The sequence below is a fragment of the Anarhichas minor genome, unplaced genomic scaffold (genome assembly GCF_050575085.1).
Source record: "Anarhichas minor isolate MPS153535 unplaced genomic scaffold, ASM5057508v1 ptg000042l, whole genome shotgun sequence".
Lineage (NCBI taxonomy): Eukaryota > Metazoa > Chordata > Actinopteri > Perciformes > Anarhichadidae > Anarhichas > Anarhichas minor.
The window spans coordinates 827128-899216 of NW_027466488.1; the positions used below are offsets into that span (position 1 = coordinate 827128).

A 72089-nucleotide genomic window follows, 5' to 3' on the forward strand; every position below is an offset into this window, starting at 1 on the left:
AGAGGAGATTACAACCGTTCTGCCAAAGTAAGAACATGCGAGTTCCTAATGGACAGAAACACTGAATACAAAAACACACACAAACTCGTGCGGGTGCACCTTCGCATATACTGTGGAAAGTGTAGTGTGTTCAAAGACTCTCATGAAGTCAGGACTTGTGTTTATAAGATCAGACTTTATGACTTTGATACAAAAAGGCTTTTTTTTTTTACTTCAGGGGGAGCGAGACAGCGAGATACTGAGAGTAAAGGAGAGAAATACTGTATTTCTGCATGTTTCTCAGAAAAGTACTGATTATCATGACAGGCCCATCCTGGACTTGGGCTCCTGCTGAGGTAACTAATGCACGGCATTGTCAGTTTGTGTGAGATTACGCATCATGGCCTCCATGAGTTGAACTGGAAGAGTGGAGGGGGTCGGACAGGAGTCGTTGAATGTGTGTGTTCCTCCGAAGAGCTGGGAGGGAGGACGTGTGGACAGGAAAATCGGAGGGCAGAAGGGCTGCTGCATGTGTGTGTGTGTGTTGGGGGAAGGAGGGACGCTGACTTTATGCATCATTAAGCAGGTGGACTGAGAACACCAGGCGGAGCTGCCACTGTGGACTGTCACCAGGAGCAGAGCAGACATCTGGCACACAATACAGGACGATACACCCACGTTAGGAAGAGCTGCGACCAGTTTAAACACACGTCATCAGGCTAATTATTATTTATGGGTCATCTCGAACTAATTAGTGTTGTGGTTATTACAGACCACTGTGTGTTTTGTATCATAACAATGTGCTTTATGCAGTGTGATGGAGTCATATACTTTAGAGCCTTCTGTTTGTATTTACTAAATGCTTCATTTTTATGTTTAAATTATATCCAGAATTAAACAATAATGGCATTATTACAGCTAAACACCTTAATCAATTAATCTGACATGGCGGACAAGTAATCTGTGGCGGATTTATGATAAATAAAAACCCCCACACTAGCCACTGATCGCTGCAGTCTGCACAGCCAGTCTTATTCACTGCTCCTCCAATACACTGGATAACAACAAATTTGGTCTCAGAGTGCATGTTTTTACCAGAGCCGGTCCGATTTATTTGACGCTGACCCTGATCAGGTTACCTGATGAAGGTTTTTTTGTTCTGTAGAATATGGTGCAGAAAAAGATGCTTGGGTAATTTAAGAAATTGTGTCGTCATATAGTGTGTCCAGCAGAGCGCACTTCTAGGGCCCTGTGAAACCTGTTTCATTTTATTCCGTTTAAATTTTTCTTAATTCTGTGTTTTAAGATTTCGGCACATTTTCGTCAGAAGAAAGTGTCTGATGATGTGGTGGATGAAGAAAAAAAAAAAAAGAAATCATAAAAAAATATTTTTAATTGATTATAATAAATATCACTGAATTTAATGTAACACAACATTGCACAATTTTTTTAATCCAAGAAAGTGATTCAATCCAACAAAACGTTACATCCTTGTGTGGAATAAAGTGCGTAATAAACCCCCCACAGGCACACTGTACGTTGGTTCAGGGGGCACATGTAGGGATTCAATTATTCATTATCTATATTTATTGTAACACAGAACTAATGATTAATCGTACTGATGAATAATATCAACTTTGTTGTTTCTTCTTATTGACCCAATAAGAAGAAACAACTTGTTGTGTTCTTTTTATTTACTTACATAATGTGAACTCTGTTACGTCATGCAAACAAACCACCGATCAGCAGTGCACTCAAGGTCAGATTGGAGACGTAAACAGATAAAAGATGGTTAGTACCTGCTTTCTTTCTATGTGCGTTGCTCACGGCCAATTAGGAAATTCCAATAGAAAACTGCAATCAAATAGATTTTGTCGCTGACACTCGTGTCTCATTCAGTTAGGACACGGTCTAATATCTACACACAGCATCCCAATACACTAGACATGACTGTGTTTAACATATATGCTAAGATTCAAATTAGACGCCACGGGGTAGCCTACTGTAGCTACTACAACGAGCCTGCAAGACTCATCTCTGTTTCACTGCCACTTTTGCTGTTTGTGCGAGTTCAGTTTCTATGGTAAGTTAAGGGGAGTATATTTGTATAGCACATTTCACTATCAGGCATGATGGGAAATAAGGGTTTTCCCTTTCGCTACACTACTCTGAGCGGTGGCAGAGTGCGTATCACGGCTGAGCAGACGGTGGTGCGGAGTCAGACGTTGTCTTCGCGGTTGCTAACTGGTTTGTGAAATACATTGCTGAATTGAAAGTTTATAAACAATGACCTCATCATTGATCATCTAATAAAATCCTGTCCCAAACACTCTGGGTCACTGCTACACTACACGTTCAAAAACGGTGTCAGAGCAGAATTAGAAAAAAAGCCACTCTCTGAATGAGCTCCCTAAATACACAAGATTACCAAGATTGTTGTTTTTCACATTATTTGAATTCAACTAGCATTGCCTCAGGAACATTATAGCAATGCAAATGGTAAACGTAGTTGGATGTAAATGCTAAAGTTACTGCAGATGATCTGCAAAAGTACCTGTGTGGTGACTAATTACACCTTGAAAGCAGCTGGTCAGGATAAGCACTTAACACATTCTAGCTTTATTGAGCTTAGAAATACAGCAGAGGTGGTTATCAAGTTTATGTATAGAAACCACTAATTGTCATTGGGCATGCATCAATACCCATAAATAAAAGGCTAAATACTCAAACATGTTACATTTCAAATGCATCCTCATGCACTTTAGTGTTTGTTGCATTGTGGATGCAATAAACTGTTCTTTAAACATGATGGATGGATGGGAGTAGATTTTTAATCATGGGGTTCGAGTCTTGGAAGATCATTATCTCATCTGGCACGCATTCTCCTCCTCTATATTAAGTGATGTCTCCATTATGTCTCCTTGTTTGGTTAAAGAAACAACTACTCCGTCTCCCTTTGTGTTTTTTGTATCGATAAAAACATTACCAGAGTGAGTCCTAAATCACTCTTTGCTTCACCTCAAGCATTTATTTATGCATCACCTCCTTCATCATGACTCTCAACTCAATGGCTGCAAGGACTGCAGAAAGCATACTGACATTTACACCTTTCAACAGCTTTTGAGAAGAAGCCACATGGACTTAGTGTACTCGAACACTTATTCAACAACCGCTATTATAACACTGCCATTTTATCTTAATACATATAAAGGTATAAACTGCTCAGTCTGGTTTGATTCTGCTGATATAAATAGAGCTAAAATCAACAAAGTCCTTCCAGCATTGATCTACTATATCCCTACTCCCATTAGCTCAAATAGCTTCCACACATCTGGATTTAAACTTGAAGATCAAACAGTTCATGTAAACTTGGTTCTTCCAATTTTAAATGGTGTTACATTGTTGGGTGTTGCCTCAATCTGGGTAGTCATAGTAATTGAGTTACTTGTGTGCATGCAAGCCTATGATTCTAGGCTCTGACTTCACCCTGAATAAAGACAGACATGACATGCAAGCGAATGCATGGGGTGACTCCATGAAACACACACTGCAGGCACACGCTGGCTCAGCTTCCCTTCGTTAAAGTGGCTGTCGGAGGCGATACAGTAATCCTGTTTTAATGGCCGTGCCCCTTCCCCCACCATGATGTGATGGCCCCAGACAAAACACCGCGCCTCTCTTAAGGGAGAAGTGTCAAAACCAAGTCACCACTGTGTCCTTTGCAACACATTTGACAGCAGTCACGAGCTAAGAGGAGAAAACCATTTCCACTGTGTGATGACTTCTGATTCCGTCAGGTGTGTTACTACAGGCTTGTTGCTATATAAAGGTTGAACTCTACAGTAACCAGATCGGACAGCCATTACAATAAACCAGTGTTTGTCTTCTCGCTGTAAAGTAATGCCAATCCGGACAGATTATACCCTTGTGCTTAATGTTATCTATGTGGATTACAGAAGAAGAAGAACGGAATGTGCCCACTGTGTGAATAATGAGAGCCTATAATTAGACTGAACACTACTCCGCTGTGTGATGTTTTTGCATTTTCATTTTTTTCAATTAATGAGGCTCCTAATATCAATGAGCAAAACGAAGATACCTGTAACCACACCATAACCTGTGATCATAACACAGGTGACTGGTGTAACAGACTGTCACGTTGTCAAACGTCAAATAAGGTTACTGACATTAATATCAACCTCCCTGATAACAACCAACTGATTTACAAAATGTACGAGACGATTGTCCAATTAATCGGTTAGTCAACTGCCTTCAAATGATTTAATTAGAATAATGACATTTTGAGATACAGCTAATCTGACAGCAAATCATCACACTGGAAAAGCAAGAACCAGAGAATGTTTCAAAAGTTTGCTGAACAATTGTATATCAAAGCAGTTGCCGATGATTATTATTTTTTGAGAAATTGAATAATCAGGTCTATATGGTTGCAAAGTGAATATCAAAACAAATCAAACCTTTTGAAGAAGTCACCTTGGATTCTGCAAATTCTATTATTGCTACCATTTTATAGACAAAAAGATTTACTGATTAGCTTAAAAATAATCAACAGTCTAATTGATAATGAAAATAATCCTTGTTTGCAGCCCTACAATGAACCACTGACAAAGGGAAATTGATGGTAACATGTGTTTACAAAAACAAAGTGAAATAAGGGCAGCAGTCCATAAAGTAGAGAAGTTTGGTGGATACAGCTGGGTGAAAATGTTATGGTTAGGTAAATGACAACAGACTTTGATATGAATTACACTAAGTGGAAATATTCATACATGGAAAACACAGATCCATGAGCGGCCAATGAGGGTAAACCACTTTAGCATCACTCCTCCACATGGTGATCTTAATGCAGGCGGCATGAAGCTACTGAATAACAGATGAGAGAGGAGCAACCAGCCGGCATTTTTTTTTTCTTTTTTTTTTTTTTTACAACATCAGCTCACAGAAATAGATCTGACAACAGATACTTGCTGGGGCAAAAACAAATCACCACATTTACACTCGGAAGCTCCAAACGAACAATCGCTAAAAGGCTCGAGGAAGAAAAAACACGGAGTGTGTGAGCGACTGAAATCATTTGAAAGCAGACGGTGTCGGACGCGCTCAGCGCATTGTTTCATGCTGCTGTTGTAAATACACCTGCTCTGTCCGCTTCTCCGACCGCTGCATGTGAAACTCACCCGGATCACAACAAACAAAGAGTCCACCAAGCAAAAACACAGAGCACGCGCACGAGCATCACGCAGGGTTGCACAGAAAGCGACTGTACGAAAACGCCTGCTGTGCGCGGATATCACCAGCGTCGATATGAAACTGTTGTTGACGGCAAAAGGGAGACATGGAGTCAGCCGACTCCCGCAAACATCAGCTCTAACTTACACGAGACACAGGGAAAGGCTGGAGTTTTATCATGACAACAGAGCTGCGAGGCGAATTCTAAAGCCATGTTCTTCACATGAAAAGACACCACTGCCACTCTTTTTACGCACGCAACACACGCTCCCATCCACACGCGCACCTCCTTCTCTCTACTCACCACAGCTGCCTCTTAGTGGGGAGGCAGTCTTTGTTGGATGCTGTCACTCCCATGGCCATCTGCATCACCGTGATATATTTCTGGTACTTCATTTTGTCCTCCTTTACTACTACTACTACGACTACAACTACTACTACCGCAACTGCTGCTACTTCCACCACTACTTCTACTTCTAGGAATCCGCGCGCCACAAAAGCGGCACAGGTGAGCGTGCATTCAAATGTCTGTTATTGTCCCCTGGCACCCGTGGCATCTTCAGTATCAAAAACGCCATTTCCGCGCCCGGAGGACTGTTGACGGGGAAAATGTTCCCCGAGGAGCTCAACGAAAGGTACCACGCCGCCGCGACCCATGTCTCTAATCTCATTAGAGCTCAGAATAGATTGGCTAATCCATTCGATTTTAGTCAGGACCGGGCCATTGTTGTAGCTCGCCCCGTAGCGGCCACTTTTATCCTTCTTTTTTCTTTTCTTTTCTTTTTGTAACCCTGTTTGTCTCTGTGGACTAACAGAATGAAGAGAAAGAGACAAACAGAGTCAGAGATATGATGCAGCGGCGGTGGCACCCAAACGTCTGAGGTAGGAACGAGAGAGCGCGCCTGTGTTCAACGAGAGGGGGGGGGGGGGGGGGGGGGCAGAGGAGGAGGAAGAGGAGAAGAGGATGACGAGAGAGGCAGCGATGCAATGGCTTAAGAGGGGGGAACCTACTACTGCTGAGTTCTCAGTATCTTAATCGGAGGCAAATGCATGATATTTTTTCTCAGGATTGGTTCATGAGGCATAATTAAAACATCAGGGTTTGGTTTGTCAGAAAACATTTATGTGATAAAAGAGTGGAGAAAAGCAGCAGAGAAACCTCAGCAGTAAAGGAAAACAACAACAATTCAATACCAAATCCGGGTTGAGACAACATTAAAGATTAGACTACATGAAACCTGCACGCTGAAGTCTGAAGAACAGCGAGAAAACAACCTAGTACACAGAATAAGCATGGCTTTATTTATTCTTATTCTTACATACTTCATTCAGGGATCGATCTTTATGAGTTTACCACTTTCCTTTTATATTTTCAATTCATACTGTATATTTCTTGTTTCGTGCATGTCATTCGTAACATAACACAGAGGCACCTTTTTCGTTTTTAATTATATGTTAACAGAATAACATAAATGCACCTTTCTGTACAGATCATTCACTGCGTGTGGACTATATTTCATTAATGTGTTTTTTCAGCTTCTACTATTTTACTTTATTCTAATATGTCAGTATATTTTCTTGATTTGTATCCGGCATGATCCCGACTTGCTCTGACGTCATGCACACGAGGGCAAAGACAACCTCACGAGATCGAGGCAGCCATAGTTTTTAGAGCCAGGCGCCACAGTTGCTCTCCACTGACTGCAAGACCCAGATGTTTCAGAATGGGAAATGCCGGGCTGTCGAAGAGCTGATTGGCTCCTAATTTTTACAACAAAACATTTTGTCCCAAATCCAACTTCAACACGAGATTGTAGGCTGTTAGTCGCATGTTCTGCAATGAAGGTTCTATCTGTCAGCAAACATAGCTAGTGTGGTTGATGATAATAAATGTTATTTATATAGCAGTTATCAACACAAGCAGCAATTACAAAGTGCTTTACAATGCAAACATAGAATACAATATCAAATCCACGCACATTTCCAAATGTGGTCTGCAAACTACAAGTAACCTACAGATGGATCTAACAGGATGCCAATGTTTCTGTGACTTCCTGTATATTCTTTGAAGGCTTCTGGACACTCTCCGACTTGACTGAAGCTTTTTGTCACCTTCCCCTGCTGCTGCCGCCTGATCTTGTCCGCTTTCCAGGCGAGTAAGCCTCATGTTTTTTTCTTTGTGAGTCAAGCATCTTGGCACAACAACTTCCATTGGGATAAGTAAAGATTTATCTTATCTTATCATCTACTACTCAACTACTGACCTTGTTGCTTAACTCTCAATCTCATTAAGTAGGCACACAGTCCTGCTCTGCAGGTTTGACTGAACGAGGAGGCGAGTCAACATGATCTCATTGGCGCTCAGTGAAACTGAGCCAAGCAAAGCCCATTAAGTAACTGCTCCGAAAACTAACCGTAAAACCAATCCAATTCATTCATCAGGTTTATTATGCTTAATAATTATGCACAGTACAAATAAAATATCCGCTAGCTTTCAATAAGAAGAATGAAAAACATTATGTATACTTAAGGGTTTCTAAGTTAGTTGAAAGATTAGTAAACTATTGTTATTGTTTTAAGATCTCTACGAAAATTTGTGTTGCACTCTTTTTCATCTCTTGCATCCAACCCAGAGCAATGCAAGGTTCAGATGACTTTACTCTCCTTTTAGGCGCTGTGTCTCTGAAGATGCTAATCAATTTAGTGATTGATTCAGTGTCAAATGTAAAGGCCCAGTAAACACTAGTCTTTTGTGAGTCCTCAAGGACGAATGGGGCATCAGCGGAGTCCATGTGCACAAGATCTGGGTTAAAGTGGCTCCCTGTGTGCGGGGTTGTTTATGTCTACATGTCCTCTGTCAAAGAGGAAAATAGTGTTTTCTTTCGGACTGTAGAGTGAATAGGAGATGATGTAACCATTAAGACTGTTCACAGACTCCTTACTATATAAACCCCTTGGGCACAAGCATTAACCTTTAAACAAGTTGGCAGTGACGCTGGAGAGTATCCCACGCTTTTGACAATGAAACTGCAACATGAGGTGAGACGGCACATCACTGTCCCTGTATTTACATATTTGTTTCGGACTAATAAACAGAATGACGGAAGGGAGACCTGCAGTGTATAAACCATAGTCCTCTTGAGATGGCCCATGCACCGGAAAAGTAAATCTAGATATAAACTCCATCAGGAATGAATAACACCACAGGAGAAAAGTCAGACAGCATCCAGCCAGGTAAATCCTGTTGGATGGGGCAAGCTGGCGAGCAGCTGGTGGGGAAGGTCAGTATGAAACTGCTGTTATCAGCACTGTTTGATATTGGCAGCTATGAAAACAACAGAAAATCCACCAAAAAATGTCAACACAGCCTATCCCACTTCCCCTCCGACTCCTCTGATGTTTATTTACAGTTCTTGGAGTTGGAAAGAGGATTAAGTAAACACACACACACACACACAAGCACACCAGTGGTCTGAAGGAGACTGAGGATGGTGAGGTCACCACAGCAGTGATATATTCTTCAGCCAGAAGGACAGTGGAGATTGAATGACGCACGATTCTCAGCAGACTGTCAATATTCTCTTTAATATGTGGTAATAAATAAAACGTACTTGGTGATACTGACTTGAACATACATTCTGTGTGTTTCTAAAATAACATACCATTTCTGTTAAAGTGCTCACTGTGTAGCATGTTCGCACTACTTTAGTGCTAATTTTGCCTAGCTTCAAACATAAGAATTTGCGAAATGGTTCAGTTCAATTTGGCATTCAGATATTCACCTTTAATGGCCACAGGTGAAAGTATCTTTAAACTTCACACACATTTGCTTAAATAAAACTACACCAGGAGTCTATAGTCCATCATCTTTATAGTCACAGAAATGGCTGACATGCCCAAAACCCTGCTGTCACAGTTGTGATATGGTGGGAAAGATGGTGAAGAATACTGGATTGGTTTAAGAGTGAGATTTCCCTCAGGAGCAGCAACCATCCAAATGTGTTGATCCCCCCTCACCATAAATTACACTATCCCCTGGCCACGATTAATCACATGACCACAGCAGCCAGATTAAATCTGTAGCCTTGGACTGTTCTCCTGTCTCGCTCTCTCTCTCTCTCTCTCTCTCTCTGTGTGACTCCCTGTCATGCATGAGGCATACAAATAATCAACAAGCACACACACAGCATGAGTAGACATCAGCTGAGCATATAGTAACACACACACACACAACGATTACAGCTATGTGCGTGTCATTGTAGAACTGAGTCACTGTGTGGACGGTGTGTGTCATCATCCACCTGTTATCTGTCACTACCCTGAACACTGTCTGTGGGCTACAGCTCTCCATCTCGGTGCAACGTGGACGCTGCGTGCGTCCTGTAACTCAACACTCCGCTGCAGAGCTTTCATTTCTCAATGCCAGACCTGCATCGCCATGGCAACACTGGCTCTGGGCTCGGCCGAGGTGGCCGCGACACGCGATACGCCGTCATATTCAACAAGCGAAATGATGCTAGAACAGGTACGAAACAACAATATATGTGGACATATATGTGGACTCCAAACAAATCCACGATGTGGATGGTGAATATTGTATGCTTTTCCTTGTCTTAAATTAAAGCAACTGAATATATCTGGGTTTTGAACTGTCAATTAAAAACATTTTTATGTTCTAATGTCTTGGAAATCAATAATGTTGAAAAAAATCAATATATGATATTTAATATGATTATTGATTTGAACTTTTTTCATTACAATGCAATGACATATATGTTGGGGTTATGAATGTAATCAGGTGTGCCTTTAATTTAGACTAATTTGGGAGGTGCAGCATTATTACAGTGTTGCTAAAATGGGACACTGAATTAAATAATATAAGCAGTGGCAGAATGTCACTATGGAGAACATCCTTTTTTAATTTGGATTGTAAATGGTGAGCTATAATTAGATCTTGATGGCACTGGGTCCATTTCCAAACTCATTTGGGATGCATGACTATCTAATAATAGAAAACTGCTGTAGCGGTCTAATGTTGTACTGTAAAAGAATAAGCTTGTCATAGCAGCTATGGTTATTTTTATTTATTTTACTTGTCTATTTAACAGAGACTTTTTAGATAAAACAGTTACAAGGTGAAAAGCAACAGATGTAATATATGTAATAAAATATAAGGGGTCTACCTAAAGCTTGATGCTAGAATGGCAAACAATTAAGTGCAGGTCTGCACTGTAATGCACAGTGCAGAGGAGAGAAGAGCAGTATCTGCATGATAAAAACCTGCCTGTGACGTGTGTGAGACTTGCCAGGGAGCAGTGATGTGATAAGAAGGCACACATGGACCGATAGACATGGAAGCTGCAGAAGATGCATAAAGCATATGAATCCAACCAAGGGTAATGCAATATGTAAATGAGAGAGCAGTTGTTGAAGTGAATGTGCCTGCTGTTGTTTCTGCAAAATTGCATGTGAAACGCACGAAACTCGACTCTATGAAAACACTTGCTCACGCTATACTGTGAATGCCTGTCTCAGGTCAAAGCAGCAGAGGAGGCGGGTAGGAACGTGGATAACAACTATTTTCAGTGGCAGCCATATGGGCTCCAAAGTCCCCCTGTCTGTTGCTAAGTAACAGGTAGAAACAGACTTTTTAAAATGTACTCAGTACCACCACACAGTTTTAGGGTAGAGCATGGAGGTGGTGAGGTGCTGGAGGTTGAGCAGAAGACAAACAGAGGGGGAGACTGGAAATTAATGCCAGTAGCCCCGGATACTAAAAATGACTGATGTTGCTGCTCGGACAGTGATTTATGGTGCAGCTTCACTGGCGTGGGGGGGGGACAGATATTCTGCTTGATAGTTGCAGAAAAAAACAGATATTTCATGGTAACTTTGTGTGTGCCAGTATGTGTTTGTACACAGTGGACAGCGTTACCTGATGGTAAGGTGAAGCTTTGTGCTTCAGTGCCTCCAGTCAGCAGGGTTTGACACCAGCAGCCTCCTCCACCCCCTGCCCTCCCACTGTCACCTTTATTAACAGTCTGCCAGGTGGAGACTTTCTCTCCTCAGTGTCCCACTGTAGTGTCGGATTTGCTGAGGTAGGTGATGAACAGAGGCACAAAGAGCCTGCGGGAGGGAGGGAGGGAGCAGCTCTCCCTCCCGTTAAAAAGATCTGTTTACGGGTAACACACAGCAGCAACATAGACTGTTTACCACACGACAATACTAAGTACCTAAGAGTCGGGGAGGGGGGGTCTGCTTAGTAGTCTGTTGCTGACACTCTAACTATAACGATAAAACATGGCTGCCTTTTAGTCTGCCATTCAAACATTGGACTTTTTATTCTTGAAATGTTAGGAAATAAATGCACACACGGTGGCTACACATAGGTATAAAAGTATAAGCTTCACGCTTCTTTATACTTTTGCATAAAGAAATACTTATATGTACTGTATTATGTAAACACACTTGATGTGACAACCATTTGTCGCATGGTGTCTTCAGATATCACTTTAAACAACTTAATTTCTGATTACGTCTCGCACGTTTACATGTTTAAACGAAAGGTGAGGACACAATGTGGGTAAATTCAAACCTTTAAAGGCACAATAAGTAGGATTTGTTAGTTGCCGTTTGTAAGTTGGCCCCTCCTTCCCGGCTCAACGAGGGTTACGATGCTCGCCAGCGGATGAAAGCCAACCCCAGATTCACTCTTGTTTTCATCAAGCTTTGTTTGCTTGGTTTTTTGCCTCGTTTTATTTGTGTTTTGACACAGTGTCCGCCATTTTTGAAGCTCCCTCTTGGATGCGTGCTTACGATCTAGCACCTGGTCGCTACATTGTTAAAGATTGACACCCTGAAACGTCCCCAACAGAGCAAAATAATAAAATACAGTCAGAGGGCAGGGTCTCTGCAGATACAGACACAGACACTCTTCTAACGGGTGATAAGTGGTGATGGAGAGGGATTATTTTTGAGTCTAAAATGTTTTGCACAGATTACAAAAACAAGATGTAACGCGTTCATTAGTGAGCTTTGAATGTGTTGGTAGGCAGTTCCTCCCTGTTTCCAGTCTAGAAGTAGTTTAAATTCTACATAATGATAGTGTCCCGCACATTAAACAGTGGCTTGTTAAACTAGCTGCACAGTAAGTTCAGCTTCTGCTATTCAACAACTTCTGTAAGGCTTTTAAACGTACAGTAAAAGTCACATTATGAGTCATGAAAGCTCCTTTTGTTAAATCAATATGCTGCTGAAAACCTAGGCGGCATGAAGAAAACAAGTGTGATATGGAATAAGTAATAGACGAGTTATGGGATAAGCTCCCCGGCTTTAGTCCAAACCCCCTTGGATTAACCTTCAAATAACACTCCTGGGGTATTAAACATCTTCTGTATGACTTGGCAAAAATCAATGGATAGCAATCCATGGGTTTATGTTACTTAGTGAAGGTTGACAGAGCATACTTGCTGTTTTTAAGTGTACAACCAGTCTTATGACAGAGTGTAATAATACAAAATAACTATTTAAATGATGAAGACAATATCAGAGAAACTGCATTCCATTATCATTGTTTCATTAACTTGGTCTTTTCTTTGGTGCAGTTATAAATGAATGGAACTCAAATCCTCAACATGATACATGACATTTTTTCTCTCTACTGATCCTTCATGCAGACTGTGTGTTTGTATACAGCACAGTGCTGTAGGTGATGCCATGCAGCCTTACATGTGTGGGCTATGTATGCTGTCGCTGTGCTTCTTATCGCAACAATCTCAGCAAAGAGTGACAATAGAATACTACACCATCGGTGTATGCCTGTTGCCTTTTGTAAGCGAGACGTATCTTATCGTGTGGATTATAAATAAAGTAGGATTTAACAAGATATCTGCTCACCAAATAGCGAATAAACTGAGATAAAAAGTTTACACATCATCTTCAATTTGGTCAGATTTGTGCAGTAATCATTTATTAAGACAAGAGACTTTATATGCTTGAAAAAGGTCTCTGACCGAAAGCTAACTTTGGATGTGAAAAACACACAATTAAGATAGGACAGAAGATAACATCCCTATACTTTTAGGTTGCTGTAGTCGAAGACATTCCTGTGAGTAAAAGTACAAATATAACCATGTACTATAGACAATGGTAAGTAACTAAAAGTAATGACGCTTATCTTACAACACCGATGTAATGGGAACCTGATGTAACCGTTTCATCGTAAAATCACTGTGCATCTAAAGGAAGCTTTCTACTGTCAAAACATTCAAATCTGAGTTTTTTTGCACACTAATTACTATCGATTAAAGATTGCTGGGTCATAGTCAAAGCCAACTGCATTATTCATATCACAAAGTATAAAATGGAGGTTTTAGACCCAGAGGGATGTTGGCTTTTAAATAGAGTTAAGGCATGAACAATAATATGACATTTCGAACTCTGTAGGCCTCAGTTAATACTGTTTCTCTCTTCTAGTCAATGATTAGCTGTATCATCTACGAAATAAGTTTTTTTTTTTTTCAATATACCCGGTACCCTCTGTTAACCACTGTTGTAACAGCAAAATAACTGGGAACGCAGATAAAAACAATGCTGTAAGCGTTTGTTTTTCTCTTTAGAGTGTAAAAACAAGGTCGGTACAACATATCCTCAAGTAATAATAGTCTGTGGTTTGGCAGCCAATTAACAGTGACCCACCAAACCACAGTGAGGCCAGTCAGTTTGCATGTCACCAATGAAACAAGAGAGGGGAGAGATCAGACAGGCCTGTGAAAGTCCACTAGACAGGAGTGTGCAAGCCTTAGCGCCTGTGTGTCTTCACTGTATGTGCGTGCATCCTTTGCTATGGCTGAACTGTGTGATGCATTTCTTATGTAACAACACATACACTTTAAAACCCCTCTCCTCAACACGCCAAGTGGAAGGAGCAGTCTTTTTGAGCCATGCAGTGCAACAAGGCAACACACACACAAACGTTCACGCGCAAGCGTGTTACAAGTTGGTCACAAGATGCATCAACATGTAAATCTCTCTGGCCTTTTATATATGTTACCCTAAGTTAATTTCTCTTTTATTTTATTTACTGTAAGTTGTGAGAATATGCATTAAATACATTTAGCTTTGGCTTGGAGACTCAATGAGCCACGCCCACCTAGAGCTGAGACACTCTGCACCGTTCAGACAGAATTATTTAAAATGCTTTTTTGTCAAAGTCACACCATATCAACATTTTGATAAATCAGGACACCCTCATTAGGCCAGTTTGTAATCAAAAAGGATCAGTGGATGTGTGCGCTTTGGTGTACACAACTGGACATTATACCAAGCCCAACCTGTCAAAACAAATTTTTAATTTTCCAAATTTCTGTTTGTCTGTGTGTTAACAATGATTCACTTTGGGTTCTGTTCTTAATTTATCAGCAGCATACAGCAAACATGCATACAGTACATGTGCAGGGGGTTGAACACACCATACTGTTTAACTGCGTCATGATGCGAAGAAAGTGCTATAATATGCAAACAAAATGTGTAGGTGAGTAGGTGGAGTACATATGTGTGTAAGAGAGAACGAGAGAATGATGGAGATTGTGCTGCACTGAGCACATTTTGCAGGGCCAAGGTCAAGGTCACAGCAGGCTTGCTTCCTGCCAGAGGCCGAGGTAACCTGAACCAACAACTGCAACACAAGAGAGGCCTCACAATCTCCAGCCTGGGTGTGACATAGAAAAGTGCTTGCCCTTCTGCTGGTGTGAAGGGAGATCTGTGAAAACATATGCACGTTTGATGCAGGCAAGATTGTCATGTTGTCTTCTACCTGCGCACAGATTGTATTTTATTGTAGGTAGAGATGATGCTTTTTCCAGTTTAAGATGACTCTCCTGTCGATTTTTAATCTTTCCACATAGCGATATTATCAGCATGGCAGAATAAGTGCAAGTAGACGGGCAGGTAGACGGGCAGGTAGACGGGCAGGCCCGAATGAAATGATTGGACAGGTTTGTTACAGTCCTGAGAAAGCCACACGTACCAGATTTCTTTCTTTTGTCAGAGCATTTGATTGATTGATTGCAGTAAGGATGTAATGATATTTCAACTAAAATTTCAAAAATGTTTCTGAAGGAGATTACCAACCTGGCATTAAACTTCATTCATATCACAATTTTCAATACAGACCACGTAATCCAGTTTTACAATTCTAAGTACCTTGTCTGAGTGTAAAGTAGTAGCACCATTCAGAGTGATGCATCACACACAGTAAAGTAATAACTCTACATGCACTCCTGCTGCTAAGATCCTTCATCGTCTTTCATCTCAAAGGTTAAACCTTGGCAGACGACAGTATCTTGATAGAATGGTTGTAATAAACGTTTCAGTGAAGTTAAATTACCTTATTAGGTAACATAAGGGAGGTCGGAGATAAAACATTTACAGCAGTGTTGGCATTAGCTCAGAAATAAGCTAGTTTCTCTTTAAAACTTCTACATGTAGAAAAGCGGATTTAGATTTCAGTAATCATGCTCGCACCATGCTTTGTTGATATGATGAGCTGGCTGGTAAATGTATTTTAGAGAGTCAGAGACAGAAAGCGGGATGACAATTTGCTTAAGGCAACTGCGGCACCAAATATATCAAAGTTTGGTTGTAAAAAAAACCCGGAGATGAACGAGTTGAGTCACATTTGATCTCCAGAGTTTCCCATCTGGGGGATTACTGTTAGCCTGCGAGAACGGGCCCTGGGAAAGCTGCACTCAACTCGTTTCATCACGTCCCCATCCTCTGGGGCTGTGGGTGTAGGAGCCTCGCTGTATTCAATCGTCGTAGCTGGTCACACCTCTTTTTATCCTCAGTTAAAACCAAAAGCAGTCACTGCAATAGCATGTCACGCTTACTAATCGGACTGCTGTCCTAAATCTTCATGGTTTGGTTTCTCAAACAACCAGACCCAATAGCAAATAATTTTGTTACATTATGATCTGCGTTGATTGATTTATTATTTATTTATTCAGCGGCAGTAGTTGTGCTCTGCCTGCTTTACCGGAGAGACCTGCTGTATTTTTTGGGGTTGAAAACAACTTTCAATGTTGTTTAGAAAAGCGTTATACGAACAGGAAATGCAACAGTGGGGCCCCCCGTAGCTCACCTGGTAGAGCAGGGCCCTCACTGCTGCCTGTCTGCCTTTTTCCTGTCTATCTTTGGCCTCACTAAAATAATGGCAACAAAGTCCAAAAAATAATCTTTGAAAAAATTGTGCAACATATTCATGAATTATAAATGTCAGTAAGCCTTCATTTGGTGAATTGGAGGTCAAAAGACATCAAAACGTGGCTAAGTTTTGTTGTAAAGTCAGAGTGTATTAGATGTCTAGATTACATATAGCCATTGTTTCAACAGTATTCTAATGAGGATATTTCCTTTTTGAAATATATTCCTTTCGCCAAATCCGACAATTGAAGACTGTGATATAATCACATATTTGGTTGTGTGAGGGTTAAAAAATACCTGCATTTACAATATAACACTACTGTAAATTAAATGAACCCTTCTGGTTGACATGAAGCAAAGAACGTTGGTTTGGTTTTCATGCTCTTTTGTGTTATTAAGTCAGACATGTAATTGCAACGAGGATACACTTTTTTGGAAGCCCTTGTGTCTTGGATATTGATGTGAACATTATTACGATAACTACAGTATTTAAATGGAGGAAGGGAGAGAGACGGTGAATAACTGAGACGTCTGCCAGTACAGGTGGCAGCTATCTCAGTGATGGACTTTTCTGAAAACCTCACATAGTACCGGCCTGTCCCAACTCTTTTTCTCACTCATGTATAAGCTCCTTAGAAACCTGAAAGTCTCTTCTCAGGCTAGCTGTTGGATTAGAAGACTCGTCAAATTTCCAACGCCTCAAACTTGGAGGTGCCATTTCTCCTCCTGACAGCGTCACACTGAGCTGCAAACACCCCACACTACATATTGGAGATTACATTAAAGCCAGAACATCATCATCCACAAATAGCAGAGATGCCACTGTAATGTCACTTAGTCTCCAGACATCAATTGAGCCCCCTTGTCAAGACTCCCCTGCCTATCTTGGATGTGTTTGACTTCATGCTAAGAAAGCAAACCTAGCTGTCATTCTGTGGGATATGGCATGACTTGACTATGTGGAAAAGAGCTTTGAAAAACAGCTGGAAAATTCACTGATCCATACCAACACTAGCGAAAAAGACAAATTATATTTAAATGCTCCCCGACCTTAATTCGTACCGAAATTGGAGACATCACCTTGGTCTCTTGGAAATTGTGATCAGCAGGTTTCACTGTATTCAAGACCAAACAATACATTGATTTTAAGGAATAGTGTGACCTTTTGGGATATTATGCTCATTAGCTTTCTTGCAGAGAGTTAGATGAGAAGATCAACACCACTCTCATGTCTGTCTGGTTAATACGAAGTTATAGCCAGCACCTATATAAACTACCATTGTGAGAGATCGGTAAGGGCCATCTTTGCAGTTCAAATTAAAAACAAACGGCTGTGGATAGGTAGGAACACTTATGTACCTGTTGTGACATTGCCCTCCAGTGAAGAGCTTTTGTGATGAGGTCATTTTAAGATGATCATCTATGGATGTGTAAATACCCCAATGTCCATAAGTCTGCCTCCTTGGCACAAGAGTACCCTATATACAGTCAATGCTCATCATTCTCACCGCATGATTGCATTAGCTTTTGTGTCAGTTAAACGTATTATTATGATACATTGGAAATGACATAAACCAAATTGCTTAAGTATTGACAATTGGTTGAAAGACTTCATGGATTTACAGTCAATGTAACCCGCCCTCTTTGAATATGACCATGGAGACAACAAGCCCGGGATATTTTGGGAAATAGGCTATAAAATCGAATTGCATTGTAATTAATCTGCACCCCCATCCATACGCTGTAGGTGGGTCATTTCTACAGCTGACATGGAGAAACATACAGTGCTGAGAACATAAAACTCTATAAAGGGTCTCAATGCGCATGTGTCACGTTAATGTGTCATATGACGAGGATATAAAGCTGGGGAACATTGGACCCTGGGAACACGCTCTGTTACTTTGCAGATTTAGGTTAGCATAAGCTGGTAAGCTTCATATTCATCATACAGTCATGAAAGTAGCATCGATCTTATCATCTAACTTTTGAAAAGAAAGTGAATAAGCTTATTTTTCAAAGTTTCCAGAGGGTATTCCATAATGTAAATAGTTGCAACCAGTCCCTCAGTTATTCTTAAAAGGGTAAAATGACAACAAAGAATGGCCCCTCCTTTAGGGAATCAGCTTCTTTACCATCATTGAGGTCATCAGCGTAGAGGTCTGGAGTGACAGGTTGCTGCTGAAATCATAAATGACCCCTGGTAAATTCGCGGGCCTTTTCAGTCTGGGATGCGGGCTGTGGAGTGACTCACGTTGTATGTTCCTGCCCTACGGAGGCACGCACAGCAACAGTCAGAAACGCTTTAACCAAATGGCGCACTTCTGTGTAAAACTCCAGTCAGCTTGTCCCCTACTCTCGTTGCCTCTAAGCCGAGATCTACAACAGTAACACAAGCTGGCAGATTAGTCTCAACAGTTTAGAATTTGCCACAATAATGATAGCCTCAGCCTTTCTGCTGTTTGGCCTTGGCAAGCAAGAGAAAATTCATAAAAGAAGCAACTATATACAGACCAGAGCATATTAAACTATTCATATTAACTTTATTTTATTGTCAGCTTTGAGCATTCCCCTTTTTATGCCACTATCATCAGCTGACGATTGCGACTGTGTCTTGTTTTCTCCTGATACATGTTTGTATTGTATTTCACACTAACAGTCCAAGGAGGACAACTTCAAAATGACATGGTAGAAGCCTATTACTGAAGACGTACAGTTTAGATCTGTCCCCTTTCTCCTCACAGCAGGTTACAGAAAACAGAGGTATAAGTTTGGGAGATACTGTCAAAACACAAGTTGTGTGTGTGAGTGTTATAAGAAGAGGACGGGGCCTGTGTTTAGAGAGGGGCATCCTGTGCCGAGGGAACAGGTCTGCAGGTCACAGCGTCTCAGAGAATAAGAAATAAGCCAGGCGCCCAATGATATTCTTTAAGTTGTTCACAACTTTTTACGTTTACATTGTTTCATGATAAATGGAAAAAACCTGACAGTCCAGTTAGTTTGTGTTTCAGTGATGTAATCTTTGTTAACATAAAACCACTTTTCAATCATTTAGGTGGATATTAATCATTAGTACTGTAATAGTTACAGGTCTCAGGCTAATATCACAACAAATACAATTATGGGTTATGTGAAAGTCCATCAGAGAAACCAATGTGACTGATTATCAAATTTGGATGTAAAATATTTCTGATTTGGACACGGCCACACTTCTCTGGTGCCCTGGGCAATAGTGGAAAGTAATTAAGTACATATATCTAATCAAATATTGTACCTTTTATTTTTGAATTCATTCCTCTTCACTTTGCAGATTAAGATTTTTAAAAATGGTTAAATAATTTACCACCACTTTGACAACAATTGACAACATTAAAGGTTTACAGATTATATTACATATTAAAGGTCTTTCAGGTTAATTTTCTGTCATAACAATAAAATGTTAGAATGTATTAGACAGCTTTGATCTCCGTACACAGCAAGAGGACCATATGCAATGTAAAACTGCCAAGGGCCATTCTGCTGCATGAGTACTTTTACTTTTTATACTTAAACCCACATTTTACAGATACTACTTATCGAAGCAGCAAAGGCAGAGGTATCCTGACTTTGGTCCCTAGTATGGGTCAAGCTCCAAACACTGTGTGATACTCCTCATGAGGTGAACAGAGAGTTGTATGTGTAAACCTGGGGGTTTAAGTGTTTGAATTAGGAAGTATTTTTCTATTGTGGTCTCGCTACTTTTACTTAAAGGCACCCTGTGGAGTTAGTGGCGCTGTGGAACAGACATATTTCATGAGTGGGTCACTGTTGTGTTTGTCGTGTACGCACGTATGCACACAGGTGGCACAGCCACACACCATTCCACTGACCTACAGGTGGTGGTAATCCCACAAGATATGCAATGTGTAGCAACAAATGCAGGGGTAAAGAATACTTGTAGCCGGTCAAACAGCTATGTGCAAGCAATGCAGGTTTAAAAAATGTTTTGTTCATGTTTTATGAGGAAGGTTGCATTTGCCATGTATTTTTTTTTTTTAGATCTCACGGATACACACTATGCTCTTTATTGAGATTGACTGTAAAAAATAGCTTTTGTTTGTTGACAAGAAAACTCCGCAGGGCACCTTTAAGTAAAGGATATAAAAGCCTCTTTCACTGCTGTCCACCGGGGAAAACCATAGAAAGCTGAATGAAATGTAGGTTCATAAACTTAACGGGCAAAGTTAGAGATGACAGTTAGAGAAGATGATGGGAGGAAAGGAGAAAACAGTCATTAATCTTGATGGCTGGTGCTCAGCAGGGTGGTAACCCCAGGGAGCGGCCATTTTTTAGCGATGCCGTCTTCCAAACTCCAAAAGATGACTCATTGTGGACCCGAGCAACTAAGAGGGCAAATAACATTCACACATGGTCTGGCATAGCAGCACGACAGTCCTTGGCGAGACACGAACTTAGCTACAGTCAGTCAAAACTTTGATTCTGTTGGCAGTTTCTGTCTCGCAGGTGTCCTCTGTTCAAATACATCCTTCACTCTGTGTGTTGCCCAACCGGTACCTCTGTGCAGCCGTGCGAATGTAGGGAACACGTGCATGCACGCGCGCGTGAATGTGATGCATGTATGAGTCTACAGTGTATGCTTGCCTCAGAGTGAGTCTGTTCCCCTAAAGGTAAGCCTGTGGAGCCCGCGACTTTTCCTCTCACCCTGCTGCCAGGCGCTGCTCAGCTGTTTTCCTACATGGCTTCTTAACGGTCTGGGGAGCAATGTACCCTCCTGTCCCTCCTCAGCACACCAACACACCCCGGTGACCCAACCAGGGTTAAAGGTCAGAGAAGAGCCTACAGCTAGCACCAAAGCGGTCACTCTGGAAAACTTTCCTCGTCTCCTCTGCTTCACTTTCACTGAGATGCAAGCTTGAATTTACAAAGCGGTGAGAAGATATTTGCTTGTGATGTTGTTTTTTTTCTCTATTTTTAGATATTTTCTTATTTTATGGGGTTTTATCTCTTTATGTGATTAATTAGGTTGGGCAGGATTACCAAAATGTCCTGTTCATCTTGGTCCATATTCTTTTATGGAGATCTCTCTAGTCAGATGAATAAGATGCATCAGTGCATGGTGGATGACATACACTGTGTTTGATACACTAGAGGTGATCCCAGCTGACATTGGGCGAAGGCAGGGTACACCTTGGACAGGTCGCCAGTGTCACAGTCACAGGGCTGACACATAGAGACTGACAACCATTCATGCTCACATTCACACCAAATTTGCGGTCCTCAATAAACCAAAGCTACATGACTTTGGGGTGTGGAGGAAGCCGGAGAACTCATAACCCACACTGACATGGGGGAGAACATGCAAACTCCACACAGAATGGCATGGAGTGACCGTCTGTACCAAATATATTTTCAATCTATACAATTTGACAATACAAGTTGATCACCATGTCCACGTCAGAGAGATTCATCATCTGAGCGCCATGAATGTTCGTATAAAATTTGATGGAAACAGTTATTGAGATATTTCTGTATGGACCAAATAGGTACACCGACCACCCTGACTGCCATCCATACAACCCAAAGCTAAAAATCAATATTACCCACAGTGACTAATTCACCCAGAGATGTTAAAGGAATAGTTACCACTATATAATATAAGTATAAACAGTATGGGACAAAATCTTTCCAGAGAGCCATTGATATTGCCCCTGGTACCAACCTCCTAAGATGCTCTCCTCATCTGTGCAACTTCTTACAATAATAATTTTCCACTTCCTGAGTGCAGCCTCTTACTTAATGATGCTGTGTGAGAATGAAGACACTCCATGTTTTCAGTTTAGCAATGAACACTCTCGGCTACCAATCCATGTTCGGGTTAGAGACACAAGTGAGTGAAAGAGACACTACATCAAAGATGAGGCTGAGAATAAAACCCCATCCTGCGGTGGCCTTAATCCTTCAACACCTGTGATTTGAAGCACACTCCTTTGATGTTGTTGGTTCAGCTGGAGAGAAAGAGACTTGATGGTGAGACAGAGAGAGAAAGAGAGCGGTAATAGATTGCTCATTTAACACTGAACTAAAGGTAATGCAAGTTAAGGCGATGAATTGGTGCGGATAGCAAATCAGCTCTTCTACAACACTTATAAATATAACTCCAGTGAGGTTTACTGCTCCCTCTCACTGACAAAGTACTGTATGAGAATGCTGACTGGCTATCTGATGTCTGGAAGCAGTAAATATAATATGAAATGCAAAGCCAACAGCAATTCATGAAGACACAAGTTGTCATTGAGCTTGTCAAGAGAGCGCTGGACATTATTTTATACACATTTCTCAATGATCCTCCCTGTACTGGATCATCCCCCACAACACACACACACACACATCTCCACAGTCCTCACATGGTTGGGAAATCATTCAATTAAATTGCGTTTGTGCTTTTGTGCTATTGTTTCCATGTAATGTTTAATCATGCTGCTCATTATTTATGCTTTCTGGTGAACGCGTTTCATTAAAGATTAGATATTTGTAGATGATTCAGCTTGAATTCCTCTGTGAATGTATAGCCATCACTTCACCAAAACCATCCAATTAAAGCATATGTAGCCCAGTTCCTCTTAATACATCACTCCCACTGAAACAGCCACAGCATGGGGTCCAAGACAAACTAAAACCAGGCCAAACTGAGCCTACAGGAAGACATCAAACAGCATCTCTGTATCAGGATCACTGGGATTCTCATTGGTGGGAAGAATCAAAACGGACACAAGTCTTTGTAATGACATCATGGTTCATATTGGTCATATTGTACATAAATACTACAGCAACATACCAGAGCTGAAACAATTAGTCGATTGATCAATAGGTAGATTAAATGAAAATGTACCAGAAACTAATCTGCCATTTATTTGGTTTTATTTGTTTCAGCCTCTCAAATGTGGATATTTTTTGGTTTTCATTGACTGTGATACTAAATTAAATACATTTGGGTTATGGATACAAAGATGCCACTGTGGGCCCTGGGAAAAACAATTCTGAAATTAAAATAATAGAATTAGTTAATCTAAATAATAATCGTCAGATGAATAAACAAATATAAATTGTAAGTTGCAGCCCTAAAACTGATCGCAATATGACAACAACAACGGCAATACAATGATCTAGGCTACCACACAATGGAACAATATCATAAGGGACAGAGGGGAGATGGATGAGCCCCAGCACTGCCACCGCAGGACTTTTACATTGTCCAGCAGAAGGGAAGCTGATAGGATAAAATCAGCACAACAGAAAACAAAGGGAGGAAGAGCACAGATCCTGTCATTTTAACATAATTCTGATTATGTGAATTATTCCTGGACATCAGAGGACACACAAACCCACAACAGGCCAGAGTCAAAAAACAAAAAAGAGCGAGAGGCATGTACAATATAACAGTTGGAGCATGAATGCACTATAGTACATCCACAGTTCCAAAATAAACAATAAACCAAAGCTGCAGCTGAAACTTATCTTCTTTTTCTAAATATCATGATTTAAAAAAAAAGAATTGCTTCGTGTAAAAATGTCAAGAAAAAAGTGTATTAAAAAAGTGTGTCATCAGTTTCCCAGAGCCTATAAAGTGACAACCAACGATCCACAACCCAAAGGTATTTAATTCATCAGTTTTTATAAGACAAGGACGTCTTTGGCCAAATCATTTTTTGTTGATCAATTAGTTGTTTCAACACTATCACAACAAAAGTAAAAAATAATAAAATAATTTCCCAATGAGAAAGAGTCCAATATGACATATTGATACTGTACAACACAACGAAATGAAATGTACAATGATATAAAACACAGATCCTCAAGCTAAACAAATAAATGCTTCATAAATAATCTAAACCACCTATAAGTAGTATGTATATCAATCCTCTGATCAACTAGTTGTTTCAGCACTACATTTAATATTTACAGCATTTCATTTATCTTTAGAAGAGATACATTCGTATGTTTTGATAATTGGAATGATTTCCACGGAGAGTAAAATTCAATTTCCAGTAATATTATACTTTTTGTTTGTACAATGAAAACAAAAAGGTAACCAATACTCAGATCTTGTCATATTACTATACAGGTGTTTCGAGTGCTTCGGTCAATCAGCAGCAGAGAGATGATGAATTTTGTCTCCTGTTAAACCTCAGTGCATGTACCACCAGCCAGCCCCTCTCCCTCTCCCTCTCTCCCTCTCTCCGGTGCTTTGTTCTGAGCCGAGCATGTTGGGGGGTTGGGTATAAGAAACAGGGTGTGGCTTCGCTGTTGTCATGGCAACAGAGTGAACCCCCCCCCTCTCAACCAGTCACTGTATGGAGTGGAGGAACTCAAGTCTCCATCCAATGACAGTATGACAGTATGTGTGCAGGCAAGCTGACCAAAATATTACCAACATGCATGCAGTAACCTACATGGAGCGTCTGCTGCTGTGCATGCATTTCACAGGCAGTAGGTGTGCTCAGTGGTGTTTTTAAAGCAACGTCTTCCTTAATAGGCTGCCACTGTTATAAAACACAAGGTTACGTGACATTATTGGGTTGTGTGCGTGTGTGTCCGTGTGGTAGCAATGAGCGCCTGGCCTGCAGACAACCCCACCAAGGACGTTATAGATATTCTTAAAGCAGAGGCACCGATGTGTCTACATACTGTCAAAAACTGCTTAATATGTGGGTGAATTGACAGGACAGTACGCAAAAGAGGTAAATGTAACTGTGAACAAGTGAGGTTTGACAACACAACAGCTGAAATTAAGTGTTTTATCTGCAACAAACATTTCTGGTTGCTGAACAAACAGCACCTGATTGGAATATTGTTTATTACTAACATTAAAAGAAACAATTAAATTCTCCTCACCAGGTGTGGATGAATTCAAAGCTGGGCTACAGCTGCACCATTACTCAGTCACCGGCTCGATATCACAGTTACATTTAAAAGACATGGTTTATACATGTCCTGTAGGGACCCAAAGTTATTCAATGGCAGCTGCACTAATGAAATGGAAAAATGTCATAACAGCTTGATTAAATACAGGATTTTACTTTACATATACAGTGAGACCGGACTGTTACAAGCCATATAAAATGGACCATGACTTGGTGATCAACTGTATTTGTTATAAAATATTACCACCTGGTGGTGAAATGTAGTACTGCATCACACTGTTGCTGGGTGACAAAGACAAATCCTCAATAAATAAATGGAGAAACATAACAGATGTTTCCATTTAGCATGTGACAATAAATGGTTTATGAATGATGTGAATAATTTATTATGGCCTTCATAGTCACCAGACCTCGATCCACTTGAACACCTGTGGGAGATTTTGTTGCACTCTCCACAATCATCAAAACACTAAATGAGAGGTTGACTTTTGGATTATGGTGTTCAATGATATCCACATGATAATCCCACACGTTTGTCTATATATTGTCCATTTCTCAATGAACAAAATGCCAAGGTATTAATTATTTATTCTGTCACCCTCTCAATAATAAAACTGGTCACAGCGGAGATTAAATCCATATCTCTGAAATGTAAAAATCAATTTCTGTAAATGTCAAACAGAGCAGTTCCCACAATAGATCCCTGAGGGACACCCCATGTAACAGGACACCCCATGTAACATCATCAATTCAACAAAAGGACACAATACAAACAGTATGCAGTCAGGAGGAGGAATAGCAGGTTATAGTTACTGAAGGCTAAGATTGACTTTCTGAGGCCTGAGAAAAGATGAGAAAGAAATACAGTAAATGTAACTTTTACAAAAAATACAGACAAACATCTCTCAGCCTCTAAAAGTATCATAATTGTATGTACATATACACACACAGTTCATGTAGAAACCTGTGTGTGTGTGTGTGTGTGTGTGTGCGTGTGTGTGTGTGTGTGTGTGTGTGTGCGTGCGTGTGTGCGTGTGACATTTCAGTAGAAGGGCTGCTCACAATCCTCTGATGTTAGCTGGATCCTTTCTTTGACAGTCTCCATCCACAGGGGCCATGTCTAAGAAACCTGAATGAAACATATTAAAGAAACACTCAATACTTTGTGTGGTGATAATGTAAACAAGACAGTTTAGCAGGATACATATACCCACTTTGACTTTAAATAACGTCGCAAGGCATCGCCTCACCTTCCTTAACTTAGCTAACTAACAGCTAGCTTAAACTACCCACACCGTGTGTTTCAATAACGTGAGAGAAACAAACGCAGGACATTCTTCTTCCGGTGGCTATGGTTTTAAGTAGTTTCTTCATAAGTTTGACTTTTTGAAAACATGAAACAGTACAAACACAGTCCAGATCCTACACGCCTAACGTTACCTAGTTCAGTCTCAGGCCTTGTTGTTTCGTTCGACGTCCGTTTCTCCGAATTTCGACATTTCCGATAGTTATCAACAGCATTTGAACGCAGCAGAGCCGTCTGCGCGCCAAACGACAGCGCAGCACTTCTTATACTTCATATATTATACTTCTTATACTTCATATATTATATTTCTTATCTTCAGTCTACGAGCCCTCCATAGAAAAACATAAAGAGAGCAAGCTAGCTGGAGAGTGACCAGCTAACCGCTGTTTAAAACAGAGGACTGTTGCTATGTTCAGGAATAAGTCTGCCTGGTTTTCCAGCAGTGTGCCACAGGCACGTCATAACTTTTGGAGTAAGTAACGCTGACCTATCCTTACTATTATCACTGCTAAATAATGCTACTGTAACTGTATTCATACATTCAGCTAGTGAGTGACATTAGGTCATGAAATAAGCTATTATGACACCATTTCTTACGGAGATGCTGCCACAACATGTTAACATTGTAACAGAACAATATTCGGTAGTTTGATCTTGTTTTTTGGTCACAACACGACGTGATGTCTCGTAGTATTGGAGGGTGGGACTGTTGCTGGTTGGAGAACAGCAGATTACCTTTTCAGTGAGGATGCTGCATGTGCTGATACACTGAGGTGAGTGTGATGATGCTGGAAAGCTGCACATTTATCAACATGTATCCTCTCGCAGATCACTTGTGAGTCATTTTATCTATAATCCCCTACAAGCTTTCAGTTGTACATTTTCACATTTTCATTTTTAACGATGTCTTTATACTATTGTACCGTGTTCGTGCACCAATCACCAAGTCAAATTCATTGTATGTGCCGACACACTTGACAATAAACTGCTTCTGATTCCTCTGACTCCTTCTATACTTTTCCGTCTGTTTTTCAGGATATTTGAGAGCAAAGATTGTCTTTGGAACAAGGTTGTGGTTTTTCACAGCTTGTTTCTGTCCGCCTGTGAGAAGCGGCAGAGTGTGAGGTCTGTGTGCATTGGTCACTATGTGCTGCCTCCGGCCTCAGTACAGGAGGGTGAGCACTACACGTTTATTGATTTGTTGTAAACCATAATAAATCAGTGGGTCCCAACCTCGGGGCCAAGACCAGCAATGAGGTCCCAAGATAAGTCTGATTAACAAAATAGGATATGTTTATATTTTTGCAGATTTTTCATCAATCTTTCTTTGCTAATGTTGAATACTGGATCGTTTTTAACTCTTCAGGTGTCTTAAAAACTATTCAAAGAGACTAGTCACCCTTGGTTTGAACCTCTCGCAACTCACAGACACAGTCAACTTGTTATAAAGGGTCATTGGCTCATTCAGAACATACAGTATGGGATCCACTCTTAACGATTTATTCATTTCAAAGCGAACCAGTTTTACCAATTATAACCCATACAACGTTCTGTGTTATGACTTCAGAGGTGAGACACGTGGTTGGGAGGTTGATTTGGGAGTGTGAGGATGAGCAGTCGGTGGCAAAGGTAAATACAACGGGCGAATATAATACACACATCACGTAGCCTAAATCACTTCATCACTTTTAGTTGGACTTCCTTTGTTTTTACAGGGTTTCCATAAGAGTTTTACTATCCAGACAGAAGATGAATCCTGTGAAGTCAGCAGAAGCGAGTATGTGGAGTTTCTACTGTAAATATTTAATATTGGTTCTAAATCAATTGCAAACTGTCCACTAAATGAATTAAGTCCCTATTACTCCTTTGGCAGCTCTGAAGCACCTGACACAGATGCATCAGAAAGTGAAGCCCCTCTGCATGCGCATCATCCAGTTAGTAACACGCTCTCAGGTCAGACATGTAACATAATTCACTCTATGTTTGACAAAATGATTGTCCTGTTTCTAATCAGAAAATATTAGACAATTCACCTGTAATGAAGGTCTTAGATTATTGTTGAGTGTGTTAACATAACACCCTTTTCTTCTGTACAGGGTATGTCAGCATTGACAAGCTGCAGAAATATTCAGGTGATCTGTGTGATTTCCACCCCGGATGTTTCAGATGCTCCAACTGTAAAGCCCACTGCTGCCTGCCGCACGCATAAGCAAAGCAGAGGAAGAACACGTTAAAGAGCAAGTAGTTGTGCCATTCACACAGTCAGTTGAGTTATTATGTTTGTTTAGTTGTTTGCATTGCCTTCTTGCACTGCAGTGTAGCTGTATACACTGACATAAAATAAATCAGTGTCACATCAGCGTGAGATCTGCTAATTGATTTATTCCTCCAACATTGTCTCTATTTTTTCATGTTGCCCAATGAAAAGAGCCGTATCTGAAGAAGGCAAATGTTACACATGGGTCCACATTTGCAATTACATAATTTCTTACATCTGCAAAATCCGTCTTGCTGTTCAGTTTGTGGTATGACAGCAGGGTGCCTCCGGTAGAGTTAAATCTGTGTTGTCAACTAACATTCTTTAACTTTTCTGTAGTCACAGTTTAGTAATAGTACTTCTCTAAGTAAGAAAGTCTGACTGACCAGCAATGACTGCATTGCTGTCTATTAACAGACTTCATAGGCCTATGTAGTTTTATATCACCAGTTGGCAGCCTCAGAATGCTAGAAAACATCAAACTACTCATTTAGTGCACTACTAATGAGGTGTATTCGGGTCAAAGCTATTATTTATTTGTTTGTCGTCCATTAAATGGATAGTGTACAAACGAATACCATAATGGGAATGCTTTACAGTTATTTACTATTTGTTTATAGGAACACTTTCTCAATTGTTTTGTCTCAAAGATGTTTGAATTTTGTTTGGAAACTTCAATAATAATTAAAAAAACCGAGTACATAGTTTTCAGGGAAAACCTTGAGGATTAAATAAATAAACTGTTGCCATATTTTGAGAAATATCTTATTTTAATCTCATTACTAATCAATGCATTTATTTCATACAAAAACATGGCAGTGGAGTCAGCCAATCGTGTCGGACTGAGACGATGCAGAGGGGTTCTATGCTAATTACATCACGGCATATCGATGATGAGGGCTCAATGGCAACCTATAGTCAATATCAACGTCATGTACAACTACGTCAAAGTAGTATCGAGCCGGAGAAGGAGTTATAATAATGTAATGAGTGCAGTTAAATTCATTTTGCGTGGGAGCGGTCACCCCTACAAAGTGGACTCTTCCACGGGGGCATTGGCCAATCACATGCTTTGTTTTGGTACCAGCCCCTCTGTCAGGAAAGTGAAGCCTGCATGCAGTGTTTCTGTACTTTGACACTTACCAGACAAGAAGAGAGATCCCTCCCTGGACTCGGTTCACCCGTCTGCTTCTTCTTCTTCTTCTTCTTCACCCCGTTGTGTCCGCTCAGTGTTGCATCTGTCATGGCGGAGGACAATCTGTCCGTGGTGCTGCACGCACAGGGAGACCTCCGGCTGGTAGGAGACTGATCTCAAACATTCACCATTTGCACTAACGCTAGTTACAGTCTGTGTGAATTTAACTGACTGCAAACTTCTTTTTTTGTATTTTGTTTATTTTACTCAGGAAAAGCGCCCCATCCCGGAGCCAGGACCTAATGGTATGGTTGAGCTGCAATTTACAATTGTATAGTCCACCAACAAGCATTTCAAAATATGTGAATATGATGTACATGCTTTGCAAGGTTATAATAAGTTGAATTAATTACATTTAATGCAATCCAATTAACCTGGGTACTTTGTTTTAGCTTGCTATATTTTCTTATAAGAATATATTCTAAACTGAAGGTGTAAAAACACATTTCCTTTTCACTTTGGTCAGTAGTTAACCTCAAGATAATACTGAATTGCCATTGTGTTTCACTTCATTCATTCACATTTGAAATGCTGAACAAATCAAGCGGATGTAAAACATGATTCAGAGGTCTGGGATCATGCTGGTCTGTATCTTTCTGTGACAAGGTGACACTGTGCATACCCTTAGTCAGTACTGAACTCTGTCTTGTGTGTCATGTTTTGCACGCAGAGGTTTTGCTCCAGATGCACTCTGTAGGAATCTGTGGATCCGATGTTCACTACTGGCAGCACGGACGAATTGGGGACTTTGTGGTCACAAAACCGATGGTGTTGGGGCACGAGGGGTCGGGGCGGGTGGTGAAGGCCGGATCAGCGGTCAAGCACCTTGTAGTAGGTAAGTGGGTGAGCACTACAGAAATCTGCCATTTCAAAAGATATTTATAATTCACAAAAATGTTTGCTTCTGTCAACTCTGGTTCTTTGTCAAACTGTAGCTGCAGCGCCACAAATGCATTAAAACATGCATTCATGGCACTGTGACGTCATACACTGTTCATCATTTTGATGCAATGTCTCACCTTACATTTATTTACATTTACATTTTATATTACATTTTTATGATATTGAAATCAAGTTCCAGTGTTCCCCGTAGGCTTACAGCTTTTTTTGGGGGGGGGGGACACCGACACCGACACAAACACTTCAAGGAATCATGTTGTTGACTTGCAGGGAGACTATAAATGGCCTGTTTATGCTGTCTACATATTCGACTTGTACAGCCAGACAACCGGGGGGGGGGGGGGGGGGGCGGTCGTGCAGCACTTGTCTGTACTTGGACCCGCAGCAGGAGAGCTACTCCGGTTGCATCTTCACCACATGGGAGCGTTTATAAAACGCAGATATTGTTGTCTGCTTTTCAGGTGATTGACGCGACATGTTTTCCGACACGCGCTCTCTGTCCGCTGGTGGGAGTGTGCTCACCTGTGTGCGCGCACGTGTATGTGTGTGTGTGTGTGTGTCTGTGTGTGCGCACCGGGGCGGAACTCCGCCGTGCGCGATACAGAGAGCAGAGGAGAATTGTACACGCGCGACCATGTAGAGCCATATGTCATGCCGTCGTGTAAATAAGATAAATAACATAGGCCTAAGGCTATTTAGTTTGTTTAATAAAAGAACAAGGTATATACCTGTTCTATAGGAAAGGGAACCTTAAAATGACTTCTGTTGTGATCTGGCGCTATAGAGAAAACAAAATTAACTCCACCTTCAAGTGGGGTCGGAGGGTGCCGTTGGGGGGCGGGGCCCCCCCGGGGCCCCCCTAATACAATGGTAGAGGAAACACTGAGTTCACTCTCAGCCACATAGAGTTATCTGGACAAAGTCAACTTCAGTCTATCTTTTAGGTGACAGAGTGGCCATTGAGCCTGGCTCACCCCGCGAGATGGACGAGTTCTTCAAAAATGGACGATATAACTTGTCTCCTACAATCTTCTTCTGTGCCACTCCCCCCGACGATGGGAATCTCTGCCGATACTACAAACACAGTGCCAACTTCTGTTACAAGTAACAGTTTTTCTCACGATTGTAATGGCTTTGCGCCAGAGATTACCTAACAATTTACTGATCTCCTGTCTGCCAACTGACTCTCTTGCCTAACTTTGCATATATCCCCTTTCTTCTTCTTCTTTTCTCTCTCTGTGTCTTTTTATTCAACCGTCCAGGTTGCCTGATAACGTGACATTTGAGGAGGGAGCCCTAATCGAACCTCTCTCTGTGGGGATCCACGCCTGTCGCAGAGCCGGTGTAACCCTCGGCAGCACCGTGCTCATCTGTGGCGCAGGTAAAAATGAGCCCAAACTATTAAACTAACACAATTAAACAAGTAAGACAATTCCATCAAAAAGATACTGCAGGCTGTCTCTCAGGACAATAATCTAGTTCTACATACATCAGTGGGTGTAGTCGCAGAGGTGAGAATCATTATGGCACAGCAGAACTTGAGTGAGTGGAAAACTACTGAACCGTAACACTCCTTGGAAGACATTTAATAATTAACTAATCCCTTATGCGTCAAAAACAAGCTCATGCACATACGAGACACCTGCGTTGAGCATAACCAGGTGAACTTGTTTCTTATTGCTAAAAACACATCACGACATTGACTCCCTTTTAATTGTATCTGAACAGAACAAATTCTAACTTTTCTTCTCTTCCCACAGGACCTATTGGGTTGGTCTGTTTGCTTGTGGCCAAGGCGATGGGGGCCTCGCAGCTCGTCATCACCGGTAATACACACACACACACACACACACACACACACACACACACACACACACACACCTTATAAACATCTATCTCAACCGAAGCGACACACCATGCATATTCTGGTGGCATCTTATCTCCAGGCTTTTCTTTTTGTCTCAAATCCACCTCTGCTGTGTTCAGATACGTTACCCGAGCGTCTGACGATGGCCAAAGAGTTGGGTGCAGACTTCCAGCTGCAGGTGAAGAGAGGAGACGAACCTCAGCAGCTGGCCAAGAGCGTAGAGGACCAGCTGGGCGCTCAGCCTCACGTTACTATCGAGTGCTCTGGTGTGGAGAGCAGCATTCAAACTGCCATCTATGTATGTGACTACTCAGTGGAGACCATTTAGTGTTCTATTCAGAGTTATGAAGTAGCTCTGCACAAAGTATAGACAATATTACATTTACTCAGGTACTGTACTACTTTTTTAAATACTTGTACTTTAGTTGACTGCTTCCATTTCATGCAACATTATACTTCAACTCCACTACAGCTCACCTATTTGACAGCTTTAGCTACTTGTTACTTTACATATCTTTCAACGATTTTAAAATATTTTGCGCTGTTACAGATTAATTAATGAATGAAATACTCACTGTGGCATTTTTTGGTTTTCAGTTTTGATACTTTGAAGTATTTTGCCAGTAATACTTTCATACATTTTGAATGCAGGTCTTAAACTTCTAATGGGAGTATTTTTACATTCTGGTTTTGCTGTTTTTACTTAAGTAAAGAGTCTGAATACTTTCTAATTATAGTACCACATACCTGGTCCACTATGAAGCATAAAGAGTTTCACTATCTGAATACCTATAATATAATCCAAGTTATATATGTGTATATATATATATTTGTTTTCCTGCCAGGCAACACGTTCAGGAGGCACGGTGGCATTGGTGGGTGTCGGCCCTCAGATGGTCACTGTTCCTCTGATCCATGCTGCCTTAAGAGAAGTGGACATCAGAGGAGTTTTCCGCTACTGCAACACGTAAGAAACAATCCATCAGTTGCCCTTTTTTGTTCTGTAATCAGATGTTTAAAGCAAAGCTGGAAGCTGTTTCACTTGAGAGTAATATTTCATTTATTCAATAATAAATTAGATATCAAAATGAATTGATCTAATCATTTATGTCTCTCGCTGAAGCTCAATTCAATCCGTAACTATTATTAGGCATCACAGAGATTGAACTGGAGTAAACGGATTGTCAATCTGTGTTGCAGCTGGCCGATGGCCATAGCCATGTTGGCGTCAGGTAAAGTGAACGTGAAGCCCATCGTGACCCACCGTTTTCCTCTGGAGCAGGCAGCCCAGGCCTTTGAGACCACACGGCAGGGTCTGGGGATAAAGGTCATGTTGAAGTGTGACCAGAATGACCAGAAGCCCTGATCCGACCCGCCGCAGTGAAACAAACCTGACCTGCCTGAGAGCGACTTAGCATAACAAGTAGGCATAAACATAAAGCGGACATTGACCCTAAGGAAGATAAGATAACCGAGCCGGTTCAAAGACACAGACTGATAACAGCCGTGTATACTGACTGCAGGTCAGAGATGTAACGAGCATCAAATGGTACCAGTGATAATGTCATGATGCTCAACGTTGTATGTTAAACAACTTTTTAGGGTTGTACAATTTGTTCCATTTTAAATGTATGCAAATTGTACATATGGCTACTGTAGTAAAAGAAAATCCTTAAATAATAAAATTTAGATATATGTGGCTTTTTATTTCATTTTCACAGAACCAGCACTCCCTAACAGCAGACATTAGGGGGAACTAGAGGCTGAAAGTGGAAACGTATAGCAATGTCTTTGACCCAATTCTCTACTCTATACTATCAGTACACAATATGTACTGTATAGTAGTCGTTGAAGTACACCTTTTGTGAGTATACAAGAAACAACATAATTTACCATTATAAACTAACTAAAGTATCAATCAAATTGATCTTTAGAAAATGAGCACGGTGGGCTTTAAAATGCCTCTGAGGTCTTCTAAGACCTGCACACTCAAAAATCAAAGTGTTGTTAACTGACATATCTGAGTTCTGAGATAAGTAAGTTATTTACTCTCCAATGTGAACACAACATATTCAAAACCTGTTTAGGATTACGCATTATCAGCACTTACACCGTGTGTCCCAATTCCACACTATGACTGGAAACAAAACAAGAGAAAAAATGCTTTTTTAGTGTTTAAAGATCTTTCTGAAGTCATCTTACCTTCTGCAATGCATGTGTTTGCATCTGTGAATAGCTCCTCTGATTCCAAATATATAAAAAAAGCTAATTATAGTTAGTATGTAGTGTGATTGTGACATCTAGTAAATCCTACAATGAAAATCAGACTGAATTCAGAATTTTACTGAAAGTCTAAAATTGTGAGACAATAAGTTTGGGACTCATCAGTACTTTTATTTTTTCTCACGTCAAACTTTTTTTGTTACCTATTTTTTTTTTCTTCTTCTTTTCTGACAGCAATGGGCTTCCATACAAAAACAGGCTGATCATGAAAATACATTGTTCCAGTCTGTGGCCAGGCAACACTTTCATACAGCAAATTCAACCTTATTGAGACGCAGTTTGTTAGAATCAGTTTGATCCAGTCCAACAAAACCAGCCGGGTTTAGCGCAGATTTTATTTTCTTGCCACAATGACATGAAACTACTTCACGAGGCATGCACACAGATAATGCTCATGTGGTCAAAATGTACTACAATGCATTGTAAAACCTTTACCCAGCGGTTAGGCTTGTTTCTGTCACAGTGTGTGATTCACAGTTCTCTCTTTCCCTCTCAAGGATAAAAGCCAACATACAGGTGGGGGACATGTTTGCAGTGACTAAACCTGTGTTTTTAGTTTTGTTTTTAACATGAGCACAATACTAGACGAGTTCTCTTTATGTACAGACATTCTAATACTGCTTATGGCAATGGGACAGCTCACACAACACAGTTACATTCACAATCCACTCATAGTATGCATGAGTTTCAGTCAGGAACACTAAAGATGAACATACAGTAGAGTAGCACACAAAATAAACTTCATTTTCATACGTGTGACGTTGATATCAAAAGCATAGTTGATGCATGTTAATAGTTTTACTCGGTTGCTTGTTATTTAAATGTGTGTGAGTGTTTGTACATGAGATTTATAAAAGACTCCAGAGATTGAACTCTTGTATTGCCGTAAAATGAAGAAAATGAAAAGGATATGGCGTTTTTCCCATAAACCCCTGCTGCGAGCATTGGTTTGATTCACATGTACATTATATCAACGTAGCATATTTAAACCCAACATTTCAGACACTTAACTCATTCACTGGCGACTATGATTTCAGGCATTTAATTGTGTCTTTGCCATCGTCACAGACCATTTCAATTCAACAGCGAGATTCAATAAATATTTACAATGCAGCTGTGGCTCCTCCCCATCCCCCACCGCCTTCACCTGCAATATTAGCAAAATATGTATTTACATGAGAAATAAATAAACAGAGAAGAAAATGAAACTATACAAGAAGTATAGTAGAAGTATCATATTGCATTACATGAGTATAAAAAATAAATTGTGACGCATTCGCTTGATAAGTCCGTCCACACGATCTCACGGAAGTGACACAGAAAAGCACTGACAGGACAAATAAATAACACACACACACACACACACATTCTCTTCAGCTGGTCAGATGGAAAAATCTCATGTCAATAAAATGGCTGTTGCATGTTAAGCACAGACAAGGAAGAGATGATGAAGAATTGAAGTGATCATCTCAAACAAAAAGAAACAAAAGAGAAATGAATTGACAGGGAGAAGCAATCCTCCCCCAAGTCACTGGTCCGCTTGGTTTGCCCCGTAAGATAACCAGCCAATCACAGCGGGCAGCCTGTCCTGTGGAGCGGCCCCTGGCCATCGTTCATATGTACATCGGTGTCTCCTGTCCTGTTAGAAGTCTGAACATGGCTGCCGGCATGGTCTTCATGTGAATCTGTCAAAAAAAAACAATCTCAATTAAAAGGCCAAACATACAGAGTATATTTTCACATTTCAAGCTGTAGATGATTGTGTGTGTATTATTTGTATGTAAGGTCCATTTAAATTAGAGGTTGACCGACGGTTGATTTTTAAAGGCCAATATAATAATAACGTTTGGAGCAGGGAAAAAAAAGTACATCGACTCAAGTACCACACTTAGGTATAATTTCGAGGTACTTTACTCTAGTATTTCCATTTAATGTAACTTTAGACTTCCACCACATTTCAGAGGGAAATATTGTACTTTTTAACTGCAATACATTTATTTGACAGTTAGATATTAGTTACTCTTAACATAAAGACAAACATACAATATAATGCAGTATTCATTAGCCGCCCTAGATGATGGTTTTAAAGTAAAACCAAAGCTGGAAACAGTGCTACTGTACTTTTGTCTGACTCTTCTTGTGTACGTTTTAAATCTTGATTCATCGCCTGGTTTCTATAAAGCAGACTTAAATTATTCCACTGTGCAACATAAAAAGTTGTGTAAAATCAATGGCCACTGAACAAGATATACTGACCAGCATGCAGTAGGCCGACCGTTAAAAAAAGGTAAATGCATGTGACAGCTGGGTGAGAGGAACGACCTCAGCGGAGATTTTGATTCTGCCGTCTTATAAACTATACAGACCCACACACAGAGTTACCTGTGTAGCGATTAGTGAAAGCAGTACAACATTTCAAACACAGCCTCAGACTTGTGCTCCACGCAGAGAATAACTTGACAAATCCTTCACATTTAAAAGCTTCAATAGGTTGAAGCCATCCTTCCGCAACAGAAACTTGTATTTTCACACATTTTTGCAAGTGTGTACATTCGTATGTTATTGTGTGTACGTGTTTGTGTGCATCAGTTTAACCTCGCCAACAGAGTTTGAGAGGGCCTGGACAATCTTCTCATGTGCTGTGGCCACCACACTCTGCCCATTGATCTCTATGATCCTGTGGCCCACACGGACCCCACCTCGCTCAGCAATGCCTCCTCGCATCAGACTGCATATCTGACAAAACACGCGAAAGGAAACGGACTATAAGCATAATAATATGCTGATGAATGCTACTAGAAGGGTAAAATGTCTGCAACGATACAGTGATGACATCGGGAAAATGAGGCTGTGAGGCTGGGAATTTACATCTAAAAGAAAATGATCAAATGGAAAACTGCACATTACATCCTCCCTAAAATAATGGAATTATTTATTTATTCATTTTTCAGCGGGGAACATATTTGGTGTACAAATATTGTGCAAGGCAAAACATGAATTTATCATAACGCTGCAAATGACACAGTGTTTCTTCAGAGTGTTCAATAAAGAGAAATAAAATAATGAGCAGATTATTCTAAACTGAGACAGGAATGTGAAACAAGGACATGATGTAAGGCAAGCAATACAAAATATACCATGCTTAACATCAAAGATAACAATATATCTAAGAGAGAAACACAATCACGCAGTGCATTTTGATATTGTTTTGAAAAATTACATTTTGTTAATATTCCAAATATAAAACCTACAAGCCAGAATCATACTTACAATGCCGTTCTGGACACTGAAGCCCAGCTGATACTTTAGATCTGGTCTCTTAATGAGGACGGTGGTAACAGGAGGGCAACTGACAATGTTCATTTTCACCTGAACCTGGTTCTTCAAGCCCTGAAACACAGAGAGACACTCAAACTTAAAAAATGCTTGTTCATTTTCATGGAAATGATGTGGTTTAGACCGGTGTTTGATTACTATTTAATTCACAGCTTCAGTGTCTCTGTACCTTAATGATTCCCTGACAGGTGGCGAGTGGCAGCCCCACTAGGCTGGTGTTGTTGATGGACATGATCTGGTCTCCGATGCTGAGCTTGCCAGAGCGAGCCGCTGGCCCGCCGTTCATCATGTTGGCTAAGATCACTGTGGGTAGAATGGAGCCCCAGCCGGACTCCACAATCACCACACCCAGGATCTCCCCTTTACTCTTCTCCAGCTGCAGCTGTGGAGACGAGACAGATTGTTGGTCGCTTTCATGTTTCATCATGCACAGAAACTGACCATAATTTAAACAATACTGACCGATTTCAGCCTATAACAGTGCTATGACACTAACATTTCATCAGTTTTGTCTTTTTTTTTTTTATCTGAAAAAGACGCAGGTGTCAGCATGCTTGGGACTTTTTTTTCCCCTCCACCAGACAAGCACCGGATTCAGCTACATTCAACTCACTTCCACCTAAAACAATATGATTTCTTTGCGATACCTGTTAGAAAATTCACTTTGTCTAGCTCCCTTCCAGTGATCAGAGCAGAGATCTGTGGTATAACAGCAGCCCTGGAGCTCAGAGGGTACAGCTGGGGGATATCACGATACATACAGTAACATGAGACCATAGGAAGTTGTGTTCGTCATTTCCCCTTTTCCCAAATCGTTTAAGCCGAATGTCACAATTCCCGAGTTGATTGGAGAGTCGGAGCCACAACTATATCAGACATTGATTTCCACACCATCTCAATGAACAGTTTTAAACATAGAAATAGAACAGGAGTAGAACAGACATTGAAGTGTTTGCCGTGGTCATTTGACGAGGTCAAAAGAAAACTGTGATTGTTGTTTTTATGGTGACAACACAGGTCAGTGTGTCTTTAACGTGCGTTGCTAAGCCAAGCAAGCCCAGTTTTCCCATCACTACAAATGACTCACGTGCCTCTAATATAGCAGCTGCGTGGTGGTGCCCATGCTGCCTCTCTGCTCATCCAGCAGAAACTGTTTCACGGTTTCTAATTCTCCAAAAGCCTCCAGTAATGCTTTCAGGGCATAGTGTAAAAAAATACGCTAGCGTTGACATGTTCCGAGTAGATGTTACTGTACCACCTGCCTCTGAATCGGTCTAATTAGTGAACAGCTACTGTATACTTGTGTGTTTCTCTCATGGCCCTGCAGCATACATGTTAAGTCTCACAGTTCTTATATTCTTGTTTTATTTCCTGCACCGACACAAACCAACAAACTTCAGCAGAAATAAAATCGTTCAGTTGTAAGAAGCACACGTGTTTAATGCACGCTTAACATAGACCAACCTCTTTGCAGTTTTCAGAGTTAGAGAAGTGAATGAGGTCGTCATTGTACATCTCCTGGGTGTTGATGATATCGCTGTACTCCTTCTGACTCAGGTCCTCGGGGTTAATGCCATTGGCTCTCAGGAACTCCTGGTAAGCTACGCTGAACGCCTGACCGATGGACTGAGCGATAAGCTGGGCCTGCAAAACAGAAAAGGCAGGAATCATGACAGAAACATGTGTTTGTGATCCTGTTTTGTTAGATCCACAGACGCTTCACTGAGATGTATATAAACAACAACACAGTGGGGAAAAAAAGAGAGCATCCTGTGGCATCAAACGAAGTGGCATTGAGGTTGCCAAGAATATGTGAAGCCATAATATAAATAGATTTTTGCTTAACCTATTTCCCATTAAAAGAGGAGAGCAGACAACCAACCTGTGATTGAGAATGTAAAAAAACGAGTCAATAAGAGCAGAAATCGATCGCTAGAGGTAATGGATAACTGGTTGAAAACCTGACCAAATCAAAGAGAGAAATATCTTAATATTAACACTTCCAGGATCGATGTGTCTTATATGAAAAAAAATGATTGTAACAACGTCCATTTCTATGTAATTAATAGTGTTCGAATCTAATTTAAACATGACAGGTGGTATTGATAAAGGTGATTTAGGGCTGTGGGGGCTGAGTGGAAAAATAATTGGAAACCGCTGCTTTATAGTACCCTCCATTCAAAAACACGAATGTTTTCTACCAAGACAGGTATAAGTTGTAAAAAAGTGAAATTAGTCAAACGTGTAAAAGTGAAAAATGAAAACCTGAAGCCTTATCTTGGCTGTGAGAGATAAGATAGATCATGAGAATAAAGAGGATAAGCATTTTGCAAGCTCTCCTTATTTTCTTGTTTAATTGAATCCTACAATTGAATATAAATCTCTTGCAGAATTTGCAGACGTTCAAGGCCCAAACTCTCAAAATCAATATACTGTGAATTAGTTTTGCAGAACAACAAAAAGTAAAAAAAACAACAACAAAAACACAGGCAAACACTGATTAAAGCCAGCAGAGCTACAATAACAGAAACAGTTTATAAGTTGATGGATGAGCGGCTGAATGCTTCTATTATAACTCTGGCCGCCCTTTAAAACCTGGCAGCAGAAATTAGACGAAGAGAGGACAGATTGGAGTCCAGCCTTTATACTGACTGGCACAGACACTCAGTCGTTGGCTCCTCAGTGCAACATTGTTCACGTTGCCAAGTCTTGCTGAATCTGCTTCAACAAGACAAGCAGCAGCTCTGTGAGTTTAAAAAAATGCCCAGCCAATTTACATAATTTCATGTCAGAGGGTTACTCTATTTAGCTATTAAAAGTTGCAAAACAACATTTCTTTTTGAATTTCTATATATTTGTGACAATGTGGCACAACCTTGAAAATAACAACATTCAGAATAACAAATCAGAAATAATATCCGACAATCAAATAACACGTACGAAGCAATAAGTGTCATCTCTTTCTTATCTTTAGATGTTGGAGGACTCATCTACTGTACGATTACATAACGAGAGAAAAAGAACCTTCAGTAACTGACATCTCGCTGACCTCTGACGCCAGAGGGGTTTAAAGGTGTCGATTTCTCTCATAAACCCATTAACACACAGCAGGTTCGTGATCTTGAAAACACACAAAGGACTTACATCTTCCGACTCAAAGACATGGCATATCATCTTGTACTGCTTCTTTGCCTCGGGGGCCCCGGGTGTAGTTTCGATACAGTCCTGGGAGGCCGTGCGTGGCATCCGGCGCCTCGCCATCAGCACCACAATGTTCCCAATGTCAGCAATGTAGGAAATAGTACGGAGCGCGTTGTCCATCATTGTTTCCTGTTGACATATCAACCAAAAGCACCTACGTCAAATGCATCCTTTAAATGTCAACCCTGCTGTGTTTACAATACTCTACAGCCAACTGTATGACAGCACATACTGTGTGTTAGTTTATACGTGATGTCATTTAATCATTTTAGATAAAGACATTTTGGATTCACAGCTGTGATCCCTGAACTCAAATGAAAAACCCAATTGGACTTAATATATGATAGCAAAAAATACATGTATAATATATATCACAAAGACGATTTAGTGTCTCCAAACCAATTCCCAAAAAGCAGATGATATCATCAGTGCAGATCTTTAATCAGCGATTTCCAGTTAATGGAGATGACTCTGGTTCATTATTTTCATGCTACAGCGACTCAATAAAGTAAACCGCTAAACTACAAAAAGTTAACTATAACTGCAGCATAATATACACAGTAAACAGTATTTGCTATAAATAAATTATGTCCCGGAGGGTCAAAAGCTGCAGACAATAAATAGACAAATACTACATCACAATTAAACATTTTAACTGAGATGGAATATTTCCCCACAGTAAGGTTTCTTTTAGCGTTTCTTTAATACCACCATACTGTAGCTTTGAAAAATATGTTGTACGTGTAACTGGTAATCATCCTTTTTCTGGCAACAGTCGGTTTCCTTTGATCAGTAATATTAGCAAATTAAAGCACCAGCGTGCAGCGGACTTGTTTCCTTTCTTTGTCAAAGCTGCGTGATCCTTTTAGGGCAGAGTGGGATGAAAGTACTGCTGATAGAAAACATGCAGGCCTACTTTTGATTGAATTCAAAATGACTGTATGATCTGATTATAGCCCAATGACGCCGCGATGAATTAGATCTCCAGTACAGGTGCACACAAAACCCAGACGGGGTTTGGATATCAGAGTGTTTGTCTCGATGGAACAAAGTGATTTGAAATCATGTTTGTTCACTCAGTCAAATAATTGTCGCGTGTCATGATGTCGATTTTAACTATGGAACAGCAGTTTAGAGACGATATGGACTTAAGGTGAATCTGCATGTTTGCTGAGAGGAACTTGTATTTGATCATGTTTTATGATAATATGCTAAATTAAATGTCACATTCATGTCACATTCACTCCATTAATTCTGTCGAGTGGTTTTATTACAGTAGCCTAATTGTTGGCGATGCTCTAGCCCCCCTTTGGAGTTGTTCTTATTATGAAGCGATGTCAGAAACCCCATGCAAGCTGCATGGAGCCTTCTAATTGTAGAATAATGTATTTTTTACTCAGAATCTCTCTCTCAAGAGTGTCAGTGATCAGTGGCAACCAGATGGAAAAAGGAGGAAGATATAAACTGCATTGCAGCACGCTGTTTGCCAGGCGGCTGACGAAACACACACACACACACACACACACACACAAACACACACACACACACACACACACACACACACAGCAGCTCAGACTGGAATACTGCAAATGATTCATCTATCACATATACATTTAACTCCTACTGCGAGCACAGAGCTCTATTGGGGTTCCCAAAAACTGCAAAGCTTTGGGAAGCGTTTCTACTTCTATCAAAGACTCTACCTCCTGTGAAGACTTGTATTGCTGCTTCACACAGCTGCTTTTTGTAAAGCTAAAAGGTAAGAGCGGAGAGAAGCTTCTACAAAAAAGAAAAAAAATAATTAAATGAAAGATAATCTGGCAGATAAATGTGATTTTTCATTCACAACAACATTCAGAAAGTCAAACAGAGTTTATTCTTATCATGAGATTAAACAAAAAATAAATAGCAATCAGTTGTGGGGTTTCATAAGAAGCAGTTTGTGTCACCGGTTAAGCTGCAGTTATGACAGCTATGACACATCAACTCTCCCCTGATGTTGTGTAGCCCTGTGTAGCTCAGTGTGAGGCCGAGGTGATGTCAGGGTAAACAGCTTTTACTCCGACAGGTGAGAAAAGACTCTTTAGACACGTGTGCTTGCTGGTGCTCACCTGCGAGTCTGCGTTGAGGACTTTGATCCTCTGGGTGGAGATGAACAGATCGACCTCAGTGAGGGTTTGAGCATCTCCCTCTGCACCCTGTGGCAAGATAAAAGAAAAAGAAAAACAACAACAGAAGAGTGGGTCACATCATCTTCCTTGACTTTTATTGTGTAAGATCTTTGTGCCAAACTTGACTGTTCATGGTGATGTAGAACCACCTGAATGGTGTTCGTGTTAAATGTTGGAAAGCAGCCTTTAAGTTTCGACATCCAAAACGCATGCATGTATAGTTTAGGGGCCAGCAAGGCGAATGCTTGTTAGATGGACAGGTTTGTTGAGTCTAAAGGTGAGGTGCAAAAGGCAGAAAAATAACGTTTTTGGCAGTGGTGTTAGTTTATATCAACTGTCCAGGCACAAGGACAGCAAGATGGCACAGAAACAAGAACTGGCTTAACACTAAACCCTTACCAGCTGGCTGTTTTGCCCATTTCCCTCTAATCACTGTGTACTGCAGACTAATCAAATTCTATTTGGTTTTGCTCAATGAAACTAGCCTGGCGGATTTGAAATAAGGCGACAAAAAAAAGAAAGATAAAACAGATATAGCTGTGCCTCAATATTTCATGAAAGGAGACCATGGCTTGTAACATCCGTTAGTACATCCATCTTTATCCCAACAAAGTGCCTGAAGGCGCACAGAAACCAACCAAAGATAAAGATGAAAAGACACTCTTGGCGTTAAACCCATTTATGATTGCAGCCATACTCCCAATTCAAAATCCAATCTGCCTCGTGGATTTAATGCTTAACAGCCTACAGAGGCTATTGATACCGCACTAATGACAATCACCCTCTTATATGACGGACTTCTGCCTGTCGCATTGATGCAGTGCATTCTGAAAGCTGATAGTAAAACCTGATGATTACCACTAAAACTGTGATGCCCAGTTGTACAAAAGTAAAAGAACAAGAATGGACCAATATTTAATTTAGGCTCTCCTTAGTTTTTCATAACAGTGAGCCTAAAATGCATGCAGTCACAGCTGAGGTTGTTTACTACCTCTCTCCGCAGTACCTCAGGATGACCCAAGTTCAAAGTGTAAATTATAGCAAGAATTATCTTCTGCCTTGGCTGGTGAATACTGTGTTAATCACACAACAATTAGGCATGCACTGAATTTCTATCTCCCAAATACATAATTTAACTTACTTGAGGGTAACTGCAATGTAAATACAAAATATGAAAAAGTATTTCCACACACTAATTAGAGTAAGTGAGGTTCTTTGCTGTTCTCTTGGCTAAAATACAGTTGCGTGTCCTTGACTCTGAGGTCAAAGGTTATTGTATTTTGTATGTTGTGCTGTTTGTTGTCAGCAAAACCTAAACTGGACAAAGTATTTCACTTTTCTGTTATCATTTATCTTGGTATATTTGAGGAAAGGTTGTTAGACATCTTTGCTGTGTCAAAATCCACCCTCATTAAATCACCAAATCCTCCAAAGCTTCGGATTTCTAAGTTTAAGATAACATTAATTTGACTGTTATTAATAGCACATGTATTACATAAATCACTGGAGAATTCTTCCTGCACTCAGTTAGAGAGTAAAAAAAGAAGAAGCATGAATCAGTCATACACCAGACACAACTATGTGGTTCATTTATACCTCAATATGTTTTGTGCCTATAATATGTCATTACAGTCTTAAACATGCATTTATGATTTCATGAAAGAATGTCAGTGTTTTTCTGTACTTACAGCTCTTTCCCACCGGTCATTGCACAGCATAATACTCAGTTAAATGACACTGTATTAAGAGAAACCCAAGATGTAATACAGCCTGGAGCTTCTCCCACAGTATTCACTCCTGCTCACATGTCTTCTGTTGTGTCAATGTGCTGCTGTTAAATTTGGATCCAGCAGTTCTCAGTCTTGTGCCTTACAACACACCTTCAGGCTTATGAAAGACTCTCACTGCCAAAATGTATAGTCCTTCATATAAAACTAAACACGTTTGTCCGGTTTCCCAGAACTGAGACAAAGATTTGTTCGACCAAATTAATGAACACGACAAATGTGACAAAGACACAGATGGGGGACGATACACAGAAACAGACAGGCACGAATGAAATGAGAAAGAAAAAAGGTGAGAGTAGAGGGAAGTGGCCAAAGGGTCTTTATTTTGCTCTGTTTATTACACACCGCCTTTTTCTTGATTTTGGCAGCCTTCTGTACCCTCTGGCAGCCAGGCAGGCAGGCGATGGGACAGGACAAGGTCAGCGGATACAGGAGCACAAAAAACAGGAGGAAGAGAAGGAGGAAATAAAGAAGGTGAATAAAAGACGGTAAGACAGTAAAGCCCCAAACCAAACAGCAGGTGTGCTATCGCTGCTCTCAGAAACCGAGAGAGAGAGAGAGAGAGAGAGAGAGAGAGAGAGAGAGAGAGAGGGATGATGTGCGTGTGGGTGGATATCTGATACAAATTAAAACAGCAATTACAGAGGGTAATAATTGCCCTTTCTCTTTTAAAACACAGAAAACCCAAAGCGTGCAAATATGAATTGACACTGCAGTCTTGGCATCTGTATGAAGCTCTATTCGGAGGTCTAAAGTGTCCGTTTTGTGGTCAGAACATTTACCAAAAGAAAGACGATGATTAGGCCCCCCCTATATCTAAAAGCACTACAGCTAAGAAAGACAACAAAGTCTGTAATTCAGGTTGTGTTCATGTCACAGTCTAAACACTATTACCAGGAAAGACATGCTGGAAAACAATCAACACTCACAGAGGCAGGGGAGGGGATAAAGCCCAGAGCAAGGATTTACACTAAGCACTTGGGGTTTGTTCTCGGGGCTGCAGTAAAAAAATAAAAATAAAATGACGAGGTTGAGCCACTATGTTTGGAATCAAACAGCTTATCAACGTGGAGGCAGTTTTACATAGCTAATGTGTTTGATTAGTTCATCAGTAATTCTGGTCTTGGCGTGGGCCCGAACTTACACTGATAATCTTTTGGAGTACTCTTAGCACTCTGTAATCTTTCAAAATCAACCCCTCTGTATAAGGTTCACGCTGAGCGAAGGCCCCTCTCTCCATCTGCCATCGACCAGAGGAAATTATCTTGACCCCCATTACATTTCAGAGAGTGAGAATTGTGAGGGATTTAAGTTTTAAAGCTCCTAATTATGGATATAATGTGATACAGTATATTTACTTGTAGGAGTCTGGTCATTTCATGCATTAAGTGTCTGTGAGAGGGGGTTTGAGGAATGTGCTGGAGTGGGGGTTGTGTGAAAGTGGCTGGGAGAGGTGTGAAGTTTAGGACAATGGGGCATAGGCCCAGGTGGGGCTTGTTGGACTTCAGCCAATCAATGAGCTGATCGATGAGCTGAGGAATGCAACTTTGAGGGGACAAAGGGTTTGAAACTCTGGGGGTTTTCAGATCTTCTGCTGGCCACCGAGGAGGCAGACCAGCCTTCTGGGTGGCTCGGATTGGATCTCACATTTGATTTTATATATAGGTTTGTTTTGTTATTAGTAGTGTGATTCGGTTTGTAACTGTCTGTATCTGTTTTTATGCTTCTTGGATAATAAATCCATTTGATTTTTACTTTAACCTGCTGTTGTGTTTTGGAGCCGATTGAGAGCGATTTCGCCCTGTGTCCAGAAGTTATGGCCATAACAGACTGGATGTTTCTAATAGTATCTAAGACTCTATTCGTTTTTTTTTCGTTCAGAGAAAACGTCCCAAAGGGAAGAATCTTTTTTGGGTTTTCGTTTTGTAAAGTTTCCTCCTCCGTGATCAGCTCTAATGCAAGACAGAGATCTGAGGCTTTCAGCAGCATCTACTGCTCTGCTGAGGAGGAGCTGAGCAGGGAGGGAGAGACATCAGCAACGGGTGAGTGAGGGGGGGGGGGGGGGGGGGGGGGGGGAGAGGGTGAAGCTGCATAAATAATACATCAAACAGAGTCAACATCGTGGCAAAAAGAAAAAGCAGAAAAAAAACAGTACAGCCTTCTTTGCTACAATTCACCCGGTAAACTTATTTTTGCTCAGTTCAGCACTAAGTGCATCTCTGTGCTTGTGTACGTGTGGGCTTGTTTGGGTTTATATGGAGAGAATATACAAACATGGCTGCACCCCCACTGCCTCGTTGGTGTGCAGTCGGCTGTGGCCTTTCAAATGTCAAAGATTAAATGTCGTTTGCTGTACAGCTTTTTATTTGTTAACGAGGGACAAATCAAGGAGATAATGGACGACCCCTTGTTCAATGGACGTGTTCCAAGCAGGGGAACGCAGTAACAATGTGATAGCTTACTGCTGCCATGGTTTCATCCTGACAAGACTTTTTGCAGAGAACGCAATTGTGCATGGCAGTGAGTGAGTGAATCTAATCTGAAACACAGATTAGATAAATGTGGACTGATGCCTGAAGACATTGTCATGTAGGGCTGTTAGATTGAAACCAGCCAAAAGACTTTCCCTGTCACCCTTTTCTTTGTTGCAGAACAGCCTTTGATTGGGTTGTGACCCTTCAGAGTGAAGTTATTAGAGATTTGGGATTGAAACTTTGACTACAAAATGTGAATCCACTAGTTTAGCAGATCATAACAGACTTTGAGCTCTAGTCTTTCATGCCTCATGCATGGTTATGATGTTGACACTGTGCCTCATGATTATGGCTAAATATCAAAACTGAAGACATTTTTAGAGAACAAAACCAATATCTTCACTGGCATTAGGGAAGGTTCTTTAGAAGTTACAGAGTGACGTCTCAGCACAGCGTGAGACATCATGGCGGAGAGAACAAAAAGATGATAACTCCTGTTGTCACAAAAGCAATAAAACCCTTTCACGTAAGGGAGGTAATCTCAGCAATTTATCAAAGCATTTGGCGAAGAAGCAGAACACAAATGTGAAGAAATGCACAGTTTTCGACAGCTTGGAGAGCAGCCGTACATCCTCGTCCACTGAAGGCAACGTTAGCGATGCCATACGGAGTTTGCTAAAAAAAAAAAAAAAAAGCTAATAACTTAGCTCATTGTTTATCTGCGAATGTATTTGAAAGATTTTGGAACTTCTTGTATTGCTGCTCAAGAAAGACTATTTGTATACATACAAGTATAACAAAGCAATGTAGATTATTTTCTTAATTAATTGTCTTTTTTTTGCTCACAACATAATAAAAAAGAACCGATAAGAGTATCGATAAGGAACCGAACCGATAAGCAGTATCGATAAGAGTACTAGTATTGATAAAATCCTAACGACCCATCCTTAACTGGCACAGACTGGAGTTCATTGTGATGGGCTGCTATTTACTTTTTCATGCCATTCTGATGTTTTCTGATATCATGCACCTGGAATCTGATCAGAAAAACCTGACCTAATATTTCAGATGTAAGACACATAAGTACAGTAAGTTTTCTTACCGTATTCCCACTGGGCAAACACTCTCATTATAGCATGTAACTTTCTAAAAGTACACTACTACACGGGAGGTCATTTAATATTTAGATACACAGTCAAGCTTGTGTTCACATGAGAGGGAGGTAAAAGAGACTGGTAGCGACCAAAACATCAATGCTGCATTATGTCATCACGAAACGATGTCCTTTGATCACACAAGTTACGACATGTGAGAAATGTGAGAAATGCTGAACGTCGAAACATTTTGAGGAGCTGTTTCCGTAAAGTCAGACACAAGCACTTTGGGGCAGAGTAACTAATCAAAAATAATATGAGTCAAGCTCCTATGCTGCACTGGTACCATCCACAGTATTTCCCTCAAACTGCACTGGAATATCATCATCACAACATTAGTGAACAGCAGGGAGCAAATGTCAACGAGGGAAATATTAGGTTCACATGCCAGCAGTCCCATTATCGAGCCAGCTGCGTCAAACAACCAGCCCTGCGGCCAAATGTGGCCAAGTTCTTCAGCTACCCTAAAAGACCACTCATTCCTTATTTATGACTGTAATGTTTTGCTCAAATCCCAAACAGCACTGATGTCCATGGCAATTGTATTAGGAGCAATCTGGACCAGACGTAAAACAAAAATTACCTCACAATAACTATTAAGTATGATGAACCATTTATTAAACAATATGCTGAAATAGCTTGTTTGAGTTTGTGGATCTATTTTCCCTTGCAGATATGTACAGTAATGTAAGAAATGAATTCAGAAAGTGTATTACAAATACGATCAAACATGCAGTTTGCCATGTAAAGCCACTGGATATATTTCCTGCAGGGCTTTTGTATATTTTGAGTGTTACCAATTCAGCCTGAACTACAACAAGATGACTGTAACATTATGCTAGCACCTCTGGGGAGAAGGAGAGCTGCTGTCATATAAAATGCTCTTTCAGATTGGGGCAGCACACCAACAGCACTGATCGGATGCTGCCTTCTGGGGTGCAAAAAAGCACATCTTAACAAAACTAGATGTTGGGCAATAGGCTCTCAAATAGGTGTTTTCCACTCCAGGACATTTTTTAGGACACAGGGAACCTTTCTAAAGGAACAATCTCAACTTATGTTCCGGTACCCAAAAAGTCCCAACTCTTTAACATCAATGTTGAAACAATTTACAATATGTAGTCAACTTTTCCAACTTCTGTTTCCAATCTGTTCAAATGTTAAAGTTGTGATACTGAAAATTACAAATCTGCTCTTCAGACTCAGTCAGGACTGCACAAAGTAACTAGCAGTACCAAATAGTTGCAGGAATTATGGGACCAGCGGAAAAGCAATCCGCAGCTAAAAGTCCCCTTTGCACGTTCCTGTTTGCATTTCCACCTCATCTGAAGAACCGTAAAGATTAGGCAAATTAGACCAATGACAAATTGAAAAACTATGGCGCTCGTAAAAAGGCAATTTTCCCACACAAGGATAAAACAACACAGTCACCCGGTTGATATTTGAGTTTTGGAGTTAAAATGAATAAAAAAAGGATGCTGAAAACTGAGAGTTTTATGGTAATTTCTTTCTGCTGAAGAACAGAACAAACAATATGCAAACGTTTTTTTTTGTGCTCACTCTCTTTGTTCGCTCATCACCTCTATCATTCACCCCCTCTCTCTGGGTTGCTTGCTGCTCTCTTGGCTCAACTAGTGGGAACATATATTTGTCTTTCATATTAACAAACAACAAGCAATGTCCACCCCTCATCCAACCAGTAATACTGGTGGTGCCCAATACTTGTTTATTTTATGAAGAAAGCTGTACACAAGTTGAAGCCGCTGCAGTGCCTGTGTTTGACCAATCAGAGAGATTTAGCCCTGCAAACCCCCCCCCCCCCAACAGTTCCAGAGCCGTCTAAAAGTACTACCTGTAGCTATCGTACAGGAACTAAATTAAGTCCTGAAACCGCCTATTATTTCCTGAGGTTAGTTCCTGGGAATGTTTTATCGAAAAGGGGCGAATGATCCTTATATAAATCTGGGCAACTCGTCCAGAGGAAATGTCAAAACTGAAAAAATGTTGCCTGCTGATTGAGGAGAAGTACAGGTATGGATAACTTCGGGTCAAAAACGAAACACAATGGATGTGTGTGTTTGCGTGTTTGAGTCAGTGTGTTTTGGAGTACCTTGACCCTGCTGACAGCTTCCTGGGCCTGCATCATGCGTATGTTCTTGGAGGGGTTCCTCTCAGACAGCAGCTGTGTGGAGCCCAGGTAGTTAGCAGCAAAGATAATTCCATCAATCAGGTCTTCTGGTTCGCAGGGTCCTGGGACTGGGCCAGGGAGAAGCAGAGAGGATGGTGGTTAACAGGGAGACACGGGGAAGGACACAGTGCGGTTAGACTGAAGGGGTCGGGTGTGTGGTGGGGAGAGTATTGTAATCACTGCAGACAACGTGCTGTGCAGAGAAATAGAGCCAAACGCTGTTGCTCTGCAGATGGAGATATGGCGATAACAGGCTGGATGGAAATCAGCCGTGAGACGGCCACTGGCTGTGAGCTGATGGAGGTGCAGGGCTGGTGGGAGGCTGGGCTGAGATTAATCTGTGTCTCTGATATGTAGATGTGGACTCTCAGACACCCACTCAGGGACACAATGTGCTGTCATGATCTGAAGGAGCAGGCAGGCAGCTAAGCCCCTCATACATTATTAGGCCTAGATTATGCCCAGAGGCAGAGAAAGGACTGGAGGAGTTATATCAGGCCTGTGAAATGACAGACTGAAGACAAAGCCATGCAGGGAATGGTTCCATGCAATTAAAATATCTTGATTTCATCATTCAACAGGTGTGCAGACAGATTAACTTACCATCGACAAAGCTGGGGTACGATGTAACCTTCTTCGTTGGCTGGAAGAAATAAAAACAGGGTATGACCGATAAACGCTTGTGAACATGTTCACAGAAAGAAGTAAACCAGTCAAGTTTCATTCCGTTTCTGAACATCGTTACACTTGGCTAACATCTGCTGCTTTTACTAATGTATGATACTTTATTCAAACAGCATGTGTCAGTTCATGAAATCAAGCAGCAAAGCCTATATATTTCATTTTAAAGAGCACCAGCCAAAATATTTGGCAGGATGAGCAGGGAAGCCTGCTGATACACTTAATTATTAGAAAACAGATGAAGAGAGAATCTAAAAGAGCATCCCATGCTGTAAAGCCATTTGTCTGCTTATGAGAGGTTTATGAGAGGTCATTGCTTTTTACTTCCGGGATTGCGATTGGACCCTCCCATCATGCAAGACATGACGCCCTCCTACTCTTTGGCAATTGCCATTACAACAAAAAACGGGTTAAAAAGTCGCCCTGCCAACACATGCACACAGTTACAGATGGACTTACACCTTTGTACTTCTACTGATCCAGAAACTGGGTATATGTGCCTTGCTCAAGGGCACTGAAAAAGTGCATGTGGGGAGAGTGCAAAGCGTTACTCATCCACTTCACACATCGACATTGCTGTGGGAGGTGGAAGAGAGAGGATGTAAAGGAGAGAGAGAGAGAGAGAGAGAGAGAGAGAGAGCTGTGAAATGTGAAGTGATTCATGGGATTCAAACACTCATTTCAATGGATCCATTTGATCCTCTAACCTGCTCACTTCACATTCAGAAAGCTTACTGTATTTAGGACAGGGAGGTGTGTGTGGAGCCTGTACAGGAAGCAGCGACTGCAGACATCTTAGTGAAAAATGGCGGTCATAAAAACGCGAACAGACACGCTGCTTAATTACCAGGATGCTATCACGCCGTAAGCGAGGACATGAGCTGAGGTTGTAATTACTCAATTACTCAGACAGTCACACACACACACACACACACACACACACACACACACACACACACACACAAACAACAATATCTTAAGTGTAAACGATCTCGCATCAGCTAAAGTTTGATGAAGGAAACACTGCAACGGAACATCTTACCTCTAGTACATTGTTGTTCTCCAGGGGAATGTTGAGGTCGGAGCGCTGCTGTTTTCTGGGTTGCTCTGCACCGTTGCTCACCTGGCAGGTCAACACAGAAGAACAGGTGCGAGCGGATAAGAATTAGAGGAGGAATTCTGTATGTATAAGTCAAACACATGGAAAACACAGAGTGGGAGGCAGAGGTTCAGGTTGGAGGAAACGTCATGTGACTCGTGTAGGTGGGCCTGCTGAGAGTAACTCTCTGGACTTATAATAACAAATAGAAAGGGTTAACTTATGAATACAATTAAACAAAATCATGGGCGAGGCAGTCTCTTGTCTTGGTTCAAACTGGCACATGTTTACGTTCTGTCTTTCACTTGTCCTCTAGCAGGCTCTTTCTTTCGTCTCGTCTCTCCTCACTATGTGGACATATTCTGAACGTCCACGGAATCACACAGAGGGAGGATTACATTTATTCCCCTGGATATCCATCTTGCAGTCCACAATTGCTCATTAGGATTCAATCGTATTACTTGTTGAAATGAAATCCTCCTGCCAGTAAAACCTCCTCCTCCTTGGTGGGGCAGTGAAGAAGTGAAATTCAGCCCTTGTCGCTGTGCGCCTGGAATAGAAATTAATTACACAAACATGACACTAGTAACCTCCTTTGCGTAGAGAGAGCGAAACATAAAGTCCTGATCAGTATTCATCATGCTGCCCAACACAGTTGTGCAAACAACCATTAAATTAATTAGACCCGTGTTGTTGTTCGGTGGGATGGATTGCTAAACTGTGTCGCTCTACAAAACTACATTCATGTACCGACTCCAGTCCAACCTTGTACATGCCTTCATCTGTAACAGAAAATCTTTTTTCTATATGTAGAACTTTAGCATCAATTAATCGGCACCGCTCAATTTTAAACAATTAGCATAATTAGCATTCACAAGCCCGGCACCAAGAGCACTGGCAGCTATGTGTACTGTACATGTGAGCACAGATTTACTAATGGAAATGCAAAACAAAATACCGATAAAATGAAACCTATTGCAAATAAGAAGCATTAGATAAAGATAAAGGCGCTTTTTAGGCACAACATATTACACAATCATAATTACCGGTACGCTTTGGCTTTTGCGGGACAGTCAGTGGTCTTTAACAGTCTTGGGGATTCATGGAAGCACTTTTTAATTTAAAAGCACTTGACTCTTTCCACATCGGTGATTATACCAACATCATTTGGGGCTGTCAATCATGATCAGCTGTCTAGATCAGCTGGTCTCTCCAGCTAATAGCACAACGACACAAGGACATCGTTAGCCGATCATCTTGCTGCTGTATATCTTAAATATGATTGTCTCTCTACCTTCAGTACGTTCAGGCTGCTGTTATGCAACCCTCCACCTTCCCATCTCCGCCCCAATCTTCGCAGATTCATCAGCTTCATCAACTCATCATTCCATCAGCCTCATCAGCCACCATCACCACCAGTGTCTGGACTCCACGGGGGGATTCATATTGTTGCCGCTCAGGGCAATCGCAACTCGATCACAAAATCTACTCGTCAAGTTCAAGCGCCAAAGAATTTCTGTGTAACTCATTAACGCAGCATCTGTCATAATAAATGTTAACTACAAATTATTGCCTCTCCTGATTGAAATAATTCAACACTGACATACTGTTGTTTACAACATGTAGCACAATTTGAAATAAGTATAGAGTACTGCGTAATTTACTTTGCTTTTCTAAAACGCATCACACCAACAGAATGTGTGTGTAGATGACCTCTACGTCCGTCTGTTTTGTAATTCTTCTTATTCGTAATCTCTTGACCCACACTGTGCAGCAAAGCTTTTATTGTAGTCATTGCTGCCCTGGTTCATTCAAAGGTCATGCTGGAGTGCTGTAAACAGAACATTGTATTTGATAACAGAGGACGAAGTGACCTAATCATCTCAGTGAGTCTGGAAGTCATCTGATTCTGCAGTGTGCTGTACGCCCTGCAGACTTAATCTAATTACACTGTCTGACCCAGTTCTGTGTTCAAAATGAACTACATAGTGAATGCAACATGTGCACTCTGTTACATGCTGATACACACAGGTGTGTATACACACACACACACACACACACACACACAGACAGGTGTGTATCAGCATGCTGCCCACAGGAGACTATCCCTGTTCTCCTTTTACCATCTGACTTTTAGAAGATGGGGGAGCTCTGCATGTGTTCGAGTCCATTGATGTGACTGTACGTGTGTGTGTGTGCACGCATCCAGAGCCGTGAGAGGGAGAGAGATGAGGAGGCGGACAGCTCAAGGTAACAGGGGGGAGGGGAAAGGCTCCAGCTATTCTAGGTGGCGATGAGCAACATGTTGTGTAACTCATCTCTAGCGTCTCACCACAAAGCTGCCACAGAGCAATGAAATAGCTGAACTGTACAGTACATTTTCTACAAAGGTACTGGCCCGATATAGCATTATTACGTCAATGCTGTTTTTGGTATGTTCCGTATTTCATCTGTGTGCCTTTGTCTGTAAATGGAGTCCTGATTCAACACATTAGTAATGGAGTCTGGGATTCAGTGGCTTTCCTGGAAATTCAACTAGTTTTGAATTTTAAATATCACCAAACATTTTCCAGTAGTATTTAGACATTTGGACATGTCACCGTATATAAATAAAAATCATGGCTGAATTCCATGTTGCTGTTTGAGATTAGTCCTGATATTGTGCATGGCATTAGTGTTACCTTTTAAAAGGCTTTAATGAGGCTATATCACACATTTTTAACAATGTCTTGACAAGGGGAAAAATGTTTATTCGTCGACTTTCAATGCTGTCATCAGACTACAAAATTAAACTTTTGGCCGTTGCTCAAAAAGAGTGAGAGTGATGCGGAGTCCCTCTCTAAAACAATCTAGCACACGTCATTTTCAGTAAATGACAGGCAGCAGGCGGAAAGTAAGAATCAGTATGTCGTTGTTTTAGGATTATCAACCCAAAACTTTATGAATAAAGAGTGATTCTTAATTGGGTTGGTTGTTTGTTCACTGTAAGTGGGTTAAATGAGAAAAAAAACAATGTTCAAAGCTTTAACCTTTAAAAAAGAAGCTCACCTGCTCTGGTGTCCATCTCTGCCTGTCTTCAGGCGAGCGTGCATGTGCCTTGATGCCCCTCTGGAGGTCAGGGTTGTTGTGGTGCGTGGAGGGCAGGTTCAGGGACTTGGGCCTGCTGTCATGGCGGTTGTGAGCTTGTGGGTAGGGGGCTGCGTCCGGCTTCGGCTGAGGGTAGTCACTCGGTGCAGGGTCCTGCAACAACTCCTCTGGGCTTTGGTCAGTGCCACTGCTTAGACTCCCCATACTCATACTCATCTTGATCTCCGCAACTATTTGATCAATGTCCTCCTCCGCCTCCTCCCCCGTCTCCCCCTCTACCACCAGCACCTTACGGCTACGGTACGGAGAGACTCGCACCGAGTTCCCATTGTCCTCTGGGGCATAGTAGTCTCCAGTGTAGGCCCTTCCATGTCTCTCCTCCTCGTCACCGTCCTCATCTTCTTCCTCATTAGGGCAGTACTCCTCGCTCTCTGCCTCCCCCTCTTCTTCCTGGGTGTGCAGGGTGTCTTGCATGGAGGGTTGGTGGTGGGGATGGTGGTGATGGTCGAGGATGGGTTCTGGTCTTCCATTGTATATCTGTTCATCCGGATCTTGCTCCACCACCTCGCAGCGAACCTCGCCCTCTCCCTCACCCCACTCCTCCGCCCTGTGGCTCTCTTGTCCCACCCACTGCTCCTGCTTGACCTGGCCCTCCTCCCTCCACTCCTCCCTCGCCTCCTCATCTCCCTCTCTCCACTCCTCCCTCGCCTCCTCATCTCCCTCTCTCCACTCCTCCCTCGCCTCCTCATCTCCCTCTCTCCACTCCTCCCTCGCCTCCTCATCTCCCTCTCTCCACCCCTCCCCCGCCTCATCATCTCCCTCTCTCCACTCTTCCTTAACCTCTCCCTCCTCCTCTGTCCACTCTGTCCTCACTGCCCCCTCTCCCTCCTCATCCTCCACCCATTCTTCCTCTTTCACCTCCCCCTCGCCTTCTCCTTTTCCCTCCCCCTCCTCGGCCCACCCTTCCACGGCCTCCTGACATTCATCAGTGTTGGCTCCGCCGGGCTGAATGCTGGTGACACAGTCCCCCTTGCTGTGGCCTTGGCTGTGTTTACATTCTCCCTGGCTGCTGCAATCCATACCTTCCAGGTAGCTGTCATCCTCTGGGCAGTAGCGGATGTAGTAAGTCACACCTTCATCCTCCTCTGCCAGCCCTGCAGGGATTTATGATCACAAACACATCTTTCTTAATATCTGGGTCTTCTTTATTTATATCCCAATAAGCACTGAGCTACTAAAAATTCACTTGTACCTATTACGGATGGGAACCGGTTCCAAATATGCAAAGAATCCTGTGATTCATTTACATAATAATTGCCACCATTTGTTACTACGAATCTTAATATTAAGCGCCGGCTGCCTGCCAAACAGCTGACAACTCATTTAAGTCCAGCCGGGAAGTTTACGATATATATTTTGGATTCTAACAAAAAAGGTTTTGATTAACAATGTGCGATTCATTATGCATGTCGATTTTAAGACCACCAGCCTTCAAAACAATGTGAGCAGTATGATATACCGTCTGTATCAGTACCGCCCCCACATGCTCTATATGAATGTGTGTGTGTTCACTGTTGAAAGATAATTTGAATATATTTACAGTTTTTTTTTACTGCCATTATACGGCTTGGCCCTGCCATATAGGGGGGGGGGGGGGGTGTTCTGTAATTTATTGATACTATACTCACGTCCTGCAAAAGTGGTGCAAAATATCGGCAATGAAAGCAAATCATCTGCTAGTTCTTGTGTCTGAACTTCTTGCTTTCAAGTGCGTGATAAAAAGCACTGATAAAACAATGTTTATTACACTGACTGAGAGCCAAGTACCAGACAAACAGTTACTAAAGTACTATGCCTGTGTTATACATTTTCTATACACTGTGAGTCCAAAACATGCAAGTGTAGTCTGCACACTGTAGTTGTCATCATCATTATTTTATTGGCCCCCCAAACAGTGGCAAATAAATCAATAACACAATAACAATAGTAGTTAGTAGCATACTCATCATGTTATGTTTTGAACATACCTGATGCAACTCAGCCGCCCTTAATGTTGGATCACTAGCAAGTTCCTTTTTATAAAATAATTAGTGAGCTGTTTGTCATAACGTTTTACTTGTGAATAAACATAATGAATGAAATAGTATTTGCCTCAAGTTTGATGCCTGCCTGACTGATCCTTGTGGAAGTCCCTGTCTCTGTTGCACACAGCTACAAGCTTATTTTCATGTGGAAATGTTCATGCTGGAAAAGAAAAGATGTTTGAACTTGGGGGAATATTTTGACAAATTACACCCTTGCTTGAATTTACAAAAACAGTGGCAATCCTGTCAAGTTTTTCCAAAACAGTGCTTGCTCAACAGGGATTAAGATGCTTTTGTTCCCCACAACAATTTATCAAACAGAAATAGAGTGTTTAAAAATCAATAATGGAAGAATGGCTATTGGAGGGGTAATAATGATCAAACATTAATTATCCACATGATCAACATCGTACTCACCGTCATCATAGTCTTCTTCTTCATCTGAGGTGTTGTTATTGTAGTCAGAGCTGGAGTCGTCATCCAGGCTGTCGGCTCCACCGTGGAAGTCTGCCCGGCCATGGTAATCTTGGTCATGTTTATGTTCTGGCGTGGAGGGTGTTGCTGGCCGCTGGTCCTGTTGTTCTGCATCTGCTTGGGTGCTGTACCGCTTCACTTCAACATCTGCAGGTACGTCTACTTCAGGATGCTTGTGACTCAGGTCTTGAGACTTGGGAGAAGAATATTGTGCCTTACAGGAACGGGGGAGGGGTTTCGGTTCATGTGACTCTTTTGGGTAGCGAACTGGGCGTTGCCGAGGAGAGAGGGCTTTCCGATCACATGACTCTGTAGGATGTGGGGTGGGACAGGAGGCGGGGCCTGGAGCAGCCATAATGTTTCCTCCGCTAGTCCCCGGCCTCTTCCTATGAGCCATGACTGGCTGCTTACAGGCCATGCATTGTTATTGGTTTGGTCCTAGGAGACAGATACAGACACAGTGTGAGAGCAACTTCAAATAGGACTCTTAATCCACCCATGAAAGTGCATACACAAGAGTGGAATATACTACAATAAAATAGATAAAACATAATGTTTAAGGCTAAAGATGGTAAGCGTTGGAGCTTTTAGGACGAGTGCCACTGTTTCAGCAGAACAAGATAATGTATACACACATCAAAATGGATAATCTGCTCACAGCAGAAACCCCTTAAAAAAACCACAACATAGTCCTCCATTTATCTTGTTCTGCACTTTGCATACAGCTGAAACACATTTTCAGCGCCTGAGAAACCAATCTACTGTAATTGAACACGGCAGTGTCTGTTTCACATTCAGAGGACCTCTTTTGTGTGTATTTAGCACAACTTTGGCTTCAAAGACAGTGGGCTCAATATATCACTCGGACTCAGCTTTAGAACAATAGACACAAAGACCAGCGCCGTTCTAAGCATACCGCCTTCACATAAACCTAACGGGACACTTCCAGAGAAACAATCAATAGTTTAATCAAGGTCACTTCCACATCGGTGCTGCACATGTGCCCTGATTATATTAGGCTTGATGGCAGAAGTCAAGACTTCCTGATCCTTTAGTAGCTTGCTGGCTGAGAATGGTCAACCATGGAGACAAAAACCTGGTTAAGAAGTGCAGGTGAGAAGACAAGCAAGTAGCCTGATATGTTGCACAAGACTAAAAAACCCAAATGTACACGTATGTCTAAAAACATTATGAAGTTGAATCTCTACCCACGTGATTGGGATGTGATTATTGTGATAAAACAAATGCATAATTTTACCATCAATAACTAAACTAACAAAATCATGGCCAGTCTTTTAAAAGTTACATAATCCAGTTAGATAACCCACAAGGCTTTGTAGCATTGTTATATTAATATTTGGAGCAACAAAGCAAAGGCGCAACAGCGAACAGGTAGATGTAAAGAATTTTAGGCTTAAACATGCAAGCCAGCATAAACACGCACAAACCTACAGATCCCAGGATGAGTGCCATAAGTGCACTTTACTATTAGTCATACTGTATTTTAACAACCAACTACACAAAGTACTTTTCTTTCTGTCAAGCATGCCCTGTCATCCTTTTTGTTGCCATCCCCACTCTGTTGTGCCATCCAGTTGCCATGAACAACTGCCCTCGAGGGGGGTGTTGTTGCTGCTTCCCCCCCCCCTTTTTTTCCTTCCACTTTACCATAAATACATTTCCCATCACCAGAGATTACACTGGTTAATTAGCTCTGCACAACCTGGCACAAACACATCCCCTCTAAAACACAACCGTGGAAATACAGAAAGGAGAATAAACAGAGACACATATGCACAGTTAGTTATTCTACAGGTAGCCAAGTCAGAGGACAAACATTACATGTGCACAGAGGGCACATGCGGCTGTCTAAACATACATGTTATAAATAAATCTGAGCACGTCCATGGTGGTTACTGATCACACAGTGTTTGTAAATGCACACACATACACATGGATACACATATTATGTACGCCTGATCAAATAAAGCAACATGTACATATAATGAAGCGAATTTGTTCATTATTTAAAACAGCACATGGTGTTGCATTACAAGGTGTTGACTTAATGACTAAAAATCGACCTCAGTTTGTTAACATTTAGGAAACCGTTCACTAACTGCATCTCTTACCTGAGGTCCTGAGCTTGGATGTGGGATACAATAAGACTGGGATCTGCTGGAACAACGGCCCCATCCTCCCTCCCTCCCTCCCATCTCTCCTCCCTTCCCCCACCAGCTGCTACACAGCATGCACCTCCCTGACTCCACCCTCCTTCTTCCTCCACATTACATCCCAGCATCCTCCTGCAAAGACCCAGCCCCTCCAGAGCTGGGAGTCAGGATTGGTAACTATTGGTAACTGCATCCCTTAGGGACCGATACCCCCTGACCTTCTCTTTGTTGGCATCCTACATTCAAAAGCCTTGTTTTTGGGCTGTTATTGTCCGACTGTTGCCGTATTTGTGTTTAATTATCATGTTTTTGATTAAAGTAATATTTTTCCAGAGTGCCATTACAACTGCTGTGTGAATTTAGACATCCTATAAGTCCCACGCCAGGTGGCTTTTCCCAAGTCTGCGTTGTCTGGCATGTATTTCAGATGTGACTGTGTTTATTGAATTTGCATTCATTTGTACATCAACAGGGGATTTATCCCACCTGTTTAGTAACATTAGGACGGATTTAGAATGAACATTCAACAGTACAAGTATGCTCATACACACAGTATGTGTCTACTTGTCACGCGGTTAGTGTATAATGGCACTTTTATGACCCTTTAGTTCTGTTTGACCATTTACTAAAGATTCATATCCCCCACTTTAACTTCATGAATACAATCACCAACTCCAAATAAATTATACATTTCTTTTGACATTTTGGGGATTTCTTTTTGCATTTAAAGTCACAAAGATCCCTATACAAACACTGCATTCTTTACACATTTATTATCATGTTTTGTTTGCCATTACGTGCAGAATCCTAAATTATTATTAAATGGAGCCTGCTGCTCAACAAAATACATGCTCATGTGCACGTCCTCAGTTTCCTTTTTTTGTTTTATTGCCAAAAAAACATATTAATATCAGTTAAGGGACATGGTGATTAAAAGGAACACGACATGTCTCCTGGACCTGATGCTCTAAGTCAACAGTTGGCAGTCAGGCTGCATAGGTGGCCACACAGGTGGCTCTAGTCATCTATGGACAGGAACTGTTGATGCTGAGTAGCGCGGTGGGGGGGGGGGGGGGGCAGTTGTGAGGGAGATATGCTTCATTGAATCACTGAAGTCCCTTATTGCGGTGCAGTTTCTCTGCATTTTCTATTCTTCTTTGATGAGCAAAATATCACAAGGTGATTAAGGGAGAAAAAGTGAAAACCTTACAGTGCCATTTGCAATTATTATACATATTCTCAATCTCAAACTGAGGACATTGCTATGACATGGTAAGAATTTTAAACTCGTCCACTAGGACGCCCCTTCTTTCACAACTCTAATACAACAAAATAAGACCTTGGGAAGAGGATATGTTCGTATATTGTTCTGGCTTCTCCCTACAAAAAATCTAAATTGTCCAGGTGCGTTTAAAAGACTGCAAACCAGTTAGTCTCTTCAGGACAGGTTGTTTCTCTGCCTAACGTATGCATGAACATATTCCAGCCCCATGAGAACCTCAATAGAAGCAGTGGTTAAAGAACACACACACACACACACACACCAGCAGTAACAGCAGCCTGCAGTATATCAATTGTCTGTTTTAAGCAGCAGCTGGGCACCACTTGTGCAGAGCTGTCTCCACGTTCAGACCTCTTCATGTCTGCCACAAAACAGATAAAGCTTTAAATTACCCTCAGACCCTGTTTTGGCAGACGCATGTCTTAATCATGTGTGTTTGCGTGAACGCGTGTATGAAGAGGTAAAAGAAGGGCCGACGAGAGCACAGAGGGTGAGAGAAGCAGTCCGAAGGCAGCAGATGGCTTAGTCAGAGTGAGGGTCTCGGGAATACTAATGTCTCTCTTTCTTGACTTCTAAGATACGACCTCTGCTCACACCAGAGAATTAGACAGTCAGGCTTCAACAGGGAAGAGACGAGACAGGACGGAGTGTGAAAGAACCATGAAGAGAGAAGATCATCAGGCAAACTGTAACATGATTATTGTAGTCTGTAAATGGAGCAGGACAGAAATAAGGATCTCTAGTGATTCCATTAGCCTATGAATGAACAAATCCTCTTAGGGTGTGGGAAAGTAAGGATCAAAATCACTGAGGTATTAAAAGTTGAGATGAAATTAAAATGCCTTTCACTCTTTTGGATCACATCCCCGGTGCAATTATGTAAATTGTGTTTTGTTTTGTTTTAAAATTGGATTTATGTAAAGATTAGTCTGATGCATTGCACAGTTCATTGCATAAACATCAATTAGATAATTGGAGTGTATACATTTGCATAGTGACAGATAAATATCATAACATCTACTTTATTGTGAAATTAATTTCAATCATATAGCCCCACCTAAGCTTTTTAGTCACTGGTAGAACTTTGCATCTTTTTTTCCATGAGATAAAGCATGATAATACGTACATGTCACAAGTTTGACATCCTGTTCTTGACATAGACGGACAAAAAGTAAGTGTAGTTTGGTTGAACAGTTCCTTCTGAAATAAAAAATATTGTTCAAAATGTAACCAGAGAAGGAGTTGAATGAATTATTTAGCTAAGTAGATTTCACAAGAAGTGGGGTCCATTTTGCAGGATGGTAGACTTAAGAAACATTGCTATCAGTTGAACCATTGAAGCCTTAGTCTCCATAGCTAACTGCAGTATTATGATACCTTTGGTATTACTGAAGGTAAACTGATTCTGCTGCTTTGACAGAATCAGACAACACTGATGGCCAAACCATATTTTGCATGCTTGATCACAATATAAAATGGTTATCTGGTTATCACAAACAAGTATTTTCTCTGCTTAACCAGACATTTAAAACCAGCTACTTCTGAGAAATGCCCAAGGGGAATAGAAAGAAAAGAACATTTGTAGGCTCTGCTCTAAAGGTCGTGAGGATTCAAGTCAATCTATTTCGTTATTTTAAAATGGTTCCTTATAAAATTGGTCTGATAAGCATAAAAACAAGCACAAAGTATGTTCATAATTCTGGCTTGACAATACAATGCTACTGTGACTGCAAAACTAGCTGGTAACTGTTGACATTAAATACATTCACCTTAGTGTGTGTGGGTGCCTGTTTGTGCCCAGACTGTGGTCTAAATGCAGCTTGCAGCTCATTTTTCACAATGAAAGGAAAAATGAGAACCATCTGGTGAATATAAAGTTAAAAGCAGACAAACGGGGATGGAATACGGAGGAGTTCACTGAGTTCCCAGAGAGGAAGTGAGAATGGAGAGAAATAATCTTCTCTATTTTCTATTTTTTATAAGATGGAGACCTGGCAACCTGCTGCTATTCAGCACAAAGGAAATTGCTGTTTAAATTGAAGAGTGATTTCTGCTTCTGCTCTCTCCCTCTTTTGCACAAATGGACACAAAGATTTGCAGAGAAATATATAGACATATCGTGCAGTTTATTGTCCTCAAGAGACCGATATCCCACACAAATGCCTATATAGATACATGTCGGCCTAATGTGATGTAATGGAGGAGATTTCCATCTAAACCACATTTAATTAGGGGCAAAATAAATTTACCCATTCTTTGTGGTCGATAGAAATTCATGGGATACGTCATATTAGCATTGAATGGTGTAAGTCACTAAACAAGGTCTTCAAAAGTGTCACCAATGCAGAAGTGTCTTAAACTTGCATTATCTATACTGACCAGCAGGGGGCGACTCCTCCAGTTGCAAAAAGAAGTCTGATTCTATAGAAGTCTATGAGAAAATGACTCTACTTCTCACTTGAATTATTCCCTCAATTAACATTGTAAACAATTTATGGAGTTTATGGTCTCACTCGCTAGCTTCAAGTCTTCTTCAATACAGCACGATGTTCATTTAGTAAATTATGGTCCAGTTTAGAGTGAAATAGACTAAAAAGCGGAGTATGCTTTAGGGCGGGCTTACTGTGATTGACAGGTGGCTGCCACTACCAGAGCCGTATAAGGTATCTCTACGTCCCTCCTGCGCATTCCAAATATGGTAACTTCCGCTGATTGGTTGCGGAAAAACCAACATGGCGACAGCAGTAATCCAAGATGGCCTCGGCGAAATCGAGGAACTCGAGGCTCAAAAAAACGGCAGTCCACAAACCAATGGGTGACGTCAAGATGCCTGCGTCCACTTCTTATATACAGTCTATGCTGCAACCCGAGGCATGCTGGGATAGCCTCCAGACCCTTGGCTCTATAACAAAATGATGTTGTCAGCATCTACTTTAAGTATCTCTTATATTATTTAAAATGTATTTTTGAAGCCAAAAAGATCAAAGCATCTGAGATATCTGCATTTAGACTTAAAAATACATATTTTCCTTCTATGAAGCTGTTTTTGCTAATTGATTTGACTGTTCCCTGGAATACAGTGGTTGATGGTTTGATGCCTGAATTTATCTCCTAGAGGCCATATCGTGTACAGTGGGAAAAAAAGGATTATTTCCTGTGAATCAGACTGATTTCTGTTTATATCAAGACATGACACCAAATCGAAATCAGCCTTTGAGCCCAATGATTAGGACCACAAAAAAGTAACTGACACGGTATGGAGCCTCAACACAAAGCAATACATGTTTGATTCACTGTATTCATCCTGGAAGGAGAAAATATTCTTTCAATCTATGGTAGAAGTAACGGAAAAGAAGCAAGCTTCTTCCCTTTTAACTGGGAGTCAACGATTAACCACTGCAGCCATCCTACCTTCTCTTATACAAGTGGCAGCAGAACTGCAATACACCCACTTCCTAATGTATCATCTTGATACTATTTTTCCAAAGACCATCTGCTTTAAGTTTTCACAGACAGCATTATGGGGAGAACTTTCTGAGACACTCAGTAATCCACGGAATAATCTCCACTGCCCTTCATGAAGCAGCCACCCGTCATCTTTATTGGGGTCAGCTACGATTAAACGATCTTGTAAACATTTAACTGTATAACATTTAACTACCCTTACAGCATTTCCACATTGTTAAACATGTGTTGATGAATCGCGTAATAACCCGATCGTGCTTGAGTTGTGCTGCTTGTAAATAAAGAATAAAAGGCTCTATCAGAAAGAGACGGAGCGAGAAAATGAGTTTCCTCTCAGCTGTCTCATTGAGATTCAGCGTTTGTTCTCCTTACAGCCTCCCACTCGCTTCAGGACCACGACGACAAGAGCCAAGCGGGAAACAGGAAGAGAAGGAAAGCAGAGACTTGGTGAGCATCGGGAATGGCAAAAGGACCACAGAACGCGGCACTTGCTCCCCCGCCATTCTGTCTGCCAATGTCCATCTCACCACTTCAAGCACAACACGCCACAGACACGCCCTCCTCCTTCACCCGTGACTGTTACCATAGCTACTCTTTGTTTTACCAGCGCAGTCTGTCAGAGGAGGACTGTCTCAACCAATCGTCAAAGTAATCCCTTTTACAGAAGACATGCACATTGTTCAAACCGATACAGCCTTTTGTACAGGAACACAAGAAGAGGCACAAGAAATAGCAACACCTTTGGTGCGTGCAGTGTGCAGTAAATTCGCCCCCAATCAACAAATGAAAGCAGAGTGAATACACCAGATGGATATTTTTCCTTTTACGTGGCCCTGCATCAGAGGACCACATTGTCTAGGTTCAAGAAGACGAGCAACAAGCCTCAACGCAGATTCACGGTGGTGTAAAACAGTAACAAAGGCTACAGGAGAGACCTTCACCAGAACAAGGGAGAAATTGATTATCGTCACTGCAAACAAAAGGGGCACACAAGTCTGGATCTTAAAGACAATATCAACATTAAGGTCGTGAAGAAAGAAAAGCATAGCTTTCCTGATGTTTGCTGTTAGCCAAGCTAGCGGCATGGTTCTAGGGATGGCCATGATAGTCAATCCACTACTTTGGGTCAGACTGAAATATCTTCACATTTATGGTACCCAGAAGACGAAGCCGAGTGAATCTGATGATCCACCATGAGGTGAAAGATATTGCCAAATTGTATCACATTTGATGATCCCATAACTTTTCCTCTAGCACCATCACCAGGGCAGATTTGTATTTGTATTTGTATTTGTATGACCAAAAACCAAAAAGTGAAGAATGTTTGTGCACTTCCGCTGGCTGTAGACTGATGTGGTGTTTCGAGTCAAGATGCAAGGCAAATGTTTTTGACAAGTTGGCCTTGGAGTAAACAAAGTAATCAAACTTATCAGCTAAATACATTTTAGTAATTCTCACAAAATGTACAGCAGCAGGAGAAGAATATACATTTTGCCTTTTTAAGACTTGTTGCATGCAACCACTAAATGCACCTGAGCAAACTACCAACCAGGTTAACTCTGAGGCTGGCCAGGTGGCACTCGGGGGCTAGGTTGGCCTACATTTTAAGCAGGAACATGAAACACTCTCTAAAGTTTGCCTGGCAACAAGCCCAGCTTGCAGGGAGCTAAACACAGCTAAATGGCCCCAGTGGGAGACAGATACTGGGGCAATTTCACAGGCTTTAATTGAAGCTGTCAACAGGGTTTGGTTACTGATGAGAGGGAAAGAGAGAGACAGACAGACAGATAAAAAGCATTAAGTCATTCTAATGTGTGAAAATTGTGAACTTGGGTAAAAAACAGTAAGAGCAGCCTTGACGTCCCCCATTCATTGTTGTGAACTGCCACCACTGCACACACGCTAGCAGCAGGGAAAATATTTTTGTTTTGGATTTAATGAGAAATCCTCCCACACCACTCTCCCCCAACCGGGCGGAAATCTGACAGCAAAATAAATGTGTATTAATCTAAAAGCCAAATATAAAATGAGGGAGATAATAAAGATGACGGAGATGCTGCTAATTAAGAATTATGCTTGTTTGTTCTTTCTGCTGATACAACATGAAAGGAAAGCATGTACGATAGAAAAAATATATACGCTATTTATTTTAGTTTGAAAGGGGATTAGTCATGTTTTGTGTGGATCCTGACAGAAACCGGACAAAGAGAATACATCTCAGGAAATGAGAAGCGAGATTGAAAATTGATCTGAAAAGCAAAACAGTACATTTTCTTAAACCTTTTTTTTCTCATTGGTAATTTAAATAATCAGAATAAATTAAGTTATGATCCAAGTTTTAATTAGGAAAAGAGATATTTGTGTAAAGTCTTTTGTTTTTACACTTCGGTTGACTTTAGGTTAGGGTCTTTAGAACAGCGGACAGAACGAGCTACAGATCTGATTAGTTTATGTTTTCTGCAATAAAATATGCTGCAAACAGTCAATCTTACTTTTGACCAACAGGCTGTTTTTACTACTTCAGCCAATAATGATAACACAGATTTTGACAAATGAAACACCTTTTTACCATTTTACATTTAAAATCGTGGGCTTCTTTTGATAGATGAAAAAAGAAAATACACATTAGTAATACATCAATATCAGTGTTGGTGCAAAAACTCTGGTATCATGTCCTGTATCCAGGTTTTTGTATTCACTGAAAATATGAAGAGGACTTTTGGCTCTCACTTAGCATGAGTTCCAACCCTTGAATGAGTGAAACCATATAAAGAAAGATATACACTACACGGACTTCTGCAAACAGCCGTGGAGCAGAAAGGGCAATATACACTGAACAGTCATTCCTCCTGAATGGTCACTCAAAGTCTGGAAAGATGGAGGTGAGAATTGCTCCCTGAATGACACAATGGTCCACCTGGTGCTCAGTTAGAGGTCTTTCACGGCTCTGCTTTTATCGATCCCTATCCAGAAACAGCTCCCTCCTCGGGCCTCTAATCCTCATTCTTTGTCAACTTTCAATCAGCAGCAGCTATTTCACATTTTAACCTCCACGAGGTCCTTTCAAACCAGAACAACGGCAACGGCTTGGAACTGCTGCGTCAGGTGACTTCTTGTTAATGACTGGCATTATGGACGTTCATAATTCATAGTTCATAGTTCATAGTTCATAAGACCGGACAATACGCCGCAGTATCAACTCTATTCTCCAAGAGGCAGCTCAGATATCCCACCACGGCAAAAAACAGCGTGTACTTCTACTCCCACAAGGCTGTCTTCCGCATTGACAGAATCCTGAGAAAAATGCTAATAATATTCATGGGATGTGGTGATGGTCATTGTATTCAGTGACAGCACAGAACAGAGCAAGCAATATTGGGCCAGGGAAATATCCCCTTATCTTATTTGAGAGACAGACAGGCAGTTTGGTGGCATGCACATGAAATAACTTCTGGGTCCGGTCAATCAAACAGCCCCTTAGGGAAAACGGGAGAAAAATATTCATCGGCTTTCACATCACAAGAAGGAATACAAACACACATACTATAGTGCACACTCAATCAGCCTTAGACTCCCTTTTTCCTCATCGATACATGCTTAGGGTACATGAGATTGAAATGCCTTGGAAACACCACAACAAAGTCTTGATTCTAATTAACTGTTAACTGAAAACAAAGCTAGGGCGCTCAATTCTCCCATGTGTCAACGGTTGCTTCTGAGGAACACAACGGGGTTGAATCGTTTTACCGTTCTTTGCTCTGCAGTGGTGCGACGTGATAGCCCAACCTGCACACGTCTGCACGTGCTGAAACGGACCATGAGAGCATGCAGGCGCCACAGCTTTGTGTGTGCTTTTGTTTGGTTTCAGTATCGCTGCTGGCCAGCTGACAGAGCCGAGGGCTAATCACGCACACAGGCGCCTGCACGGCCACACAAGAGGAGCAGCACCGCTCCTGACAAGAACAAAAAGATAGGCAGACACAAAGAGGCTTGCTTTTGATCGTTAGTCCAGTCCCCATGTTGCAAGGACATCCGTGTGCGCATATTTAGGCCTGTATGACAACAGTTGGCACCGTTAGCTCTTGTATGTTGCATCTGCCTTCTTGTGGTGTGTGCATACATGTGTGTGTGTGTGTATACGTGTGTGAAATTGTCACATCAATCCTCCTGAAGCAGTGGCAGGTTCAGGTGGGGGTGTCACACCTCCTAGCATCCTTGATGCTTTACTGAACCCAGGGGAAACACACCGAGTCGGACTGGAAGATTGAAATCTGCCCACTACACTCACACACAAACACATAACACATGCCCCCATGTCCCAAAAGCAGCTCTGTAGGTTTCCGTATTCCCCAGCAACTGTTCTGTTATACATTCAAATGTCAAAACAATATCTATTCATGTGTGTTGCATAATCTACAAAAGGCTGCTTTCCTTTTTAAGTGCATTTACATTTGAGAGACAGAAAAGTCATCTGGGAGTTTCTTCATATCAACTAAAAAGCTATGCTAATGATGTTGGGGAATCATTTCAGATGTGGAAGCGTGGAGAAAACAAGGAGACAATCACAGCAGCAAGAGCAGTTTGACAGAGGAGGCAGGCCTGCTTTGTAATAATGTATGATTCAAAGCTATTTTAGGATTGCATATTTCTAAACCTAGATTTCTGTGGGGAAATCTCGCTCACATTGCTCAGTGGAAACTGTGCCAAGCACGACCACAGTAGTCGGTGCCTGGGTTCGGTAAAGAGGCTGGCTCTGGCTCAGTGTTATACCTCGACAAGGCGGGAGGACATGCATCTGCTCGGATTTTGCATCATCACACTGCGTCTGTGCCGGTTGGCCTGGTTTAAATAGGGAATGTCAAGGCAACACATGCAAGAAACAAAGAGTAGCCCTGATCACAGCCGTCTCTACCGAGATACCTCTCTGCTTTCTCTCTTCAGTGTAAATCCCCAACAAGTTAAAAGATAAACCGGATAACACATTCACATCAAATAGGCTGTTATGAAGACGTTGTGATGAAAACTCACTAATATCCCTTGAAAGGGCAAAGTCATAAAACATTCAGATGAATATATAATGATTTGGGGTTTAGGACTGTATTGTGAAAGAAGACTAAAATAGAGCTATGATGAGGTTCTGAGGTGCAGCAGAGATATTTTATTATCAGTGACTGGGAGACCTGACTGAGGGTCAAATTATTACTTGATTACATTTTGTATTTTGTATACTGATCTGATTGTTTAATGTTGTGTTGTTTGATTGATGTCAAGAGACTGCTAATAGGGCTAAAAAGCTTCTCATTGGCCTATATACGTGCTGTGCAAATATGCTGACGTCTTGGTTTGATACTAGGATCAATTAGATCAAATAGTCTATAAAATGTCACAAAATTGTGAAAAATGTCCAAGTCCAAGCTGATGTCTTCAAATGTCTTTTTTGTGTGTCCCAAAGCCCAAAGCTATTCAGTTTATGTTCACATAAAACAAAAAAGTAGCAAATCCTCACAAATGGGAAGATGTTTGGCTTTTTTTCCCGCTTCAAATTCAAAATGACATAAATGACATAAATGAATTGTTGTTTTCTGTAAACAGGGTTAGGCAGGAATGCACAGTATTACAGAAGAGAAGATGAGACCAATGCTACAGAGATCTGCAGCAGAAACGCAAGGCAGTTGTGTTGTGTGTGCAAATGAGCGTGGAGAAATATCACCAAATTAAAAGAAACAAATTAATCACACATGTCACTGAAGTCACTGGTCTACAGTACTAATAGTATTCACAAGAATGGTATTCATGGTTCCTGCAGTCATAAAAACATAAAATCAGTAAAGGCATAGAAGGGTAGTGGAATATAATATACAAGCAAAACAATATCTAAGCAGGATGGTCAATAAACAGGGCACAACATATTAAATAATGTAAAAGTAGACTGCAGGCTGTACAGATTACAAAGGCATAGAACCAGAGATACTATGAAAACACACACAGAAACCGTAGATGTGTCTTCAGGAGTTGAACGCTTGGTCTAACAGTTATGAAGCCAAAGCACACAAGCTTTCATGCTCCCAAGTTTATGAAATGACAACAATATGCAGCAAAAAGGTCATTAAATAATTAAAGTGAAAACCAACACCGTTGACACTTGACATTCCTTTATCTACTTCACATCCGTCATTAGAACAAAAATAATTTGCTTTGCAGCTCAAACAACAGAGAAACTGTTGAAAACACATCTATATTTTATTTACCTAACGTTATACCTCACCTGATAGAGG

At 41.2% G+C, this 72089-nt stretch overlaps 3 protein-coding genes across 3 annotated transcripts; 2 read left to right on the forward strand and 1 right to left on the reverse strand.

Annotated features, from left to right (window-relative positions):
* Nucleotides 1-27063: 27063 nt before the first annotated feature.
* On the forward strand, nucleotides 27064-28864 carry terb2 (telomere repeat binding bouquet formation protein 2). The gene is made up of 7 exons (XM_076109747.1): nucleotides 27064-27127; nucleotides 27347-27428; nucleotides 27691-27830; nucleotides 28223-28284; nucleotides 28371-28432; nucleotides 28529-28608; nucleotides 28752-28864. The coding sequence occupies exons 1-7, from the start codon at nucleotides 27064-27066 to the stop codon at nucleotides 28862-28864; spliced, it is 603 nt and encodes a 200-aa protein (XP_075965862.1).
* Nucleotides 28865-29895: 1031 nt separating this feature from the next.
* Nucleotides 29896-34558, forward strand: sord (sorbitol dehydrogenase). Its single transcript, XM_076110125.1, has 9 exons — nucleotides 29896-30209; nucleotides 30319-30352; nucleotides 30778-30942; nucleotides 31952-32111; nucleotides 32270-32388; nucleotides 32768-32833; nucleotides 32994-33172; nucleotides 33720-33841; nucleotides 34075-34558. The coding sequence occupies exons 1-9, from the start codon at nucleotides 30027-30029 to the stop codon at nucleotides 34238-34240; spliced, it is 1194 nt and encodes a 397-aa protein (XP_075966240.1). The 5' UTR covers nucleotides 29896-30026; the 3' UTR covers nucleotides 34241-34558.
* A 1713-nt stretch (nucleotides 34559-36271) lies between these two features.
* On the reverse strand, nucleotides 36272-59311 carry apba2b (amyloid beta (A4) precursor protein-binding, family A, member 2b). The gene is made up of 13 exons (XM_076110098.1): nucleotides 58837-59311; nucleotides 56297-57489; nucleotides 53192-53272; nucleotides 52072-52111; nucleotides 51391-51536; nucleotides 45998-46033; nucleotides 43806-43892; nucleotides 41638-41823; nucleotides 39958-40137; nucleotides 38663-38875; nucleotides 38428-38547; nucleotides 37753-37893; nucleotides 36272-36842 (listed from the first exon to the last, which is right to left on the reverse strand). Exons 1-13 carry the CDS (start codon nucleotides 59309-59311, stop codon nucleotides 36771-36773), a joined length of 2970 nt encoding a protein of 989 aa, XP_075966213.1. The 3' UTR covers nucleotides 36272-36770.
* Between the last annotated feature and the right edge of the window lie 12778 nt (nucleotides 59312-72089).

Excerpts from the sequence above, each read along its gene's own strand:
- terb2 (XM_076109747.1), top strand. The coding sequence starts at position 27,064 with ATGTTCAGGAATAAGTCTGCCTGGTTTTCCAGCAGTGTGCCACAGGCA. Across the intron at positions 27,429-27,690 it reads GCATGTGCTGATACACTGAG|GATATTTGAGAGCAAAGATT; the intron begins GTGAGTGTGATG and ends TCTGTTTTTCAG. Across the intron at positions 27,831-28,222 it reads TCCGGCCTCAGTACAGGAGG|AGGTGAGACACGTGGTTGGG; the intron begins GTGAGCACTACA and ends TTATGACTTCAG.
- sord (XM_076110125.1), top strand. The coding sequence starts at position 30,027 with ATGCAGTGTTTCTGTACTTTGACACTTACCAGACAAGAAGAGAGATCC. Across the intron at positions 32,112-32,269 it reads AGTGCCAACTTCTGTTACAA|GTTGCCTGATAACGTGACAT; the intron begins GTAACAGTTTTT and ends TCAACCGTCCAG. Across the intron at positions 33,173-33,719 it reads GCATTCAAACTGCCATCTAT|GCAACACGTTCAGGAGGCAC; the intron begins GTATGTGACTAC and ends TTTTCCTGCCAG.
- apba2b (XM_076110098.1), bottom strand. The coding sequence starts at position 59,311 with ATGGCCTGTAAGCAGCCAGTCATGGCTCATAGGAAGAGGCCGGGGACT. Across the intron at positions 57,490-58,836 it reads AGAAGAAGACTATGATGACG|GGCTGGCAGAGGAGGATGAA; the intron begins GTGAGTACGATG and ends AAATCCCTGCAG. Across the intron at positions 46,034-51,390 it reads AAGCTGTCAGCAGGGTCAAG|AGGGTACAGAAGGCTGCCAA; the intron begins GTACTCCAAAAC and ends CCTGGCTGCCAG.